Source organism: Bidens hawaiensis, unplaced genomic scaffold (genome assembly GCF_021521415.1).
Source record: "Bidens hawaiensis isolate Kalapana, Puna unplaced genomic scaffold, B.hawaiensis_p1.1 tig00001511_1, whole genome shotgun sequence".
NCBI classification, from domain to species: domain Eukaryota; kingdom Viridiplantae; phylum Streptophyta; class Magnoliopsida; order Asterales; family Asteraceae; genus Bidens; species Bidens hawaiensis.
In genome coordinates, this window is record NW_027491085.1 from 1924116 (window position 1) to 1996204 (window position 72089).

Genomic DNA, 72089 nt, shown 5'->3' on the forward strand with positions numbered 1-72089 from the left:
CTCAAAAACACACACACACACCTACACTATACGACCGTGAGAAGAAGAGGAAGATTCGAGATCGATTCTAGCCTAAATCTTTGATATACAATCAAGATACAAGATCGTAGTTCACAACCAAGCTAAACCGTGACCTAAAAACGGGTAAAGGTACGTTCTTTATCGTTAAAGGTTATGTTTTTATAAACGTTTAGTCTTGAAACTTGAACCTAGAATAGATCGGGTATAAACGAGTACTAAAGTAACAAACTTGATGTTAGAAACGAGCTTAACGAGCTTACAGCTGCATATGTCTCGTTTAAAATAAACCTTAGATCTAGTATTTAACGTTTTTAGCTTAAAGGTCCAAACTTTATACTTTTCCGGGCCGAGCTTTACCCGTTATCGATCATGGGAATGTTCACGGGGTTGGTTATTATCATATCAAAGGATTTCATGTGAGAACGGAGGTGATTATGGGGGGTTAAGCACGAACAGTAGCCGCTGCTGGGCAACTTCGCCTGCGGCTAAGTTCGCCTGCAGCCAAGTTCGCCAAGGTAACTTCGCCTGCAGCTGAGTTTGTCCGCAGATAAGTTCGCCATGCTAAGTTCGCTGGATAATAAGTTCACTTAATATAATAAGTTCGCTTAATATATAAGTTCGCTTAATATATAAGTTCGCTTAATATATAAGTTCGCTTAATATAATAAGTTCGCTCGTGTATAAGTTCGCTTAATATATATAGTTCGCTTATGTCCAAGTTTATACCCGGATACATGGCGACTCGTATATGTATACTTACAGGTGTACACACGTGATGGTATGCCTTGTAAGAACTTAAGAGAAGGTTAAAATAAAGGAAAACATAAAAATGATAAGTAAAAGTAAGCTAATACTAGGCCACTAGGTTAGATCAGATGAGTATTGATACGTGTAACTTATACAGTCAGCCGAGCTCAGTTGAAGAAGGGATTAACTATCGGAGAAAGAAGCAGAGTTTAGGTGAGTTTCTAGCCCCATTTCTTTGTTATGTTTTCGGGGCTGTGTGCATACTCGATGTGATTAGTTAATACACTTACCTTAAGTGGTAAATGTATGCCATATATGATATATGTGATAGATACAAATGATTGCTTGTTGGTACGCGAATGATTTTCGGATATTACGCGTACTGTCAGGTTGTAAATAAAGATATGAATATATATGGATGATGTATGATTATGATCGTTATGAAAGAAAGCTTGTCGGTGCGTGAACGATTTTCGGATTTGCACGTGTCGGCAAGGGAAACGATCTCTAAGTGGTCATAAGTGTGTAAATGTTATGATGTAACTTGGTTATTATGTAAATGATGTACTGATATGAAGTGTGTTGTAGAAAAGTAGAGGTAGAGTGTGTTAGAAGTGGCAAGAGTCTAGTAAGAGTGTTAGTGGCATGACGATAGTACGTGGTAGGGTAAGCCTATACGTGACTTCGTTGTTAAAGTGGCAAAGTGGCATAATGTTATTACGTTATTAAAGTGGAAAAGTGGCATAACGTTATTCGTTATTAAAGTGGCTAAGTGGTAGGGGTGAATAAGAGGTTAAGTGGTAAGGTGAACAGGTCTGATAGTGGGCTACGTGTCTTCAGATACGTATATGATGCATGTAGTGGTTGTATGATAAGTTGCTTGATTAACTAGAACTCACTCAGCGTAGCTGACTTTTAGTATGCACGCAAGTGAGCTGATTATAGAGTTAGCATGAGGATGACACATGACATTGAGTGAACGGCTGGCATCTGAAGAAAGAAGAAAAGATGTTTTAAATATAATGTTTTGTGTTATGGTATCAAAGAAAAGATTTAATGTGTTGTAACGAATGATTAATGTTTTATATTCCGCGAAAAGTTTTAAGTAACTCTGATTGTAAGAACTGTGTTTATGAGTAAATCCGACGCTAAAGTAGGGCTACCGGGAACGGGGCCTTACACAATTGACAACAAAATCAAGTGTATGAAGCCTACGAAATCTTATAAGAGAAACATATGGTTCAACAAAATCTTAAAAGTAATTCACAAATTTGAGATCATATATACGACATTGAAAGTTGAGAAGCTTTGTGGTTCTATAATATATTTAGTACCACATTAATGAAAGTTGCCCACGATGCTTTTGTCACGTAGTTTTTCATTATTGTAGACATGGTTGTAAAAATCCCGATTAGTTGCTCGTAAGTACCCCATCGACTAGTACCCAATTAATTGTTTCTTTATCGAAGTTGGTCAATATTAAAAAAATTATACTTAAAGTTTGGTGTGCATATATAATTTCCAATCCGATTAATCTCTATTAATCCTGATTAATCATTAGTCCCTACTTTATCGCCCGACTAACGTCTATCAAGTTCTACAATCATGATATTATCTGTAGGTATACATTAAAGTGGTTTTTATGAACAATGCACCAATGATGGTGTGAGATATTCGAAATTTGGTGCTAACGTACTAAATTTACATATTAATGTTGCATTTTTTCGTTTCCGTGCCATATATTATTTTATAACTTTTTTTCCTGTTTTGTTTTCTTTTTTTCTTTTGTTCTTTTTATGTTCTTGTTTTTCTTTTTTGTTTTTAGTATATTAATTAATTCAATTTTAAATAATAATAGAATAAAAGAAAAAAAACATTAATTACTTTTAGTTTAATAATAAAGAAACATGAAATGAACATGTTTCGATATTCTTTTGTGTATATTAAGACTTATATTTTTTAGGGTTTTTCTTTTCGGGTTGTTATAGGGAGTGTTGGTATTGTGCTGGTACCGTAACGATGTAATGAAACAAATTGATACCGATTAAATTTCCACTATATTTCCGCCGCAACGTGCGGGTTAAATACCTTTAGATTTTATTAAAACATAAACTTCAAAAAAATATGATATATAGAATTAGAATGTGTGACGGGTTGGACGTAAACCCTTATCCATTGACATATTATGTACCATGGTAAAGTTTGAAACTTCGATATATTAATATAGAAGAATTTCTATTTGCTCTCCATAATTGCAAAATGCTTTATGCATGCATTTATGATACACTTTATAAAAGAAATACGGGAAAGGTGTATGTGTAAAGTCTTTCAAGGAGAAGGGAAGGAAAATGCCAGTAATCATTGTGGCTTGAATGCATCATCTACGCGTCGAAAGACTGAATGTTTAGGGAGGCACTATGCCACCTCATCACTCACCATCTTATTAAACCACAAAAGACCTGATTCCATGTAACATCCCTAAAATATTGATCCAAATTTGACAATTTAAGAAAATTGAAGGATAAAAAATAATCTTAAATAAATAAATGAGAAAATTTAGATAGAGAAAATAAAATCATTTTATAAAGGATAAAGACATCTCATGTTAAGCATGTGGGAAAAAAGAAACTCCTTCCCACATTAAAAAATGTAAGAAAATGGAAGCATTCCACATGGATATAAATAAACAATATGGAATTCATCACACATGGAAAGTGGTAAAAAATGGAACCTCTTTATAAGAGATAGAATTACCATAGTTATATTCTTTTATGCTTAACATGCACCAAGTGGTCCTAGCGGAGGGTGCGGAGCACCCGACGCACACGCCCACCGCGCTCGGGCTCGGGCGAGGACGATAGCGACGACGAAGGGCGTTGGGCGCAATGTGGCGCGCGTTGCACTTCGCACGCTCGCATCGCCGCGAGCCGCTTGAGATCCGCGTTAGTATTTTTGGATAATGAGGGTTAGGACAGAAGTGACAAGCTACCAAAAGATGAAGGACCAAAAATGAAAAAAAAATATTCACTGACCCATCGCGATACGCGATGAGCCACACCATAAGGCCATCGCGATACGTGATGGTCCTTGATGACACATCAACATGTGTCACCCAGGTGTGACACGTGGCAAACGGGGGCAGGCCACGTGGCAGCTTCTGAATATCATGAGTCATCGCGATACGCGATGACCATGAGAAAGGGTCCATCGCGTATCGCGATGAGGACCCGTTTTCAGTTATAAATAGGGTTCATGGCTCATTCGTTTTCACACCAAAATTCCACTCTCTCTATAAACTTTCTCTCTCTACCTCGATTTTCGTGCACCCCCACCCAACAAATCATAACATCGTAATCCGTACCATATACCAACGACACCTCGAAGTTCATGCTGGACAAATCCCGACGACCGGCGCACCTCGTTTTGCGTGCCGATCTCGTAACGCGTATCGACGAGCTTTGAAGACTGGTGTGATTCGATTTGTGTACCAAGAAGGTGTTGATCAAAGAACTTGAGAGAAGTAAAGGCGTCGAAGTGCTGCCGAAATTTCTAGGTTTTTATAAGCGAAACAAGGTAGGCATAAGGCCCGAATAAAATATTAATAAAATAATAAAGACTAAAGACCCTAGTCAGGGGTATAGTCTAGACCTTGATCAAAATTTAAAGATAACAATTAAATAATATTTCTTTATGATTAAGAAATACTAAATTATATAAACAAAGGTTATAGCAAAAATATAGTTTCTTTATAATTAAGAAACCTAAGCTTTTACTTACAATTGGTATAGTTGAAATATTAAAAAAAAATGTAAAAGTTTACATACAAAGGTTATAGTCAAAATAGTGTTTCTTTATGATAAATAAACATAAGACTTTATAAACAAAGATTATAGACAACGACGTTTCTTCTTGAAGAAGAAACATATCATAGACATTTCTTCTTGAAGAAGAAACATAGTACATGGTTGGCAAATAAAGAGAAAGGAATTCATGTCCAAAATATTTAATAAACAAATGATCAATCAAGGTTTAAGCTATCAAAACCAGACTAAAGGTCTGTAGCCGGATTAAAAGACGATCCGGGTATTTATGTAAACATATTTTATTATAGGTCAATCATTCATTCATTCACAAAGGTTTTCAAACGAGATCACCACATTATTCAGAACAGACAGTCACAGGTGAATACGTTAAACCTTTTTCAGTCAAGATAAACGGGTTGTTTATCTTAAACAAAGACAGTCAAATAAAGATTTTAGGATTACATGATCCCTAATATAATACAAGATAGAGAATAAAAACAAAACTCAGACCGAGTACACATGTGTCTTGATCCAAACATAATTAATCTAGTCTATCAATCAAGGCTACGTGGCCGCAGACTAGAGCTCATAATAAAAGTTCTTCAATGGGTGTCAACTCCCGGAGAACCGAAATTGTGTGTGTATGACAAGTGAAACAAATTCGAGAAATAATAGACGTTTCCGCTGAGTGTGTTCTAGAAAACTATCTTGTCAAGTAAAGAAAGATTTACAAAAATGTTTTTAGAGTCAACGATTCACCAGCATATCGCTGACATATCTCCCCCCCTCCTAATGTTTTAGGAAATAAAGATAGTATAGGTAGCAAGGAATTATAGCCATCCAAGAAGATAGATGCTCGCAAGGTAGAGATGTCTCAATTTTAAATTATTAAAAGAATGTAAACAATACGATTTGTAAACGAGGTTTATAAATTAAACACTCGGGTATTTATTATCCGCGAAGCTTTTCAAAATAAATTAAATACTTTATTTTTATAAATAAAGATTTTATAAATAAACTAATGTTTCAAAATAATATTAATATTTTATTATAAACTAAAGACTTCCGCTAAAACTTTGATATATTTACAAAACAGGTACCAACTGTTGGTCATACGCCTAGGCCTTAAGTCTGAGCGTGACACCCCACGCCACACACACACACACACACACACACGTCCGTTTTTATCAAAAGTTGGGTCAAAAATGTATCTAGGCTTATCACATCATAAGTACATTCGTTATTCAGAAATCACTCATTTCGTAGGGCATATGGTCTCATGCACAAAAAAACAAAGATAAAAGAAAAAAAATATAGTACTCAAAAAGGGCGTATTTATAAAAATGATTCGCAAAACCACACTCTTTCTCATAATTTATTTGTAATAGTTAAAAACGTCCCAAACGTGCATAGTCGTCAACACTTTTAGCATCTATATATCTTTAATAACTTAATTGTTTTTTATAATGAAGTACTTAATTTTTTATTTTGACTATTTAATATAAATCATAAACTACTAAACTTTACATTTTGTAAAAGATTAAAACTTAACTTTTTTAAAACAAACATAATTCACTATTTTAAATAAAAAAATATAATTAATATAAACTAAATGAAAAATTATTAAAAATCCAACAGTGTATGAAGCCTATAAACGAAACATAAGGGTTAACAACAAATATTTCTACCACTAAATGTCAAATAAGCTGTGACCAAACACCAAATTCCAAGTGATGAGCATCATGTAACCACCACTTAAGGTCACCATGCATGCATTAGACCACAAACAAAGGCATTCACACCTACATCATCAACTTTAAGCATGCATTAAACGCGTGCGCGTGTACACGCGCGCGCGCACACACATATATATATGTATGTATATATAGGGTGCAGTTACTGTACGCTAATGCCTTAACGTACGGTAGGTATGCGACACGCTCAAAGGCAAAAAACAAAGGCAAAAACCTAAAACGCTCAGAACACGCTCATAAAACTTAAGCGCTCACCAAACGCTAAAAAACGGTCTTCGTGAAAAAAAGTGAAAAATTGATCGATTAACCATCCAAAACTGTTTTTTTAGGTGAACCAATGATTGATTGGATATGTACTGACGATTCCGAGATGTTTGGATGTGATTTCATGGATCGATTCGTGAAAAAATGGATTCGCGTATGTAATATACGTTAAGGCATTATTGTATTGGATCTTTTCCACACACACACACACCCCAGAACATCTACACATTAATGAAAATACACATATAAATTAAACAAACAAAAGAAAGCGGTTTAGATCTTGAAACGAAACAATACTTTTTATACTTTTATCATTACAGTTTTCCCTAAACTCAACTCACAACCAATTCAACAAATAATAAAAAATAAATAGGGGCAAACTTTGTTTCCAAATTTACAAAAAAATCACTACATTTCTCTCTCCATCCTATAATTTACACTCACAACTATTCAAAACTCCACCCTATAACCAATTCCCCTCACATAATTATGGGGATAGGTTGAGAACGCTCTAAGTATATAATTCTATAGGACCTAACCGCAAACGGTTGACCAAAACATCAAACTAAAAAGAAAACTTTTGTAACTTTGTCCAGCAAAAGTATGATCTGCTTGCAAGCTATAGGAGTAACACAAACTGCACATTTAGATATATAACCAACCACCAAAAGAGTATCTTCAGTTGATTTCTTGAAATAAAACTGCAAGAATAAAGAAACCGTGATATTTCGTTTAAACTTGTGTTAGTACTAAGATCTTGATCCGTATCGATTATATTTTCCAAATATGGTAAGAAAAACGAGCGTATGGAAACATATAGTTACCTTAGGTTCGAAAAGAGGTGGTGGCATTAGGTCAAAAACGCATCAGTCGTCGTCGGTACTTGATGATGATTCTTCTTCGTTCACAGAAATATATTTCCGCTCAATACACTTCTTTCCGGTGTCCTGATGAGGGTAAAATTGTTACTTTTTAATACGGTTTGTATAAATATGCTACAATGTGACTCGAACTAGTGACCTTTTAGTGATGAAGCTTTCAGAAACTTCTTACTAAAGCTATTAGCTAAACAAATATTTGATGGACAAATATCATTAAAAAGAAACCAACATACTTGCTCATTTATGTAAGAAGTCCCTTAACCTAGTTAATGTTAATTTCACCATATTTAATCTGTGAGATGTTACAAACAATATATTTCTAATCTCATAAAACAACTCGGTTTACGGAGTTGTTTTACATTATTCATTTATAATATTTATATATATTTTTTTTGAATTTTAATTTTATTTATTGTAAGAAAGTTAATAATATACATAGAATTTGATTATGAAACAGTTTCATAAATAAATGAGATGTTAAAACTCAGTTTAAAAGCTATTTGAGATTGGTAAGACCAGTGACCCGCTTATTCCAGATACTATCACTTTACGATAGTATCTGGGTTTGCATTTTCAAAAAAGTTATTATTTTATTTGTTATATATTAAAAACTTAAAAAAATATGTTGAATTATTCATTTTAAATATTGATATGATACTAAATGACTAGTATATACAAATAAAAGATAAGCATCAGTATATGCATGGTGGTGAAAATAAAGTTATTGTGTTACCTAAGGGTGGAGCTCATGGCTCTCGGCTGATGCCCTGTTGGCACTGTTTCTTGTTCTCCGCTGCATTTTCTAACAGAAGGATTCAAGAATGGAAAGAAAGGTAGACAAAGAAGGCGATCGTCATGGCTTTCAGCTGATGCTCTGTTGGCACTGTATCTTGTCCCCGACTGCATTTTCTAACACAAGGATTCAAGAATGAAAAGAAAGGTAGACAAAGAAGGCAATCGCGGATATGAGAGTAACTGTATATCGGTGAGATTAATTTTAATCTAATGGAATGTTATAACCCGTTTAAGGACTATCTGGGTTTGATGAGACCCATATACGTGAATTCGGGTCAAATGCATGATAAGCATCCATTTACAAATAATGCAATCTGGTGGCTTGAGAGAATGTATGGAGCAACCAGAGAGTTTTTAAATATTTCATTTATATATATTATAGATAGATAGATTGTTTTTAAAATATAACTTTTATTTAAAAAAATCCGGGCCTATCTGGAAGTCGGGCCAGGGTCCGTCAACCGCCCGGCCCTCCTTATAGCCGGCCCTGGGTATCCTGCCCCATAACTGAAATCAAAATTAGTCGTTAACTAAAAAATAATAAAGGGTAAATACATTAACAATTAACAAGTTTAAAACTTTACTGTTTGGGATGTCTTTTAAAGGTGTACCGCATCCATGTATGACAACAATCCATAAATTAGTTGAAAAGGACAAAAATAAGAGAAAATGATGTATTCAAATTGTAATTTCAATATCTAAAGTTCATCAACTATAAATAAATCGATCATAGTTGTCTAGAACAAACAAAAAGGTTTATGCAGTGCGCTCGAAAAATCCTGATAATAAGCATGGTTCATCGGATCGGATAATAGATTATTTGATTTGGAATTTTCAGATTTGAAAATTCTATGACCCTATCCAAAATCCGGTTCGAATTATATATATTCTCATACGATCCGACTCCATCCAAGTTCAATTCGAATCGGATTCGGATATACCGAATAATCCAAGTTAAACTGAATAACTTTTCTTCTTCTAATTTTTGGTTCTTAACATTTTACTAGTTTATAATCACAATAAAAATACAAAACCGAAAAAAAACAAATTGGTCTTAAACACAGATTTAAAGTCAAACTTCATAAAGTAGTCTAAAAAACATTATAATTTTATTGAAATCTTGATTCGTGAATTAGGTTAAAGTGTGAAAATGGCGGTAAAGGGTTAGGGGGCTTAGTACATAACTTGTACTTGTGGGGCTACTAGTGAACTTGTTATATGTTTATTCATGTTAAACGGATTCCGAATACTAAGAATAATTTGAAGTTTTACAATTTTCATATTTGAATAACTAATTCGGATTTGGATCGATCCGATCTAAATAAGAATTTAGATCGGTTTGTTTCGCTTTCTGATTGGATTTCGTTTTTCTAAAACACCCCCAATAATAAGTAGCAAAACTCTATAGACAAACACATTCAGTAAAGACGAACAAATAATCAACGCCAACAAGTGATGTTGTGCCACATACTAAGAGGGAGTTACATTAAGATCCTAGGGTTGTAAAAATAAACATTACCGTGTGCTTTAATTGCACGTGAATCCTATGAACAATCAATATGTTGTTAAAGCTTATGTGTTCATCAATACCCTGCGACGTGAAACCGATAACAAGTAAGATTGCTATGCTCTTGAAAAAATCGAAAGCTTACAATAAAATCAAAACGGATCTCTCTCACAATAATAACTCCAAACAAGATAGAAAAAGTACAAGTAATGAAACAATAACTAAAGAATGCTTACGTTGAGGTGATGTTTCTTTTCCTCTAACATTTTCAGTGAATTTTTACCACTTAGGGTTGTAGACGGCGGCGGCTATGGTGCTACTGAAATTAAAAGGGAGAACTAGTTTAGGTTTATGATTTTGCGTGGAGTGTGATGTGATATATAACAGTTTTTATTATGGGCCTCTAAAGAAAAATTAGTATGTTTTTGGGCCTACTTGGCCTGTCCACACCAAAATGAATGCTAAAATATATGAAAAGTTAATAAGCACGACCGAGGGGTTCGAACCAACATTAAGAGGGCCATTCAACACGGAATACTTCCAACAAACAACAACATAATTAATTAAATAATCAAGTTGCATAATGATATCCCATTACATGTATATTTTCTAAATGTGGCATCAAAACTTTTGAGGACAAGACCCTTACTTATCTTCATATTAAATAAAAGACTATTTTATGCTTCACATACACATATAATTCGTATGTACTTATTTGTGTGGATATGTGATAATTTTCATCTATGTATCAGTAAACACTAAACAAACAAAAGAACCTACAAAAGCGTATGTATGTATGTAGAGCTGTCCAAACTGCTCGCCGTTCGTTCATTGTTCGCTCGAAAATTGCTCGAAAAATGCTCGTTTAATTTAGGCTCGGTTTGGTAGTGAGCCGTTCGACTCGGTTCGGTTTAAAAACAATCCAAGCACGAGAAAAGCCTCGCTCGGTTTGGTTCGGTTTGTTTTGCTCGGATTATTTTTTATTTAGTAGTTTTATATATTAACTTTATGTGTATATATAAAAGTATACTATTTTTTTAAGTTTTTAAAATATCTCTCTTTTGTGTCGAATTCAAAGTTCAATTTTACACCATAGCCGCTCGTTTTATATATGTTTTGTTTTTAACTTTGAGTTTTATACATTTTAAAGTTGAAAGTTTAGATAATTTAGAGTTAAAAGTCTTTAATTAATGATATTTTGAAGTTTTAGAAATTTAAAATTGGAAACTTCGTACGAAATCAAGCAAAACCAAACCGAACCAAGCCGCTCGGTTTCAAAACCAAACCAAGTTCAAGCATAAAGATATCGCTCATTTTCTTTAAATTCAATCCGCTCGTTTCGGCTCACTTTCAAACCAAACCAAGTATGAGAATACCTGCGTTCGGTTCGTGAACAGCCCTATATGCATGTATGTATTTGAGGACAAGCTCTTACTTACCTTCATATAAAATGATATAATTTGTTAATTGTGTGATGCTTGATGAAATTACTATAACTAATTGAAGATCACAAAGATATACATCAATATCATAAATATATACCAATAATATCAAGACATATTATCGGTTAATAATTACGAGTACTTCACAAATACACATAAACCGTTCTTGATATAGCAAATTAATTGTATTCATTAAACTACTCCTGGTTAGTAACAAGAGCTGATAATTTTGCAACCAAACAACAACTTCGATTACACAAGACCAATTTATTTTAATAACTATGTATAAATTTTATTAATTCCCTCATCTAGCAAGGAAACTAATAAAAGATGGTATGGTCTTCAAGGGCACATTGGTCTACCAGCTTGAGTCTTCATGTCTGTGTAGCAAGAGCCACATATCTCTTTGTTTCCATAGTGACTGGGTGGAACACAGTTGCATCGGCTACAGCACACCATGCAGTCACGGTGACATCCGCCTTGGTTATAGTGTGGCTTGCACATCAACTCACATGATAATAAGCATCCTATATATATATATATATACAACCACAAAATTAATTATCAGAATGATTAATTAAATAGAATTGATCATGAAAGTTATGAAATATTTAATTACTAGAAGTAAAATGATGTTAATTAAGTACCTGCTGGTGGGGGTGAAGATGGAGTGATTGTTGATGGATTAGCAGGTGGTGGTGGTTTAGGAATGGGTGTTGGTGGACTAGCTGGTGGTGGAGTTGTGGGGGTGCAATTAGGTGATGTGGGTGGAGCAATGGGTGGTGGATAAGAGATGGGAGGCTGTGGAAATGGAGGATTAGCAGGTGGCGGAGCCGACGGTGGTGTTATATTATAAGGTGTGGGTGCGATTGGGGTTTTACAACCAGGTGGAGTCGGTATGGGTGTTGGGGGACTCGTTGGAGTTGGTTTGGGGGTAGGGGGACTTGTTGGAGTTGGTATCGGTGTTGGGGGACTTGGAGCCGGTTTGGGGGTAGGGGGACTCGTTGGAGTTGGTTTGGGTGTCGGAGGACTTGTTGGGATCGGGGAATATGTTGGAGGTGATGGGGGTGTGCATGGTCATGTTGGTGTCGGGGGGGGGGGGGGGGTAGATGGACTTGTTGGAGCCGGTGGGGGCGTGTAGGGGGTTGTTGGTGTGGGTGGGGGGTGTGGATGGTGTTGTTGGAGTTGGTGGGGGCATGGAGGGACTTGTTGGAGCCGGTGGGGGTGTGGATGGAGTCGTTGGAGCCGGAGGGGGGATTGCTGGTGTCAGTGGTGGTGTAGAGGGACTTGGAGCCAGTGGGGGTGGCAGGTGATACGGTGTTGGTGGTGTTGGGCTAGGAGGTGTCGGGGTGCATGATGGCGTACCCGGAGCAGTGTTGTTGGTAGGCAATGGAGCAATGTTGGGTGGCGGTGAAGGGATGGGTATGAGATTATGTGAGGCAATGCTAACATGCATCGCATATGTTGCAACCAAGACAAGAACAGCTAAAACAAATGCAGGAGACTTCATGGCAAGTGAAGATGTGAATTCACTTGATGGTGAATGAGTTAAGGTAATTCTGATGTGTATATATACCAAGAGGGGAAGGGTAGATTGCATTTACTATATTGTTCATACGTAAATCTTAAAAAAGTTAACTAATGCCGTGTTTTTTTTTTTCAATTTTATGCTAAAGATTAATAAATTAGATACTTATTCAACATTAATACGAAACATTTTTGAGTTCCTATACATACGTATAGAGTTCTTATAATGACTGTATTTTAATTTGAATATGAAAAGATATCCGTAATAATTGTTATTGTACGTAGTTATAAAAATAATGTGTCATGTCACTTCTAATTGCGGGTTAAGACAGTGTTAGTAGTCCCGGGCATAAGACTAAGCTAGAAATATAGAAAGAATCTCAAAGTCTGAGTTTGGAGAACCACTCTTTGACGATCAAGTTTATCACATACATATATGATTGTAGAGCAATGGTCTAGCTATGTATAAAATGCATGTGTACCTTATTTAGTTGTGAGAAGGATAAATAATAGTAGTAGTACAAGGGAGATATTTGAGGATCCAAGTATCCAAGGTTAATAACAAGGACAAAGGGTGATACCTCTACAATTTTTAACCAAAATAAAAGAAAAAATAATTATCTATCTATCTATATATATATATATATATATATATATATATATATATATATATATTGATATATATATATATATATTGATATATATATATATATATATATATTGATAGAGAGACATAGCACATGGTTTTTGCAAATCACATGCACAATATGCATGTAGCATACACATCTCATTCTGTGTTTCCTCTATTTATTTCTACCAGAGTATGGGAATATGGACAAATAGAAAAGCAATCTCCCATAGTAATCATCATATATCACATTTAATGTTACATAAACATTTGAAATGTTGGTGGGTCAAAGAATTGAAGGACTAATATCGTGCTACAATATATTTGTTAAAATTATATTACAAATAATAATGAAAAAGTTGATGAAAATGCTACTGCTTCTTTAGATCAAAATTAAGAAACATAATTTTTTTTCTTGTCAAAGTTCTACATGACAATGGCAAGAACTAATCATAATTTTCCATTTAGATGAATAATAAGTAAAACAAGAAAATTTCTTATCAATCTAATATAAAAGTTTGCTATTTGACAAAGCCATTGAAGTGTCATGTCATGCCTCATAATCTTAACGGGACAAATTGTATTGTTGAGTATTAAAATTTGCTATAACTGTTGAGAAATGATGTTATTGGTTCACACATTGTCTATTATGTTTGAATCTTAATAGAATATATTCGTTTATTTTGTTTTCTTGTAATTATTGTAGTTGTATCTTATATAAGTCTAAATAAGGGTTTATACCAAGAAAAAAATATAACGATTTTTGTTAATTTTTTGTTTATGGTATTAACACCTTGAGTCTACTTACATAGTGATTCTCTTATCTAGTCATCGACACCCTCTATTTTCATTACGTTACTCCTTTCTTACCGAGTTTGTCTTGCATTTCCGTTCTGTTTTGTTCTTTTAGCAATGTATTAGAGTCAATTGTGACACTTGTTTACACTTCTCTAGTCATAATCCATGTTGTGTCTCGGCTTTTATTGCCATCGACCTTTTCATGTCTAGTTGTCGTTTTCTTCTTTATGTTAAGTTGTTTATGTGACCCTCTTCTGCTGTCCTCGACTAGCACTAGACGTGGGGGGGGGGGGCGTAGGCTTAGTTCGGGTGTGTTAAGAGGGGCTGGAACACCCATTCAAATTTGGCCCACAATTTTTTTTAAATATAAACTACCAAAAAAAAAAACCATTTGATATTCTAACATGCCCAAATTCGTTTACCGAGAAACCAAAGAGGCAGGCTCAAATTCATACCCTTCCTAGTAGTTAATAAAGTATGGCTTCTCTTGCATATACTTTTTGACTTATGTACAAGTTATAAAAGTAAGATGCTTTTGGGCAAACAAGTGTGGGCAGAGTTTAGGTTTATTATTAGGTATATGTGTTCTCTCAAAAAGCTTATGTATGTATGTATGTATGCATGCATGCATGCATGTATGTAGACCAAGGATCATTTAAGGAACAATAATGTGATTGTTAGTAAGGAGATACTCAAGGAAATCGTTATAATCTTTATATTAACTTCACAACATCTCGTTAACTATCTTTATTGATCAAAAGATATAAATGGAGTTCATTGTACTTGATTCCACTTTTGTATAAATGTGTTTCGATTTCCAAAATATGTCAAAGAACCATTCCGATGTATTCGTTACACCTCATTATAACCGATGTTTTAAATACATTTTTAACTCGTACCAGATTGGGCAAAAAATGGTACAACCGGTCGAGTCGACTTGTACAGGTGGACAGTCTCAATGTTATTTATGCATGATGATTCGCATGGGAATGATCGATATTCCAGATCCACCAGTTCAGCCCACACCTCTCAGTTCCCCACAAGCTTCACCTGAGTCACAACATCGATCTACAAGTTGTACAACTTTATTGTATTATATTCGTCCAGACTCGTCAATTATATTTATTAACTCTACATCTGTTTTTATCTTACCTTGTCTTTGATCTTAATTTTATCTTGTGATGTATAAATTTTGTGATTGGAACGATAGGCACGATAACACTTGTCAGATCATAACACTTATGTTGATCAAGAGGTGTATCATTGTTACCAAAACAGCAAGCATTGCCCTCTTAGTGTTGTTGCCTTGTCTGGAATACGTACTGCATCAAATTTGATTGCATATTTATTATATGGATATTCTCAGATTAATATTAGAATATGGTCTTTCTGGTAATTACATAAGCACATTCAACACTGCATAACCTGTTCTTCAGGGAAAACATGCTACAGAATGTTACAGGCAAATAAAGTCATTTTTATAGTGGTTTAATATCAATCGCTTTATCTTACATGTAATATTTCTTTATTTAATACTGTAATCTACATGCTATGGCATATAACCTGTATTATATGGATACATATATTTAAATTCAAATATCAAATAAGTATTGTCAGATCATAACACTTATGTTGATCAAGAGGTGTATCATTGTTACCAAAACAGCAAGCATTGCCCTCTTAGTGTTGTTGCCTTGTCTGGAATACGTACTGCATCAAATTTGATTGCATATTTATTATATGGATATTCTCAGATTAATATTAGAATATGGTCTTTCTGGTAATTACATAAGCACATTCAACACTGCATAACCTGTTCTTCAGGGAAAACATGCTACAGAATGTTACAGGCAAATAAAGTCATTTTTATAGTGGTTTAATATCAATCGCTTTATCTTACATGTAATATTTCTTTATTTAATACTGTAATCTACATGCTATGGCATATAACATGCTACAGAATGTTACAGGCAAATAAAGTCATTTTTATAGTGGTTTAATATCAATCGCTTTATCTTACATGTAATATTTCTTTATTTAATACTGTAATCTACATGCTATGGCATATAACCTGTATTATATGGATACATATATTTAAATTCAAATATCAAATAATTGAAATAATTTGACTTATTTATTCTTGGTCAAAGTATTGTTGTCTATTCTCCATTTACTGTAAATGGCTGTAAAAGCTAATTAATCTGTATTGTATCATTTTGTATACAAGATTGATCAACATAATTCATACCATTAATTATAACCTGGCTTCAATGGCGTTTGTACGTTTTATCAAACGTCTTGTTTTTTTGGGTAATTTACCAAGAATCTCACCAATGTGATATCTTTTCTGGCAGCTGGATACACCTCAGAAGAGTTATACACTCAAACAAGTTGTTTGGTACTTGGCCTGTTTCTTATGGAAGTCATGACACACTTTTTTTATTACAATGCATTCGCCATTAGGCGAGTTTATAAATAACAAAATACCACTATTGTATTTAGCCTCTTTTTTTCTTTTTAATTCAGATTTTCTTGATTCCCTTAGTGGAATCTGGAAACAATTATCACACCTATGGAGATCTTTATTGTTGGATATAAGAGCTCATGGTTTCACTATCACTTAATATACCTCTATATGCATCATTTGAAGTTGTTTTGTTTCGTTTCTGCATTTGAAGCTTTTTTGGAGTTTAAAAGTCCATTTTACTGTAACAGGTCCTAAACTTCACGTGCCTCAATTATTTCCTCATTTGGCTCTACTTCCGGTTTCGGTAAAGGGTTTCTAGGTTAGTGGTATCAAGATATGTATACATTATACATGGTCGAGACTCGAGAGTTCGAGTGTTTATGGGGAATAGATATGTAGATTTAGGAGTAGGATTAGCAGTATGTGTGTAACTTATTAAATCTTAAAAGGAAAAAAACGACACCTTGCGTTGACATCATCCAATTTAGGTGCCATTTGTGTAATTATTTAAGAATTTATATACATTATTTTTTTAAAGAGAGATTATTACACCTATTTTGTGCACTGTAAGACTTGATCCCTCGTCATTTTGGAGTCCCCGTCTTAGCAAACACCTTTTATTTATGTATATTACGAAACCGGCTATATCTTATTTGTGACAATTGAATTTACTTGTTATATATGTTACTTCAAATATCTCTATTTATGTTTGCCACCATGATATCTATGTTTACATTTGTTAATTCTATTATCTTTGGCTTGTTAATTGTTATATATTTGCAATTTGCATACGGTAGGTATGTCTTATGTAATATATTTTACATCATCTATCTTTTGTATTGCTTTTATTAATTTTATTATATATGCGTCAACTTTGAATATTAACTAGGAATAAATTTCGAAACAGGGCTTTCGGTCTTAAGATGTGTTTTAGGGATACCAAGGTAGGTAGTGATTATGGAGGGGCTTTAAACCCATGTTAAAATGTCACGTCACTGTCACGTAGATAACGGAGAATTTAATTACCTTAAAGCCCTTTAAAGCCCCGCTCCTTTACGCTTTATTTCCGAGTTCAACTTAGGGAAGGAAAGGAAAGGAAAGAAAGGGAGGCTTCCTGAGTTTCATTTAATGAAAGAAATTAAAAGTGTTTTCCCAAGTTTCATTTAAAGAAAGAAGGGAAGTGAAGGAAATGGACGAAAGTTAAGGCTTTTGTAGTGTAAATTCTTTCTTTTCATTTTAAAAGGAATTGAAAGTTAGGAAAGGAAAGAAAAATAAATGAAAGAAAAGGAAAATGAAAAGAAAAAAAAAATGAATGGAAATGTTTTCTTTTCCTATATGTACGTTGTTAACTCCGAAACACAACGTTAAATATAGGCCCCACCATTTGTCAACACTTTTCTTTTGTGGGCTTTAATAATTTGAAGCCCCGTCCCTTATCTATGTAGGGATGAGCACGGTACCGTACCGGTACCGAAAATCCCGATTCCGAAAATCACTAATTCTTGGTACCGGTACCGAGGGTAAAAATCAGGAAATACCGGTAGCGTACCGGTACTAGTACCGTACTGATCCCGAAACTTAAAACTTTGATATCGATTCGATACCGACGGTACCAAATCGATACCAGTACGGTACCGATTTTGCTCATCCCTATTATCATACAACCATTACCGGCAGGGTGCAGTGTTGGGGGCTTTAAAGCACCATCTTTTGGTCACTCCATTGAAGCACCATAAGACTTCCATAAGAAACATGTATTCAACTTTATAAAATCTTCAAACATAAGTTAAACTTATATAAACTAACTTAAAAAGTTAAATAATAATAATAATAATAAACAAATAAATAAGAAAAATAAAATAACATAAATTAGGAGCATAATGTGGAACGCATGTAACTTTGATTACTACTTAAACATGTTATTCCATCCTTTTTCTTATACAGTTTTTAAATAACATACAGTTTAGTCAGTTTTAGACTTGTTGATCATTATAATAATCAACGGTTTGTTTATCTTAATACTGTCAGCTTTTTTATATTTTTTATTTTAAATTTAATATTTAATTATTCATATTATTATATATGCTCTTATGCCCATGCTTGCAAATTGACACCTTGAATACTTGCTGTACCACATACATAAAACATGCCTTTTAATAATTTTGTGATCTATTAAATATTATAAAATTTCTTACATGTGAAAATCCAGCAAACACAACTGCTTTCAAACAAATACTACGGTAGTACGGTCTCTTCGTTAGCTATTTCAACTAAATTAAAATTCCTCTTAGGTGTCATTTAACTTATTATTTTGATATCAAGTAGTAAATCTCTATCCAAAAAAACAGACCTAACGATATTACACAAACATGCATGAGGAGAACTATACTGATTTTCTATAACAATATAAGCAATCTCAAACATTTTATTACTTTTCAAAAATTTAATAAGTTATAAGTTGATGAAAATAAACAATCCCAAACACCCCCTATATATCACAACTTTTAATTATAGTAATGTTACAAGGTATATGAATCCCCGCATGAGGGTCTTAGTGGTCCGAGCCTTCACATAAATGAGGTCAAATGCGCAACACTAATAATATTCACTACTAGAAAACTAGGTCGCTTTCTAAGCCAGTTTTCATTGATAATTGATAGAAAATAGTTGTTTCCGACCAGTTTTCTCAAAGTGAGCTTGTGAGAATTGCGGAAAACTTCAATATATCTGATCATCTTTCTACAAAAGTTCCAAAAATACTAAGGAAAGTGAAAAGAAGAACACATTCATATCGTGGTGGGTGTACAAGAAAAAAAATATAAGATAAGAAAAAGAAAATGTCATTCTTCTTTTTCTTTCTTTTTGGTTGTACAAATTTGACTTCTTTTCCTATGAATTTTCTTATGCAACACGTTCATCTACAAATATAATCAAAGAATAATATAACCCTAAAAGGGTTTTACTTTCTATCCCACTAAAAGAATATAATATATATAAACAAAGTCAAATCAAATCCTTGTAGTCAACATTTCTCTCATAGTTCTTGAATGCATAAGTCTTGAAGAACCCTCTTCCATTGATCTCTTCTTCATATTACTTCTCTTCAACCCAATCAACTTTGACCAAAACCCATCTCCTTTCTTCTTCTTCTTCTTCTTCTTCATCCCATCATTTTCCACAATCTTTTCACCAACAAAAGCAATTGACCTACTCTTTCTCAAAAAAGAAAGATACCCTAATTTTCCGTCAACATCATGCACTTCATCTCCATCTCGATAATTACGCGTGGGAGATGCCACGTAAGATGGCACATTAGATGAACAAGCAGAAGATACTGAAGATATAGAAGATGAAGAAGACGACGAACAAACATTCGATACACTTTGCGATGAAGAAGAACCCGATATTTTCGATTATCTTTCTTGTAAACACAACGAGCAAACCCCGGGAGATTGCTGGTGTTTCGGGTGTTTACGACATATATTTGACTTAACCGATAATCTTTTCATGTTTTCCATTGTGTGTATATATGTGTGTTTGTTTTTAATGTGAAATCTTGGTGTTGTCTATGTTTATGGGTTGTACTTATAATGGTGTTAGCTAGCTAGGGCTGTGTGTGTTTCTATGAGGGTTCATGGGAGTTTCCACGAGAGTGTTATAAAAAAGACTTGTTTGACAACATGTTGGATATTATTAACAACTTTGGACAAAAGAGTGAGTTGAATCTATATGGACGGTCAGGATGATGGATCGGGCATGCCAGTTGGAATACGGAATTGAGAATTTGCATTTGACCCTTTATAGTTATAGTGTCTCTCTGACTGTGTGTGACATCGCTTCCAATATACCAATTTAATTTTGAACAATTGTACCACGAAGCTTCGATATAATAGTACGTCTATTAATTAATTAATGGCACTTATAAATGACTTTTCTTATCATGTATTAAATCTTTAATACGAGTATTAAATATTTATAGATGACACTAGAGTATCTTTGAAATAATTTCGTTCATCTTCTAGCTTTCACTTCAACTTTGTGTCTTTGTCTTCGATCCCAGACTAATATCTATAGCTTTATCGCCGAAACATTTTCTTCTAAAGTATTAATTAATCTACAAACATCAAATGTTATACAAATAACTGGTAACTTAATCATAGTTAATAAACTAATTTATGAAAATCATGATAGGCATATTGTAAATTAAACATTTTCTGTACCTGTTCTAAGCGATTATCGTAGCGTATGTCTAAGAACATTAACTAATACTACAAGTCTACTATCACTAAGTAAAAGAAGTTTGAAAACTTACCACGCTAATGCACTATAGCCACATTCGGAGTAACATACTACGTAGGATCACTGGGGTCTAGATAACCTGCTTATAAGAAGATGGGGAAGCAACCGCATTCCACGAACTAACACAATATGTTAACATGTTACTTGTAGAAACCTCAAATGAATCTGAGTTGTTTATGTATGCTAATGGTGGATTATGAGAAGTTTCTTTGGAGAATTCGGAGAGATAGTTTTTATATTCAAAAGAGAGGATCCGTATGAGTTGTGTACATGGTTTTTACAATATGCCAATCCCTATACATATATGGTTCGAAGGGAATCTTCTTCCCTTGACCGTTATCTAGTGATACTCCCTATTACCCAGCGGTTCTTTCCTTGTCCCTTGACTTGAGCTGGCTCCACTCTTTTATCCACTGGATGCTTCTCTTATGCCTCAGACGGACGTCATCCTGCCTTGATGCCTCTGACTAACTGGAACCCGCCAGTAGTTGACTTGTCTTTTTGTCTTAGGGGAGCTTTGGGCTGGGTTTGCTTTCTTGGGCCTCAAATGGGCTGGATCCTATATAATCTCTTCAAGTCCCCTAGTCTATTACTCATGTTATTTATGACATGAGCAATAGACTCAATTCTTGCCTTACGATTTCCTTCTTTCTTAGCCATCACATTCGTTGGGCCTCTGGGTTACTGCTTGGTATAAGATGGGCCTCTCATGGATGTACAATCGTTGTCGGCCCAACTTGGTTGATTGCGAAGGCGGTAAAGGATGTGGTGGAGATTGAATTACACGCCTTTTCACGCAGTGATTATTATTCATCTCCTTGACGTCTCGTCTCATAAATTACTCCTTTCATTTTACCTTTCTCTCTCACACTATTCAGGCGACCTTTCTTTTCCTCTCTAGCCTTCACTCTTCCATCAGGTCAGTGCTCTTCTCCTTCGATCCTCTTTCTTTTCTCCTTCACCATGAGCCGTGAAGGTTTGTCTTCGACAACCTCCATCTTAACCCAGGACCAGATGCTCCAGATATGCGCTCGTTATCGAGTACCTTTGTCTTTATCACCTGTTTTACCTAAACCTCACGAGACGGCACTTAGTCGTCCCGACTTGCTCACCCTGTATACCAAAACCCTAGAATGCGCCAACATTCGCTATCCCTTGACGGAATTCCAGTTAGCTTTGTTGAAATTTCATAAGTTAAGATTCGATCAGGTTCACCCCTTAGGTTTTTTGCGTGTGACCCACTTTGAAATTGCTTGTCGGGCTATGGAGGGTTTCACAACCGTGCCTCTGTATCGTCGATTTTACCGTTTGAAGGTGGATGGCGATTGGTTTACCTTTTAACGCCGTCCTATGAATAAACATCCCCTATGCTGTTCAAAGATGCATACTGGGTTTAACCCTAAGGAATGGAAGAACAGTTTTTTCTTCGTGTCCCTTAATTTTGCTCCGGGTTTCTGTACCCGACGACTCACGGATTCTCTTATTCATGACACGTATCCTCGACCTCCGATGCCTCAAGATGATTTATACAAGTTGTTGATTAGCAACCCCACTGAAGCCATCACTTATCCCGAACCCATGTTGTGTATGGCTGGACTGAGCCGGATATGGTCAGACCCTTCTACTCGTCCAGCCATATTCGACGGCGCCCGAGGTTTTCGACCTCTTGTTTTTTCTTTATGCTTGCTTTTTTACCATTTTGATATTCCTAACTTGTTATTCCTTTGTGCAGAAATGAGTTTAAAAGAGACTTTGTTGAAAGGTCCTTTGAAGGCTGCCTCCTTCGTGTCCGTCCCCGTAACTCCTCCGGCTAGCTCGGAGACCGAATCAGCTTCCCCAGGTCGTCTTACTTCCGTTATCCACATTGATGCGTCAGACGCCCCTAAACGGAAAAAGGCTTTGGCTAACGTTTATGGGGCCTCTATGAAACACCGTTTGAGGAATTCAAAGCGACCTTATCTGCGCCAATCCTCTTCATCTCTTCCAGTGACCCCTTCTGTCGAGCCTATCAACTTAGAAGACGATTTTGAGTTTCCAGTGGTAACCCCTGCTGATATGCATGCATTTGTTGGGTCAGATCAAGCTCAATTCGATTCCCCTGATGAACATCTTGAAGGGTCTGGACCTGTTCCTCAAAATTCACCTGTCCGGAACATGGAGGGGCCGGACGATGATCTTGTGTTCGTTCCTTCCTGGGATTTGAAGGTTGGGGCATATGTCATGACACCTCTGCAAGCGCACGAATTCCTTTCCTGTGCCATCCCTCCCGTTGACGCGACCAACATTCGAGCTTTGGACCGGGATCGCTTGGTTGGTGATTTTGGTACTCACTTATATAGAGCTTTGGCACTCGGGGCGGCCACTCATCAAGCCGCTATCGATGATGGCCAGGTGTTGCTACAACTGAAAGAAGAGATTTCTAGGCTTGAGCAGTTGAACGAGAAGAATTACGGGAAAATTCAACGTCTGAGACAGCAAGTTCTTCTGGCTCAGGAAGAGTCTCTAGGTGTGCCTGACTTGAAGACGGAATTGAAGAAGGCTCAGGACGAAGCCGCCCGGTTTGGTGTGGAACTATCAAAAGCTCGAGTGGAGCAGGAGAAGGTTTTAGAAGGATTCTTCTCTTTTTCCTTTCCTGTATCTTTGTCTCAGTTTATAGGACTTATCTGTTTTTCTGGTTTCTTTTGTTGTCAGGTGGAAGCTAGTTTTAAGATGGTGTGTGAGGAGAACGAGAGGTTAAAGAGCGAGGCCGATGCGAATCGTGTTCACAAAGACCGGTTGATGGGGGAGTTCCAGGAGAGGTATGAGAAGATGGAGGCCCACAAAGATAAATTGATCGGGGAGCTCCAGGAGAAGTATGAGAAGATGGAGGAGGCGTTCAAAAGTTCTCAGGCTGACCGGGCATGGATGGTGTCGGAGGGGTTCAAGCTGGTCTTTGGACGGGCTCGGTCTTGCCATGAGACTTGTTTAGTTAGAGATGCTATGACCTGTGTTGTTTTTTCTTCCGGATATCAGAGTGGTTTAAGAGAAGTTTATGAATTCCAAGCTCAAGGTATTACTCTGGTCGAAACGCCCACCTATTCTGAAACCATGGAGGCGGAGGCTGAGGCAGCTTTTGGCACATATGTTGCTTACGAACCTTCGTTTTTGGAGCAGCTTTCAGCCGTTCCTGACATATCAGTGGAAGAGATTCAGGCCATGTCCTCGGTAGTTGACCCCGTCACTCCTTCTCCCCAAGGATGATCAGGGGACTTGCTTGGATTGCTATGGCTTTTAATGAACTCTCTTTTCTTTTGCTGCTTTCATTTACTTGTTATTCGTAAGAACTTTCGTATGTGTTAGCCCCCCTAGGGTCTTGTGTTTGATGTAACTGGTTGTTTTCCCCCTTTAGGGGTTGGACTTTGTTTACCACTAAAGTGGTTTGGTAGTTTTAATCATTCGAACCGTGTCGTTCTTAGGATTATATTCGGTTATGTTTGTAATCCCACTTGGTTGTTTAGGGTCGTTTGATCAGTTGGTTTCATTAGATAAGTTTTTTGGTTAACCATGTAGCCTACCAGCGAGGCCTCCCTCCCATCTTTTCGTGACAGACGGGTGTTTGCTAATTTTCGTTTAGCAATTGTCTCGGAGACAGGTTCTTTGGTTGAAATGGTTAGGTTTCACGGAGAAAGCACAAAGGACAATTACTTCAATGTTAAGTTTTAAATTGCGTTGCATAGGCTGATTACAAAAAAGTAAAGCATTAACGCCCTATTACATGGATTCTCTCTCGGAGAGGTATTTATTAGAATGTAACATAGTCACCCGAAGGAGTGCATTTAGATATCACAAAAACGTTATTGAGAAGTTCTCTACCTTTTCTCCTTTCTTCTCTCCCTTGATCGGGACTCTCAAGCGTAGAACTTTCTTAATTGCATGGCATTCCACGTACGGGGTACTTCTTATCCCGTATGGTATGCCAGCTTGTAGGCTCCCTTCTCTCCTGCCCAAATGACTTGAAAGGGCCCTTCCCATCGAGGTCCTAACTTCCCCTGATTTTCTTGTCGATTGGCCTCATTTTCTCGCAGTACCAGATCTCCCACTTCAAATTTCACTTCCTTTACCTTGGCGTTGTAATATTTTTCCATCGCTTTTTTGTATTCAACTTCTCGCCGGGCTGCTGCCTCCCTTCTTTCTTCGGCGAAATTTAGGTTTAACCTGAGATCGCCTTCATTCTCTTCCTCACTAAAACTTGTTCGATGCGTAGGGATGTTTATCTCCACTGGTATCATTGCTTCGGTGCCGTAAGTCAGGCTAAAAGGTGTTTCCCCATGGCTGACCTTTGGCATAGTGCGATGGGCCCATAAGACATGTGGTAGCTCTTCGACCCACGAACCTCGTTTCCTTCCTAGACGGCTGGAGATACCTTCCACAATGCTTCGGTTAGCTCTTTCTACTTGCCCATTCGCCTGGGGATGCGCGACTGACGTGAAAACCTGCTTGATGTGCAATTGTTCGCACCATTCTCGAAAGGCTCCTCCCTCGAATTGCTTCCCATTGTCACTCACAATGGTGTGGGGTATCCCGAAACGACATACAAGGTTCTCCCATGCGAAATTTTTGACATGTTGCCCTGTGATTGTGGCCAGGGGCTTCGCTTCAACCCACTTAGAGAAGTAATCGATGGCTACCACGAGGAACTTAGCGTTGCCTGATCCTTCCGGGAAAGGACCGACAATGTCAATGCCCCCATTTTCGGAATGGCCAGGAATAACTAACCGGTACCAGGTTAAGCTTTGGCTTTCTGGTGACCGGGGCGTAAATCTGGCAACTGTCACATTTTCGTATTTCTCTCAGAGCACTCAGAAACATCGCTGGCCAGTAATAGCCGGCCCGCATGGCTCGGGCGACGACCATTTTGGCTCCCATGTGCATCCCACATATCCCTTCGTGGATTTCCCGGATGATGTACTCGGCTTCCTCGTAAGTAATGCATTTCAGCAACGAACCCAAGTAGGACTTCCTGTAAAGGGCACCATCTATCATTTCGTACTGCAGCGCCTTGATTCTCAGTCTCCGGGCTTCTTGTTTGCCCTCAGGTACAACTCCTTCTTTAAAATATTGGATGATAGGGTTCATCCAACTATACCCGGATGTTTCCACATTTCCTACCGCCCTTTCTGATATGGATGGTTGCCCAATGGTTTCCACCCGGACCTCCTTTGCAAGGTGACCGAAAGCTACCGAAGCTAACTTACTGATTGCATCCGCTTTCTTGTTTTGACTTCGAGGGATGTGCATCACCTTTGCTTCCTGGAAGCCTTGTAGCAACTCTCTCGTCTTTTTGAGATACTCTATCATCTTGTGATCTTCTGCCTCGTAGTCCCCATTGACTTGATTGGCCACCAGCAAAGAATCCACATGAGCCCGGATACGTTTGACCGACATTTTCCGTGCTACTCGGAGGCCAGCCAGTAGGGCCTCGTACTCAGCTTCGTTGTTGGTGCTAGCAAAACTCAGTCGTATGGCATACGTGTATTAAGTCCCCTCTGGGCCGACTAGTATCAGACCCGCCCCACTTCCATCTTCATTGGACGCCCCATCTGTGTGTAAGTTCCATACTGGCTCATTTTGGTTCTTCGGGTGTTTCCCCTCGGTATCTCCCGAGGATGGGACACTTTCGCTTCCCTCCGGTGTTTCTTGGGAAGGGATCACCTTGATTTCAGGTGCCGGAGCTTCATTAAGGAAATCAGCTATCACTTGCCCTTTGAAAGCAATTCTTGGTTTATATTCGATGAAGTATTCTCCCAACTCTATAGCCCATTTGGCTAATCTGCCAGAAGTCTCTGGCTTTGTTAATACTCGTTGAAGGGGCTTGTCGGTTAACACCTGGACTTCATGTGCCTGAAAGTATCGTCTTAACTTTCTGGCTGTGTAGACCAACGACAATACCAGCTTCTCGATGGGGGAATATCTCTCTTACGGGCCTTTTAGTGTCCGGCTCACGAAGTATATAGAAATCTGAGCCTCTTTTCTTTCTACCATCAGCGCCGAACTGATGGTTTGGTTAGTGCATGACAGATAGAGAGTTAACTTTTCTTCCGGTAAGGGTGAGGTGATTAAAAGGAGTTCGCTTAAGTGTGTCTTAAGTTCTCGGAAGGCTTCATCAGCTTCCGTGTCCCAGCAGAACTTGTTCTTCTTCATACACCTTCTTAACACTGCCATAAATTTGAGAGGAATCGGTTCAGGGCGACTAACCTTCCTTGTAGCCTTTGTACCTTCTTGATGTTTTTCGGCGGGCTCATCTGAGCCAGGGCTTCTATCTTTTCAGGATTTGCTCGAAACCCACCTTTGGTGACAACAACTCCCATAAACTTTCCCTCTTCGACCCCAAATGAACACTTACCCGGGTTGAGTTTCATGTTAGCTTGGCGAAGGGTGTCGAAAGTTTCCCGGATGTCTCTCAGCATCCTCTCTTCGTCTGTGCTTTTGATGACCAGGTCATCCATATAAATCTCCACATTTCTCTCTTTTTGGCCATCGAACAGTCGATCCATGAACCGCTGGTATGTTGCCCCGCCATTTTTCAGGCCGAACGGCATCTTGGTGTAGCAGAAGGTTCCTTCGTCTGTGTAAAAGGAGGTTTTTTCTTCATCCTGAGGGTTCATTTGGATCTGATGGTATCCTTTATATGCGTCCAGGAAACATCGAAGTTGATACTGGGCGAGAGACTCTATCTTTTTTTCAATTTCTGGGATAGGGTATGAGTCTTTTGGGCAAGCCTTGTTTAAATCTTTAAAATCAATGCACATGCGCCAGCTGTTGTCAGATTTAGCGATCATCACGGGGTTTGATATCCAGCGAGGATATTTGACCGCCCTTACTATCCCTGCTTGCACTAACTTAGCGGTTTCCTCCCTGACCGCTCGGCTCTTCTTAAGCCCCAGACTCCTTCTTTTTTGCTTGACTGGTTCCATCCAGCGGGATTCATCAAGGGTGTGTTGTGTCCAGGTTCGGGGGACTCCTGTCATATCCCGGTGAGTCCATGCAAATACGTCCGAGTTGTGCAATAAAAACTCCTTCAGGCCTGCCTTTCCCTTGTCAGATAATTGTGACCCTATCCTTACCGTCTGCTCAGGGTGTTCTCCGTTGAGTACCCACTCCTCCACCCCCCTCCTTTTTGGTGCGTTTCGATTAACACTAGCTATTATCTCCGAGGATGGTCGGATGGTAGCCACTCCCTTGGGGGTGGGAAATGTCACACCCTCAAAATCCACTAACGGAGTTTTACCGTCAGAGGGTGTGAACTGGCAGGATCGGATTCATTAGTTATAACTAAACCAAAGAAAAACGTTTAAATGAAAGTAAATGCGGAAGCGTAAAACCTTAATTCAAAAGTTGCGTCACGCAGGACGACTTAAAACCAAATGTAACTGTTAAAATTAAGTTTGCAGAATAAAAGTGTTTTCATTAATGCATGCTCCTAAACCGCGCGCCCGCCTCGGCTACCTGAGAATAACATACTAAAAGGGGTCAACACGAGGTTGGTGAGTTCACAAGTTATATAAGATAAATCGTTTAGCGTTTGAGTTCAGCGTTTTCGTTAAGTGTTTTGCGTAACCACGTTACGGCGTTTAAAAGTTTTGCGTAACCACGTTACGGCGTTTAAGGGTGTAACCACGTTACAGCGTTTAAGTGTTTTGCGTAACCACGTTACGGCGTTTAAGTGTGTAACCACGTTACAGCGTTTAAGTGTTTTGCGTAACCACGTTACGGCGTTTAAGTGTGTAACCACGTTACAGCGTTTAAGTGTTACCAGATAATGTTATGTCAAATTATATATCGATAGGTAGCTAATCTATACAACAAGTATTACTAAGTGGTTCGAGACCGAAGCTGACTGTTTATCAAGTGCCCGTCACCAGGTCAACCCAGACCATGGTAAGTGTTAGCCAAAATTACACCCACTCAACCTCCAGTTGAGCTTAGCGTCGGGTGGGGTTTGTCAAACCCAGTAGTACTACTCAACAGTGACTCGCTATTCCAAATATTAACCGGTTCGATGCGTGGGACTTCAAGGGTTACGTGCCGCTTAGCCTCTACAAGTGATATATATAATTTATAACAAAATCTTAAATATTTGTTTATCTCAAAAATGCGTTTATCGGAGTATGTTATCTCCCCCAAGTGAAAAACGTTTGAAAACAGTTCAAAGAGCGGGGTAAGTGAACTCACTGTTTGCGAAGAATATTCCAAATTAGATCACCGAGTGATGCGCGTCGTAGAAAACTCTCTAGCGTTCTAAAATAACAAAGAGATTTTCTAAGTATCGGAACGTTTAACGAGTCTCTAGACTCGGCACATAATACCTATGCACGTATCATGTTTCGTGTTTCGTTTGTGAACCGTGTGTGATTTAAACAAGTACAATTGTGATACGATACACGAGTGAGCAATTACTTTCGTGTCATGTATTAATAACGTACTTACAAGCAATTATTCCCGTAAGGGTATTTTGGTCAAAATACAACAATTATATAAAAACTATCATATTTCATGCATTCCTACACAACTCAGCAGCTAGTTTCATTGTGACAGAATTTCTACTTGAAAGATTGTACTATTTCACCGATCATATCATCTCAATTAATTCACCAAAAATCACCACTGAAACATACATGTCTTAGGTTTCCAGAACATATTTTATATTATTTTTATTCCATATAGATTTCTCATAATGATCAAAACACTACAGTAAACTCATATCAGTCAGATTCATGCACAACAGAATGTTATTTGCAATTCCCGGTAAACGAAAAATCCAATAAATGCAAGACCACTTGGGTTTGGTTCCTAACTCAGTGAGTCAACTTCCAGAAGTGGAACCAACCCAATTGGCCTCGTAGTTCATGAGATATAGAATTTACAATATAACCTAACAGCAGGTCTAACAGCTCAGCTTTGTATCACGTTTTTGTAAAATCATAAAAGTATACTTCCACTTATCCAAAAATTACGAATTTATACTTTATAGAAACTAGACTCAACCTAGTTTACTGCAGTACCCACAATCTCAATCAATTTTCACGTTTACACTTCGTTACAGTCAGTTAAACATCGTATATACATTCTGTCCAGAATCTGTTCACATCAAAACTCAACATAATCACAACCGATGAACTATCATGCATCCATATAACCCTCTAGACACTATAACTACTATCCATGCATATCAATCACACCATACATACAAGATTAGGGTTTGTGATCTAATCCAAATCAAAGACAACAATGAATCATGCAACAACATCAATCTAGTTATCAATCTATTATGCAACTAACAAGAATCATATTGATCACATACATACATATAATCGGCCTACTTAGGGTTTACATACAACCCATTAAACATCAAAATTACACAACAAGGAGGTAAGGGATGATCAAGTATACCTTCCTAGCACCTAGTTCTTGGATTAATCTCTTGATTGATGTGTGTGTGTGTGATCTTTGTGGACGGCAGCCGTGGAGAGGGAACAAGAGACTTCCGATCGGAAGTTGTAGGGTTAGGGAAAATAGTTAGGGTTTAGTGTTTAAGTTATATTTATAAATAATCAAGTTACATTCTAGTCCCTCTTCTTTCCAAGTGTTGTTTTTCTAGAACATTCCATCATACTTGGACAATAAGTTAACATGACCATAGTATTATCACATAGCACATAATCCTAACACATAATAATCATATAATTATTGTTTTTACGTTTGTCGTTTATTTATCAATCGTTTGCGTCAACTCGTTTGCGTTTCGGTGCAAATCCCGAAAGACTACCCATGTAGTGAGTGTTAAGCGTCATTTAAACCCTAGTTTAAATGTAATGAAGTGTGCGTTATAGATTCAACGATCTTAAAGTTTGAATTGACGGAGTTGAGTTAACGGAGTTAACCTGGAATTGACGATTGTCACATCATTCCCTTGTTAAAGAATTTTCGTCCCGAAAATTTGAGTCAAGTCGTGATGAGAGTCTGAAAGAGTAAGAAGAAAAATTTCAGTTTGTCATATCATCCCCTAGTAAAAAGAAATTTCGTCCCGAAATTTAATTCATACCTCCGGTGATGTTTAACGGTTTGCCGGGTTTCGCGGTTTTCGGTGTTTGGTTAGCCCTTCAAAAAGGTGAGGATACTTTTTCATCATTTGATCCTCGCGTTCCCACGTGAACTCCGGTCCACGTCTCGAGTTCCAACGAACCTTAACGATTGGAATTTTGCTGTGTTTGAGTGTTTTGGTTTCCCAATCCAAAACTTCGACTGGTTCCTCAATGAACCGTAACTGTTCATCAACTTGCAGTTCCTCCAAAGGGACTACTTGGGTTTCATCAGATAGGCATTTCTTCAAATTTGATACGTGGAATACATCGTGTACGCCACTGAGTTCTGTTGGTAGGTCCAGTCGGTACGCCACCAGACCAATGCGCTCAGTTATCCGGTACGGACCAACATACCGTGGGTTGAGTTTGTTTCGCTTACCAAAGCGAACCACACCTTTCCAAGGTGAGACTTTGAGTAACACTCGATCGTTTACTTGAAATTCGAGAGGTTTTCGGCGCTTGTCGGCGTAACTCTTTTGGCGATCCCGTGCTGCTGCCATGCGATTTCGGATTTGAACAATCTTTTCCGAGGTTTCGAGTACCAGTTCTGGACCAGTGATTTGGCTGTCACCCACCTCCGCCCAGCAGAGTGGTGATCGACACTTCCGTCCGTACAGCGCTTCAAACGGCGCTGCCTTAATACTTGCGTGGTAGCTGTTATTATACGAAAACTCTACCAAGGGTAAGTGGGGTTCCCAACTTTTTCCGAAATCTAAAACGCATGCACGCAACATATCCTCCAGGGTCTGAATAGTCCGTTCACTTTGCCCATCCGTCTGAGGATGGTATGCTGTACTCATATCGAGACGTGTGCCCAGTGCGCTTTGCAGCGACTTCCAAAAGTGTGAGGTAAAACGAGAATCTCGATCGGAAATGATCAAGACAGGCACTCCGTGTCTAGACACCACTTCTTTCATGTATACTCGAGTCAGTCTTTCCATTTTGTCCGTTTCCTTAATCGCTAGGAAATGTGCCGATTTAGTCAACCGGTCAACGATCACCCAGATGGTATCGCATCCCGTCGGTGTCTTAGGCAAACCCGTAATAAAATCCATTGAGATGTGCTCCCATTTCCACATGGGGAGTTCCGGTTGTTGCAGTAGACCAGATGGTTTCTGGTATTCAATCTTGACTCTGGCACAAGTCAAGCATTTGCTCACGTAGGTGGCAATGTCGGCTTTCATGTTCGGCCACCAGTAAAGTTCCTTTAAATCATGATACATTTTATCTGAGCCAGGGTGGATAGAATATCGGGACTTGTGAGCTTCGTCCATCACTAGAGTTCTCAACTCTCCGTATCGTGGAACCCAAATCCGGTTCTCAAAATATCGGACCCCGTCCGATCTGGTTTCAAGTTGCTCGCTCATGCCCCGCATGAGTTCCGATGGAAGATTATCATCTTTCAAAGCTTCCAGTTGCGCATCGCGAATCTGATCGGGTAAGCTGGCATGAATCGTGAGTTGCAATGCTCTCACCCGTCTGGGTTTATCCGTTTCTTTTCTGCTGAGGGCGTCGGCCACCACATTGGCCTTGCCAGGGTGGTACTTGATGGCACAATCATAATCTTTAAGCAGCTCGACCCAACGACGCTGTCGCATGTTCAGCTCCTTCTGATCGTAGATATGTTGGAGACTCTTGTGGTCGGTGTAAATGGTAAACTTGGTACCGTACAAGTAATGCCTCCATATCTTAAGAGCAAACACTACAGCTCCGAGTTCCAAATCGTGGGTCGTGTAGTTCTTCTCGTGAACCCGTAGTTGTCTAGAGGCGTAGGCTATAACCTTCTCGAGTTGCATCAGCACACAACCGAGACCTTGTATAGATGCGTCACAGTGTACCTCAAAATTTTCTGTTCCCTCGGGGAGGGCTAAAATAGGGGCGCTACAAAGCTTGGTTTTCAACAGTTGGAAAGCGGATTCTTGCGCGTCACCCCAGTTGTACTTAGTGCCCTTGTGAGTCAAAGCGGTGAGGGGTTGAGCAATCTTTGAAAATCCCTCGATGAAACGCCGATAGTAGCCGGCCAGTCCTAGGAATTGTCGCACTTCAGTCGGAGTCTTAGGTGCTTCCCAGTTTTTGATGGCCTCTACCTTACCGGGATCGACATGGATACCATTCTCGTTGATCACATGTCCTAAAAAGTGAACCTCGCGAAGCCAAAATTCACATTTCGAGAGTTTAGCATACAGTTGTTCCTTCTTCAGCAGTTCCAGAATTGTCCTTAAGTGCTCTTCGTGGTCAGTCTCGTTCTTGGAGTAGACGAGAATATCATCAATGAAAACAATCACGAACTTGTCGAGGTACGCCTTGCATACTCGATTCATGAGATCCATAAATACGGCTGGTGCGTTGGTTAGGCCAAAAGGCATAACCGAAAACTCGTAGTGACCATACCGTGTTCTGAAAGCCGTCTTTGAAATATCTTCTTCGCGCACTCTCAGCTGGTGATAACCGGATCGTAGATCGATCTTCGAGTAGTAACTCGATCCCTGAAGCTGGTCAAACAAATCATCAATTCGGGGTAAAGGATAACGGTTCTTGACCGTCACTTTGTTCAATTCCCGGTAGTCGATGCACATTCGGAAAGTCCCGTCTTTCTTTCGAACAAACAAGACAGGGGCTCCCCATGGCGATGAGCTAGGTCGGATAAAACCTTTATCCAACAAATCTTGCAACTGGGTGGACAACTCCTGAAGTTCCGCCGGTGCGAGCCGATACGGGGCTCGTGCTATGGGTGCTGCACCGGGTGTCAACTCGATTTGGAATTCGACTTGACGAATAGGAGGGAGTCCGGGCAAATCCTCCGGGAAAACTTCCGGAAAGTCTCGCACAACCGGTATGTCTTCAATTCGTTTCTCCTCCGCGGGTTTCTCAACAATCTGCGCCAAAATTGCCGGATGACCCTTTCGTAAATACTTCTGTGCCTTCATAAGGGTAATGACGCTGGTGGTCATGCCGCCTCTCTCGCCTCGGACCGAAATGATCTCGCCAGAAGGGGTGGTAATATGGACGATCTTATCATAGCATATAATCTCCGCTCGGTTCTCGGATAACCAGTCCATGCCGACAACGACATCGAAACTACTAAGCGTAAAAGGAATAAGGTCGATGTCAAAAACATGACCTGACAGTTTCAACTTACATCCCGCAAGTATATGAGTTGTTACTACAGTTTTACCATTAGCTAATTCAACAGGAAACTTAGCGTCTAACGGGGTTGGAGTAAGGTCTAAAAGTTGGCTAAAGGCTTTCGACACAAAACTCCTATCAGCTCCAGTGTCAAACAAAATAGAAGCAAAATAATCGTTTACAGGGAACTTACCGGACACCACATGCGGATCATTGCGGGCTTGACCCGATCCAATCACAAACGCTCTTCCTTTGCCATTTCCTCCACCGTTACTGCCACTTCCATTGCCCCCATTGTTGTCATTATGTTTCAGCTTGGGGCAATCCTTCCGGAAATGACCTTCCTGTCCACATTCAAAACATCCCTTAGTCATCGGTTGCTTAGGAGCACCCTTTGCCGCAAGGTCTCCTCTACATTCTTTCGCTTGGTGACCTATCTTTCCGCATCTTTGACACTTGACACGGTCACACTGGCCAACATGATGATAGTTGCACCTGTTGCACTTTGGATACTTCCCAGCATATCCGCTCGAAACCTGCCCGCTACCGTTGTTGTTGGAGTTGTTGTTGTTGTGATTCTGAGTGTTAAAGCTCCGGGTGAACTCGGGTTTACGGTAGTGTTGTTGCGGTGGGAGGTTCGAGGATGAAGATCTGGTGTTGTCGAACTTTCTCTTCCCGCTGTTCGGGTTGCTGTTGTTGTTACTGTTGCTGACGTGGTCATTACTCGGGTTGTCACGGGCTTTAACAGTCGAACCCCTCGGTGGTAACGCACCCTGGGTCACAGCCTGATCCGTCAGTTTGTGAGCCAAACGGATCGCTTGTTGGATCGTGGCTGGTCTGGAAGACGTCACCATACCCTGAATCTGTGGTGCTAACCCATCAATGTACATCTCTATTCTCTTGCTCGGCGGATCCACCATCCGCGGACACATCACAGCCAACTCGTGCGAACGAGTAGTGTAGGCTTCAATCTCCGAACCTACCATCTTTAGTGACCAAAATTCTGATTCTAACTTCGAAATTTCTTCCCTCGGACAGTACTCCTCTCGCATCATGCTTTTGAACTCCTCCCAGTTCATCGCGTTAGCCAGTTCCAATCCAAGGATCTGGACGTTCGAATTCCACCAAGTGAGGGCGGAATCCTCAAGTGTCCCAACAGCGAATTTGACCCTACTGGCAGGGGGACAGTTACACATCTCAAAAGCCGACTCGGCCTTCTCAGCCCAACGCAGGAAGCCTATAGCTCCCTCAATGCCCTTAAACGTACTGGGCTTGCAGTCTAAGTAGTTCTTGAAGGTACATGTTCCATTTGGACCCCCAGTTTGATTCTGAACGTGTGCGGCTAAAGCGGCCGCCACATGGTCATTCAGCAGAGTTTGGAGTTCAGCTGCAGTCATGCTGATGTTACCACGTCCGTGTCCAGCGTTTCTTCCAGCCATCTAGGTATTATCATCCCGAGATGTCGTCGCCTGAGGACACATCCGAGTGTGCCTCTGGCTCAGCCGGTTCTTCCTCCGGTTCCTCTTCGGGTTCCTCCTCGGGATCTTCCTCAGGTTTCTCCTCAGGCTCCTCTTCGGGATCTTCTTCATCATAACCTTCATTTGTTGATCACTAGCCCCTTGCATATCTTTCGTTGCCGCTGCCATGCGGGCAATCTCCTCCTGAGTCTCGGTTCCATCTTTAAACAGTCTGGCAACATTTTCTCTCGTGTAGCGCATGTAACCCACATCACGCTCCAAACAAGAAACGATAGCTGCGAGAACTCGCTCTACAGGTTCGGTTATAAGTGGTAGGGTGTTAGGGTAAGCAGGGTGGTTCGGGTGAGGCAATGGGGGAACTTGTTCACGGTAGACCATACGTCTGATCATGTTGGGGTACCACTCCCAGCTAACGTCGTTGTCATACTAGTCTCCGGATAGGCGGTACCTCTTCGGTGTAGGAGCTTCGAGTTCCGGGACTACACGGGGTGGCGAGGCAGTAGGTAACTGCGGTTCCTTCCCGTGAGCATGCGTCATCGAATCGGATGATGATGAGGGTGGCGTCGACATTTCTACAGGTAAGCCGTGTATATGCGCGCGTATGAGTGAAGGAGATAAGGAAATAAGATTTCAAGACTACACAAACCTATGCAGTGCGTATCATTATAACTAATGGGTCGTCGCGGTTATAGTCTAGTATGCATGCAGTTTCTAGTTCGCTATAACCAATGGCTCTGATACCAATCTGTCACACCCTCAAAATCCACTAACGGAGTTTTACCGTCAGAGGGTGTGAACTGGCAGGATCGGATTCATTAGTTATAACTAAACCAAAGAAAAACGTTTAAATGAAAGTAAATGCGGAAGCGTAAAACCTTAATTCAAAAGTTGCGTCACGCAGGACGACTTAAAACCAAATGTAACTGTTAAAATTAAGTTTGCAGAATAAAAGTGTTTTCATTAATGCATGCTCCTAAACCGCGCGCCCGCCTCGGCTACCTGAGAATAACATACTAAAAGGGGTCAACACGAGGTTGGTGAGTTCACAAGTTATATAAGATAAATCGTTTAGCGTTTGAGTTCAGCGTTTTCGTTAAGTGTTTTGCGTAACCACGTTACGGCGTTTAAAAGTTTTGCGTAACCACGTTACGGCGTTTAAGGGTGTAACCACGTTACAGCGTTTAAGTGTTTTGCGTAACCACGTTACGGCGTTTAAGTGTGTAACCACGTTACAGCGTTTAAGTGTTTTGCGTAACCACGTTACGGCGTTTAAGTGTGTAACCACGTTACAGCGTTTAAGTGTTACCAGATAATGTTATGTCAAATTATATATCGATAGGTAGCTAATCTATACAACAAGTATTACTAAGTGGTTCGAGACCGAAGCTGACTGTTTATCAAGTGCCCGTCACCAGGTCAACCCAGACCATGGTAAGTGTTAGCCAAAATTACACCCACTCAACCTCCAGTTGAGCTTAGCGTCGGGTGGGGTTTGTCAAACCCAGTAGTACTACTCAACAGTGACTCGCTATTCCAAATATTAACCGGTTCGATGCGTGGGACTTCAAGGGTTACGTGCCGCTTAGCCTCTACAAGTGATATATATAATTTATAACAAAATCTTAAATATTTGTTTATCTCAAAAATGCGTTTATCGGAGTATGTTATCTCCCCCAAGTGAAAAACGTTTGAAAACAGTTCAAAGAGCGGGGTAAGTGAACTCACTGTTTGCGAAGAATATTCCAAATTAGATCACCGAGTGATGCGCGTCGTAGAAAACTCTCTAGCGTTCTAAAATAACAAAGAGATTTTCTAAGTATCGGAACGTTTAACGAGTCTCTAGACTCGGCACATAATACCTATGCACGTATCATGTTTCGTGTTTCGTTTGTGAACCGTGTGTGATTTAAACAAGTACAATTGTGATACGATACACGAGTGAGCAATTACTTTCGTGTCATGTATTAATAACGTACTTACAAGCAATTATTCCCGTAAGGGTATTTTGGTCAAAATACAACAATTATATAAAAACTATCATATTTCATGCATTCCTACACAACTCAGCAGCTAGTTTCATTGTGACAGAATTTCTACTTGAAAGATTGTACTATTTCACCGATCATATCATCTCAATTAATTCACCAAAAATCACCACTGAAACATACATGTCTTAGGTTTCCAGAACATATTTTATATTATTTTTATTCCATATAGATTTCTCATAATGATCAAAACACTACAGTAAACTCATATCAGTCAGATTCATGCACAACAGAATGTTATTTGCAATTCCCGGTAAACGAAAAATCCAATAAATGCAAGACCACTTGGGTTTGGTTCCTAACTCAGTGAGTCAACTTCCAGAAGTGGAACCAACCCAATTGGCCTCGTAGTTCATGAGATATAGAATTTACAATATAACCTAACAGCAGGTCTAACAGCTCAGCTTTGTATCACGTTTTTGTAAAATCATAAAAGTATACTTCCACTTATCCAAAAATTACGAATTTATACTTTATAGAAACTAGACTCAACCTAGTTTACTGCAGTACCCACAATCTCAATCAATTTTCACGTTTACACTTCGTTACAGTCAGTTAAACATCGTATATACATTCTGTCCAGAATCTGTTCACATCAAAACTCAACATAATCACAACCGATGAACTATCATGCATCCATATAACCCTCTAGACACTATAACTACTATCCATGCATATCAATCACACCATACATACAAGATTAGGGTTTGTGATCTAATCCAAATCAAAGACAACAATGAATCATGCAACAACATCAATCTAGTTATCAATCTATTATGCAACTAACAAGAATCATATTGATCACATACATACATATAATCGGCCTACTTAGGGTTTACATACAACCCATTAAACATCAAAATTACACAACAAGGAGGTAAGGGATGATCAAGTATACCTTCCTAGCACCTAGTTCTTGGATTAATCTCTTGATTGATGTGTGTGTGTGTGATCTTTGTGGACGGCAGCCGTGGAGAGGGAACAAGAGACTTCCGATCGGAAGTTGTAGGGTTAGGGAAAATAGTTAGGGTTTAGTGTTTAAGTTATATTTATAAATAATCAAGTTACATTCTAGTCCCTCTTCTTTCCAAGTGTTGTTTTTCTAGAACATTCCATCATACTTGGACAATAAGTTAACATGACCATAGTATTATCACATAGCACATAATCCTAACACATAATAATCATATAATTATTGTTTTTACGTTTGTCGTTTATTTATCAATCGTTTGCGTCAACTCGTTTGCGTTTCGGTGCAAATCCCGAAAGACTACCCATGTAGTGAGTGTTAAGCGTCATTTAAACCCTAGTTTAAATGTAATGAAGTGTGCGTTATAGATTCAACGATCTTAAAGTTTGAATTGACGGAGTTGAGTTAACGGAGTTAACCTGGAATTGACGATTGTCACAGGAAATCTCATGTATCCGTGAACTGTGGAGGGGACGGCTCTGAGCGCCTTCATGCCGGGTCTGCCCAAGATGATGTTGTATTTTGATGGGGCTCGGACTACAGAGAAACGGAGGCATACAGTCCGAGTCTTTTCTCCGTCTCGAAGCGTAAACGGTAGGTTGAGGGACCCTAATGGTTCCATGACCTCCCCCGAAAATCCCATCAAGGGGCATAAATCTTCTTCTAGCCTCTCCTGGACGTCTTTTTGTAACCTCCGGAAAAAGTGTTCATACATTACTTCTACCCCGCTACCCCCATCCACATGTACCCGGGCCACTCGGTGCCCGGCGATGCTGGCCGAGATATTCAGCGGCATTTCCCTGGCTTCGCTTTCGGTTACGCCGGGGAAGTGTACCTCTGCCTTTGTCCATTCCATGTTTATCGGGGGGAATTCTTTCCTCACCGTTTTGAGGGGTCGTCCCGGGTTTCCGTCTCCCTCCTCTCTTCTTCGTATCATATCGACAAAGTGTCTGTCTTCCTCCTCTTCCTTGACTCGGGATGCCGGTTCTCTAGCCGGGGGTGGTAGCTGCCCAGTTTTTAGAGCAGTTTCCCATAACCTTTTCAGTTGGACGCAATTTTCAGTGGTATGCCCGGTACTCTTATGATAATTGCAATATCCGACAGGGTTGGGTTTGTATGCTTGTTTAAACGGGCTCGGGGTTCTGATGGGATATTTGGCTTTATCCGTTGCCAATACGTCTTCCTCACTTGGGTTCGTCTTTCCCTCGAACGGAGGCCGATATCTCTCTCCCTCCGGTCGAATACTAGGGAAACGCGGAGGGTGGTATGTCGAGGAAGGTACATACTCTGAATGGTTCCCTGGATGTCGATACGGCATGAAACGGGATCTGTCGAAAGGTGCTCGGATCTTGACGGGGCTTGCATTTCTCGGACTCTTCCCCCCCGGAGATTTGGGAGGAGCCTTCTTCGTTTCCCATTCTCGCAGCTTGGAACCTGTGTCTATCCCTCTGACAAATGCTCACACCCGATCCATCAGTTGATCAAAAGTGGTGGGGAAATCTTCCCCCAGTTTTTTTGTGAGTTGGGAAAACCTCACTCCATTTATGAATCCACTGATCTTCATGACCTCCGGGATGCCTTTGATGTTCATGCTTTCTGCTACGTATCAGTCCATGAACTGTTCCACTTTCTCTTCATCTTTCCTCCGAATATGCAAAATCTCGTTGGGGTTTTTCATGGCTTTTCTTTGCTGACTGAAGTTTCGCAAGAATTTTCCCCTTAACTCCTCGTAACTATCTATGCTTCCTGGTTCTAGACTGTCGAACCATACCCTTGCTCCTCCCGTCAAGGTTTGGGGGACCATTAGACACCAGGCAGGCATGGTCCATCCACTGACCATGCCTGCACCTCGGAAAGCGTGGAGGTGTTCTTCTGGGTCTTGTGTTCCATCATACTTATCTACCGTGGAGGGGTACCGGAGCTTTGGAGGTAGGGTTGCTTCGGCTATGCGCCGAGTGAACTTAGACACATCGGAAGTGTCCGTGGGTCGGTAGGGAGCCTCTAGAGTGCTTGGTGTGTGTCTCTCCTTGCCTTTGACTGAAGATAGAAAGGTTACCAACGACTCTAAAAGAATAGTGGGATTCTTGGAGGGATCCACCTCTTTTTCAGGTTCTCCCCCGTTCATGGATTTTGGGTGTCAAATGATAGGCGTGTCTTGACGGCGGCGAGTTTGTCTTCCCTTTCTTGCTCATCTAGGCAGGCCTTGAGCGCGTCCCGATGAGTTCGAATGAACTCTGGAGTGATCTCCCATTTCTCGCTAGCTACGGGACCCTTTTCCGACCCCTCTGCGGCGTCTTCCCGCTCTGTCTCGTCCTCTATGAGGACCGGCCCCTCCATTTCTCGTGAGTTCAACAGGCTAGTTCCTTCGTTTGCCTTGGTGAGAGTGGATTCGTCCCCAGTTCCTGTCATGACCTGGGGTCCTCCCGTGACGTTTTTCTCTGAGTCTGATCTACCATCTTCTCCGAAACCGTGGTGTGGGACTCCCTAGTTGCCGAGGTCCCACGGATGGCGCCAATATAGAAACCTCAAATGAATCTGAGTTGTTTATGTATGCTAATGGTGGATTATGAGAAGTTTCTTTGGAGAATTCGGAGAGATAGTTTTTATATTCAAAAGAGAGGATCCGTATGAGTTGTGTACATGGTTTTTACAATATGCCAATCCCTATACATATATGGTTATAAGGGAATCTTCTTCCCTTGACCGTTATCTAGTGATACTCCCTATTACCCAGCGGTTCTTTCCTTGTCCCTTGACTTGAGCTGGCTCCACTCTTTTATCCACTGGATGCTTCTCTTATGCCTCAGACGGACGTCATCCTGCCTTGATGCCTCTGACTAACTGGAACCCGCCAGTAGTTGACTTGTCTTTTTGTCTTAGGGGAGCTTTGGGCTGGGTTTGCTTTCTTGGACCTCAAATGGGTTGGATCCTATATAATCTCTTCATTACTCACTGAGACGAACTATAATGTAACACCATCTTACATAACTTGGCAACTTGCCATTTGTTGTCGATTTATCGACCGGACGTTTGTGCCTTGTGCCTGGTGACAGTACCCCTTCAAAGTTGTTCATCGATCCGGACCCTTAGAATATAATCTGTAACTAATTAGTTTTCTATACACCTTTTCCAACAAATTAGTTTTCACCACATCAACACAAATGAAGGATTCAACCTAACATTTGTAACAATTTTCTATTGCAACCACTATTGCACCACGGGCCGGAGAGGTGGGGTACGTGTAACAATTGACAACAAAACAAAGAAGCGGTGTATGGTAAATAAAGCATATATACATAGACTTGGAATTTTCAAGTCTTAACAAAAAATACATATCAATCACCAGCATTTGTCTAAAAACAACCCAAAACATGATACTAAAACAGCATAATTAAGTTAAGTCTTCAATCCAAAACATGACATCGTCATAAGCTCTAACCCAAAATCACTTAAAAGCCATAAGCCATCACATCCTATTATTACCATAAAAATATGCTCAAAAGAAAACGTGTATCAAACTAAAAACTTAGTGAGTATGTGGTTTATATACACGACTCGATTAATCAAACAAGTTTAAGGAACAACAAAACATATATGTATAATTTGTGGTACGTAAGCTAGTGATATGCCCCTAAGATAGCATTGAATAGTGAATGATGGACAGGGGCGTCTCCGAGGATTTAAGTACCTCGGCCGAGTCGTAACAAAAAGGCCCGTAAACCGTAACGAATAATAAAATATATAAGCTAAGCTATCCCGTAGGCCTTAACGAATAACGAATATCCACCAAGACTTTCCGACAAAGCTATCTGGTGAACTTATTTTTTCGATGAATTTTAAACACAAAAATTAACGACCGATTCGACCAATTGAGATGTCGTTTAACTCAAGATTTTTTATATATCAAACATATATATGTATAAAAAGTTTGGGTTAGTGGAGGAACCAATGTTTTATAACCAGGAGGTCAATACAAATTTTTTATCTACTGTGACGCGTAATTTCTTTTACCCATCAACGTAGTATAAACACGCGAACGATTGTTTTTTTCATATTGTAAAAAAAGAAAAGAGAAACATGATTAAATCCTAAATCAAATAAACTAATATATAAATATATGATAAACAAAATCTTATACTCTGTATATGTTAACTTAATTTCATGTAAAAGTTCACTAATTAATTAATAAAATTAATTAAATTTTATGCTAGTTGTTACTTCATTATTGACCACTATTAAAAGGTTTTAATTAATTACATTATATTTTTATAAGGTTTAAAAAAGATAAATGAATTAAATATTGGATTTTATTGAAATCATCATCATCTTTAGTTATCCCACTCGTAGTTCTGCAAGCCTCCGCTTCCCTTCATCAGTGATCGGAAAAATCAAAATGAACATTTTCTTAACAATTTTTCTCTCCAGTCTTTAACTTTTCTACCTATTAACGAAGGGTCCAAACTAACAAAAGAGTCACAGAGTCAAATACTTCTATTAAAGTGTTTGGTCGGCCGGAGGGTCACCGGACCCCTCCTCCTCGGCCTGTAGTTCCGCCTCCGGTTTGGGGCCCCGAAACTTACGTGCCCCGGCCGGAGGTGCGGCTCGCACACCCCAAAGCCGGCCCTGATGATGGATGAATAATATATGCAGGGCCGGCCCCTAGGGATGGCTGGGTGGTCGACGACCATATACCCAACACCCTGGATATATGATGTATGATTGATATAAAACTAGATATGTTTAGCATTTTTATAAAATTTTATTTTTGTTGTTCTGTTATTCTGTTAGCACTTTCTCACAAGAAAAAAATAATAATCAAATAATTTTATAATAGCAAATAGCACTAACCTTTTATGATCAATACCTACTATTACGTATAATTGCACTATTTCATAGTGCAACCTTATGTGGATTGATATATAATATATTATTGTAATATTGTTACATACTTATATATATTCGTATTGTCTCTCTTAATTATCATTTATTGTTACTAGAGAAATATAGCGCGTTTAAACTTCTATAAAACATACTATGTAACACTTTGTGTTGATATAACTCACGTCTTATCGTTAATAGCCCATAAGCAAAAAAGTAAAATCTCATGATGTAATTAAAAGGTTAAACAAACATAAAATATGGTTCAAAATCTATCTAGATGCATGATAACGAACCGGTAGTCATGATTTTTTTAATTAACTATTATTAACCGGATATAAATAAATTTTGTGTTAGAAAAAAACGAAAACTCAAATTTATGTGAATAGTTTATGGGTCATGATATTGGCACACCCTTTATCTATCTACACACCCTCAATATTGGTCAATATGGAGCATATTTTGTTGGTTTGGTGTTGAGTAATATGGCCCGTATTGACCAACATAGACCATATTGATGTGTAAATAGAAAAATAAAGTGTGCCAATAGACATAGCCTAGTTTATTTTTAAGATCAATACTTTTAGATAAGTTCAACACTGGCTACGAGTCTTATTTTAGCCACATAAAACCGTAAACTTGTATATTAGATACCCACAAACCAATATGTATTGAATGATGGATACAATTTGGGTTAGAGACACGATTTTCTAAGCAAGTATATGACTGAGATTACTAAGATTACACATAGTGGCTCATTGTGGGCTCCAAACGAGCTCAACAATGTCCCTCCCCCTCGTTTTCTCCTTCGTTTTGCCGGGATTCGTTGCGTAGACAACGGTCGTCCCCCCACCCCACGCCACACACACCCACTTCGAGTGGTCTAATGACTGTAATACACATCTCATACACTATTTTTAAATTAGTACGAGTGTGACTATAAATATTATTGTTTTACTTTCAAAATCAAATAAAATTTAAGTTTAATTCGGTGCCCACGTTACTTATAGTTAAAACAAACTCAGGGTGGAATATATGGATAAGTCATTACAAGAGGAATGTGATTTTAAATTATTAGATGAATTACGGGTACACAAACTGCAATATTATTAAACCATGGATAAAGTGTACATATTTTATGTGTGTTACTAACTGGTTCCTTGTATAAAATGTGTGTGTGTGTTTTTTTTTTTTTGAACGATTAACTAAATAACTTCGGGTACTTTGTACGTGGCCCTTAATGGCTAAAGGTAGCCCGAGACGGTCATGAGTCCGGACGGACGGAGCCCCTAGCGGTCCACAGGATTCCCGGATAAAACCCGACCCTCACGCCCGTCAAATAACACGAAAACGAGGAGCCGGTAAAACCGGGTGAGATCATGACTCAAATCCTAGCAAGTCATGGTCAATTCTCATCTCTCTCATATAAATTAGTGATATTGAGGTTTAAACCCCTTACTTCTCACTAGTAAAATGATAGCCCTGCTATTGAGAAAGTTATTAGATGAATTTAATAATTGGTTATGAAAAATAAAAAAAGATAACCTTAATCAATTAATTAGGTACGTTTCGTTCACTAAGTGATGAAAGTGTGTGTACCTTTTAGGTACTATGAAACCACTTGCGATTTACAAATAAAAAATTGTAATAAAATAATTATATTGTATTTGATAAGATTTTGAAGATATTTTAGGAACAAAAATAACATTTTTTATTTCTTAAAGTCATGGTATATAGAAAAGCTAGAAGTTTATAGTATGCAAATATTAGTAGAGAAAGGTTAGACCAGTGGCCTGAACAGGAACTAACACAGACTGAATTAATCATTTGTTATGATATTTTATACGATCGGATATTTCAATCAAAAGTTGAAATGTGGTTCGGTAAATAACTCAAGATACGTATACTTATCCTTTGTGTAATCACGACGACTTGGTCTATTTTGAGTATGAATAAAATTTTAATTTCTGGTCTTCTTAACAAAAAAATTAGTAACTAGATATTATATCTTTTATCTAGATTTTAACTCGTAATAATTAAATAGTTTATAGTTGACATAGACAAATTGAAAAAAAAAAACAAAAACAAACTGTTGCTTAGTTTATTGTATATGCATATTTTCAGATAAGATTTATCGTTTTAGGTTTATATCTATATATATATATTAAAACAATTGAGTTTTATTGAACAAACTCTATTGTTTTCATATATAACAATTACTTTTATGATTTTCTTAACAATTAAATAATTCAAAAATTAATTGAATTAATCAAAAACCCACAATTAATTCACATACTAAGATATTTAAATAATTTATAAACTAATTTTTAGCTAAAACCGACAATTTTAATATTCAAATTTAAATTTCAAACTTAAACCGAAACTAACACAATGAATGTTCAATTTTAATATTCAAATTTAGACCAAAACTAACAACATAATTAATTCATATCCTTACTAAATGTATTTACTTTAAATCTAAATCATCTAAAAATAAATACCGTGTAATAACTATTGTCAAACCCTCAAGTATTAGATGTCTAATTTTTAAAATTTTAAATTTTCACTACTTATTTGACCTCATCTTATACTTCGAAAACCATTTCAACAATCCTTTTCTAAAAATTCGGTATTCCATATTCATTTGTTTATATCGTCATTTTCACTCTTCTGAAGCTGTTATAACTTATAACTACAACTTTGTATTCAAATTTCTATCGTTTGTTATTGTTTGTAAGTGAAATTCACATATTAATTTAATTATGTTGTCCTTATTTGGTCTTTTGGTTATGAAGGCAGGTTAGCTTGAGAATTAGATGTATGCAAACTGGTTAGGTGAATGATTCATGTTAAAATTTCTGTATTGTCAGTTCTACTTAAGTATATTTCTTTTGTTCTTATTGTTGTTGTACCTTGAATAAAACTTAATTATTTGAATTGTTGGTATTATTTGTAGTTCATCTTATATGTTGCACACATCTTGCTGCTACTTAGGTAGGCCAGATCATGAAGTTTGACGGCCATTCAGAGACTAGGTCGAACCATGGTAGGATCTGGTCACCAAATACGTGTTCTGATTGATGTAAGATTTCTTGAAATTCATATTTACAGTTTAAGAACCATTTGAAGACTAACTCTAGCCATGGTAGGACTAGGTCACCAAAGTTCACCTGCTCCTTCCAAGATTCAATAGACATGTTGAAGGTTTTGAGATATGCGAAAATATTGCTGATTTATTTCCTTATCGAAATTATTATGATAACTATTTCGATTACATCCATTGATAATTCTTACTAATTTTTTTTATAGTTAACTGTATCTAACATTAATTTATTTTTAGTAAATTCAATTTATGGCCGCCCAACTTGGTAGATTGGCTAATTGCATGGAAAAAATATTTGATAGAGATTATGTTGATTATATTTGTTTTGGTCATTACGAATGTATTTTAGTTGTTAAGTTTCTATCATTTTTTTATTTTATGTAGCTTAAACAATTCATGTAAATTAATTCATTTTTATATGAATAATAATATTTATTTTCTGTGTTAAAATTTTTGAATCTTATCTTGAAAGCTTTAACAATTAGTTATTGAACTTCCAAAAAAATGGAACGTTTTTTTATAATAATGTTTATAATAATTTATTTCTGTTTTTAAAATTCAAAGCTGACTACTATTGCAACAATCTTTTGTAGTTTTTAGTAGTATTCAACCTCAACAAACTTTTCATCTTTTACATTTGACCAAATTTTAATTATCATAAATGACAAATTTAATGTAGCTGGAAATTTTAAATAATTTGCTTTTGATTATACTCGAAAGTTAATAAGTTTTGTATTAAAAACTCATTAATTAATTTAACCAAATTAATATGTGATGTATTACTTATTTCAAATTTACATTTAAAAAATGTTAGATATTTACTATAATTGCTTATTTATTTTGAAATATTCATTATCTTTAATTTTACAGATACATTCCAATCATTTATACATTAATTATTTTTGTTTTTAAGATAGAATTTGATCACTCTTTTTGAGTTTTAATATTCTTCGATTTCGATAAACTTTACATCTTTTATATTTGACCAATTTTTAATTAGGCATAAATGTCAAGAATTACCGATTCGTCTAAATTATTCCGCCAAATTAAAAAATGTAAGGCCCCGAACCCGGTGACCTTACTTTCGCGTCGGATTTACTCATAAACACAGTCCTTCAAATCAGAGTTTATTAAAACTTTTCGCGGAATATAAAACATCAATCATTTGTTACAAAACATTAAATCTTTTCTTTGATACCATAACACAAAACTTTATATTTAAAACATCTTTACTTCTTTCTTCAGATGCCAGCCATTCAATCCATGCCGTGTGTCATCCTCATGCTAACTCTATAATCAGCTCACCTGCGTGCATACTAAAAGTCAGCTACGCTGAGTGAGTTCTAGTTAATCAGGCAACATACAATTTTATTCTCATATATTTCTTAACGTATCCGAAGACACATATTTCCACCTTAACCTCGTATAAATATCCATAGGAGGATCCTTACGTAATATCTATTAAAAGAACCTTTACCATTACCATACTATATAGAATTTCCATAGGAGGAACACTCTGTATACTTTCCATAGAAGGAACACTTTACTATCCATAGAAGGAACCCTATACTTTCCATAGAAGGAACCCTATACTTTCCATAGAAGGAACACTATACTTTCCATAGAAGGAACACTATACTTTCCATAGAAGGAACACTATACTTTCCATAGAAGGAACTCTATATATATCCATATAAGGAACACTATCTATAAGTTATTATTTAATATCCATATAAGGAGCTAATCACTTCCCTTGACGATACGTGCAATATCCGAAGATCGTTCACGTACCGACAAGCTTCCATTCATAATGTTTATACATCATCCTCACATTACATACAATATTAATATCTTTATTTACATCCTGACAGTACGTGCAATATCCGAAGATCGTTCACGTACCGTCATGCAATCAATCATATCTATCACATATATCATACACGGCACACACTTACCATTTAAGGTAAGTGTATTAACTATCACATTGAGTATGCACACAGCCCCGAAAACGTAACACATAAATGGGGCTAGAAACTCACCTGAATTCTGCTTCTTTTTCTGATAGCTGTAAATCCCTTCTCTATCTGAGCTCGGCTGACTGTACAAGTTACACGTATCAATACTCGTCTGATCTAATCTGGTGGCCTAGTATTAGCTCACTTTAACTTATCGCTTTATAATTTATTTTCTAATCAAACTTGGCTTTAGGCGAAGTTAACCCTCGGGCGAACTTAGCTTCAGGCGAAGTTAAACCTTAGGCGAACTTGGCTTCAGGCGAAGTTAAACCTTAGGCGAACTTGGCTTCAGGCGAAGTTAAACCTTAGGCGAACTTGGCTTCAGGCGAAGTTAAACCTTAGGCGAACTTGGCTTCAGGCGAAGTTAAACCTTAGGCGAACTTGGCCGTAGGCGAAGTTATCCTTAGGCGAAGTTACGCTTGAAGGCGAAGTTACGCTTGAAGGCGAAGTTCATCAGGCGAACTTAATCTTGCAGGCGAAGTTATCGCGCTGCAGATCTGTTTGCCCATAACTCCTTCGTTTCTTAGCCAAATAACTCGATTTTGGTACCCACGGAATCGTATGATCGGCGCCTACAAATCCCAACCATCAAATCGGCCTAAAATCGACGTTTTAGGGGTCCGATTTGGGCAGTTTGGGTTTCGGGTCCGGTTAACCCATCCAATCCTAACCATTTTCAGTAATATTAGCTTTGTTGGATTTGTTCTTACCTTACCAACTCAGATCTATCAACAAAATCTCGGGTCTCGGCTTCGAATCTTGATCGGTTAGAATGTGTGTGTTTTGAGTGTGTGAAGAGATAGATGTAAAATGAAGATATTCTTGGGATTTTGGGGGTATTTATATCCCTGAAATCCCATTCCTAATTAACCCATCTCAATTAATCCAAATCCATAACCAACGTCCATTACCCGACACTGGCCCGACCCATACCAACTCCTACTCTTTTATTTATTTCCTGATAACCCGAGTAAACTTTCCCTCTATTATTAAGTAATATAATTAATATTATCTTGAAATTTCGGGATGTTACAAAAAATAAACTAATAAACTAAATAGAAAATAAATACCTTCCATCTTTTATATTTGACCAATTTTTAATTAGGCATAAATGTCAAGATTAATGTATAAAATTGAAAAAAGAATTATCTAATGAATTTATTGTTAAACTAGGTTATTAACCCGTGTACGACACGGGTGGAAATATTGATATTTTCGAACAAACACATGTCATTTAAAAGGACAACATAAGTTGTTATATGTTATTCGGGACCAAAACATACTTAAAGTTGTAAATGATACCGGTACGAAAACAAATGATTGTGAAACACAAATATAAACCCAAATAACATTCAAATTACAATATTTAAAAACATAATCAAAGGTTAAAAATGTAAAATTTATAAGCTACAAAAAAGACTTCCTTATAAACCATATTTATTCTTTATTTGTAACTTTGTCTTCCATGTTTAATATAAGAATCTTAACACCACTCTTCGCTCTTGATAAATCTACATAGATTTGTTTATGTGTAAACACCAGGTCTTTGAGATATATGTCAATTTTTTCTAGAGATTGGCCTTAACTTTTGTTAATTTTCATTGCAAAACAGACTACAACTAAAAAAAACTATCTTCTTTTCAATTTAAACGAAAGTTTCTTATCTGAAGGTGTTAGACCACAACGAATTTAAGTGCGATAACCGGTATTAGTACCTGAAATAACTTTTACTTCAACAAAACGCCTACCCAAATTAATTACTCGCAATTTAGTTTCATTACACAAACCGTTATTCTGATCCATATTGCTTATTAACATTATTGGCACACCGACTTTTAAAACCAATTTATGAGTCAAAATAATTTCGGTCTTTTTGATTTTATTTAGCATAATGTGTTTATGAAAGTTTTAGTTCAAATTAAAATATAAAAAAATAATTGGTATGATCTTACTTAAAAACCAAAAAACTGTTTTTTAATATAGACCACAATTAAATTTGTGAATTTTGTTGCTAAGTTTAGAAACAATATAAATTGAGTAAACCAAATATAAGTAAAAAATAATGGAGAAATATATTTGCGCTTCTAATTAACATAAATTGATTCGTATACACATCTTAATTAAAAACACATATTTTAATTGGTTTTTAAGAAAATAAAATAGTATTGAATAACTGAAAATTATGTTTCGTATCATTTTTAAAAAAGAAAAGAAAAAAAAGAAATGTGTAAACAAACATTCATTGTTGTTAAAACTTTGTTTATCAAAAAGGTATAATGTAGTTAATAATAAATATATTAAAAATCGTTTATAAGTTTCTGTTACAAGTGCCTAATTTTTAGTTAATAACATATTAATTTTTATTTACTATATTTTAGTTAATAAAAAAATTATATTAATACAATATAGTGTATTAACACATTTAAAATAAAATGTTACCGTTCAAAATGCTAATAAGTAGTTCTCTTGGTGTTGAAGTTGCACGTTTAAAAAAATGCATTATTAGAAAACATTTAAAGGGTAACTAAAAAATATTAAAATAACTAACCGTTTGAATAACTCCTCTTATTGGAAGACGTTGATTGACCCCAAAACATCCGTTTTCTTTAATTTTGAACAAATCTATAATATAATATAATATAATATAATATAATATAATATAATATAATATAATATAATATAATATGATATGAAAACGATGAACAACATAAATATAAAAACAGAATTTTATAGAGCATGATGTTTCAATTTTGTTGACTTAATGAATGATTTTAATACATAAAACAGAAAAATTAGAAAACTGGGGAACCAAATTCTATTAACTTTAGTGACAATTATAGATTATTTATATTTGGTGTTCATAAAGATATTAAAGACATGAAAATTAAAAACATCACATAGGGAACAACAATAACACAACTTACTCTACTAAATATGTTGACTATCGGCTAACTTGAATCGACATAAATGATCAGAAATTCATTTATATAAAAGTATCTAACCCAACAATATATTTTAGAATAGTGACACATGTTAGACATAGGTTGAAAACATATAAACAACCATAAATTTCATAACTAACATTTTAAACCAACACAAATAGTTAACGTAAGCTTGTAACCGAAATATTAATCATTTAACTTGTGTACATAAAAAGTTAATACTTACACAAACTTACTATACACCTAAATTAAAAAACCAAATGAAGAAATGAACATGTTATAATCATATTAGCCCACTATCAACTTCTTCGACATTTCACAAAAAAAAAATCATTTTGCTTCACAATCTAAAAAAAAAACAAAATAAACTATTGCAACCTGATTAAATATACAATTAAAGTCTTAAGGTATTATGAGTTTCATTTCAACATTAATAAATAAATAAAGGTATATTTTATTATAATTTATTTTGTAATTAAACTTTTTTTATTTCGATTAAATGTAGTAAGTTAAATCGAAGTAATAAATTTTTATTCTACTAATTTCACTAATTAAGTATAATTAAAATAATATATAGATAATTAAAATTAAACCGGCTAATTTTAATTTTATTACATAGAGGTCATTCCCTAATTAAAATTTAATTAAAGTGACTGCAATCTGCAGTAAATTATGTTTCAAACTCTTTAACATCATTACTTTATTTAAAATCAATTTCATCATATAATTCTTTTTTCAACTATATACATTAATTTTGATATTTATGCGTAATTAAAAATTAGTTAAATATAAAAGATGGAAAGTTTGATGACATTGAATACTATTAAGAACTACAAAAGATTGTTGCAAAAGTTGTCAAATTCGGTTTTATAAAAACAGATATAAATAAATGTAAATATTATTATAAAAACTTTACATTTTTCTTGAAAATTCAGTCTGTTAATTTTTTTAATTATCACGAAATTATTGTCAACACTTTAGCATCATTACCTTATTTAACAATAAATTCATTAGATAATTATTTTTTAAATTTTATACATTATTCTTGACATTTATGTCTAATTAAAAATTGGTCAAATATAAAATATGAAAAGTTTTTATTTTCTATTTAGTATTAGTTTATTTTTTTTAATTTGGATGGTTTAACTCCACAACCAAATCCCCATACACATGCATTCCTACCCTCCATAACTCAACTCACCCATGCACATGCACTCCTACCCTCCATAACTCAAACTCAACTCTCCCCCATAACTCAAATTTAATATGATGACAATGATATCTAAAGTTTTTTTTGGTTATATGCTATCATGAAAAATAAATGATACTTGTTTGTGCAATCTTTGGTTGCGTTGATTCATATTTCAATCCGCCCAAAACCTAAAAAAATGATATATGCGAACGTAATTCCCCACCCCAACCCGCTCATCCATAGACGTACACATGTATTCAGATAATTCCTTGTAACCGGATTAAACTGATAATTAGCTCTTCTCTTCTCGTACATAATTTAACCATGACCAAAATAGCATCGGATGGTCTTGATTTAAATGGATTTGATCCAAATGACCTTTGATTACATTAGTTAAAGGTCTTAATTTAAGTACTAAATTCTTTAGGAATATTGGTTTTTATTGGTCTCAACTATCGTCTTTTGGTCAGTGCCGGTCCCAACTAATGAATTGGCTGCTGACGGTCCCAACTTTTAACGTATTTGTTCCTAACGGTCCGCGACTAACTGAATTCTAACGTCGTTAGTTTTAGGTCGCCGGAAAAACATTTTTGGCCGGAGAACACACATTTTTCCCGAAAACTCAACAATTTTGTCCCAAACATCATGGTAACTCTGTATCGTACCTTTAGGAACATTTTTCCAGTAAAAGCCCGAATTATTGAGCTTGGCGGAACCCTAGAACTATCGTCGGAATCAGTTGATGGTGCTTAAGTGATGGTGGTTGGTTGACAGTGAGTCAATTGGTGGTGGTGGCAGTGTTTAGGTGGTGTTTTTCAGCAAAAAAAAATTGATTTTCCTTCCAAAAACCTTTTTCTGGCGACCTGAAACTAACGGAGTTAGGACTCTGTTAGACGCAGACCGTTAGAAATAAATACATTAAAGGTTGGGACCATCAGTGACCAATTTGTTAGTTGGGACCGGCAATGACCAAAAGGCAATAGTTTAGACCAATAAAACCAATTTTCCAATTCTTTAAAATGAAATTATAGCAACTGATTGACTTAAAAAAGTTTGTAACATAAAAACCAACTTTATTGGTATTAAAAACTATTCAAACTTAGGTCAATTTATTATACGTAGATACAAATAATTGAAATTTAAAATAACAACTTTAATATTGGTATTATAATATTTGTTAATCTTAATGTTCATATAACATATAATAACTATTGAACACAAATAGATGCATAATTAATAAATTATCATGTTTGGTATCTTCAATATGTAGTATTTAAAATATAATCAAAATGATCAAATCATAAGACCTGTAAATATTAAAACCAACTTTATCTACTCTCCTAAGTCCTAACTACCGATCTTATCGTCGATCACGCTTATTTAGCCAAACTCCGATGTCGATTATATTTGCAGGATCTATGATATCATCATAGGATCGATGTAAAATAATGGCCAACTGAAATAGGGATTTGTGTGATTAGGTTAAAATAGATTGAATATCAAGGAAACCGGGTATTGAAGTTGAAACAATTAAATATTAGAAAGCTGGTTTTGAAACTTAAAGTTAAATGCTTACATTAATTATTAGTAATGTAATTTCTTTTTGATTTATTTAATTGTTAAGAAAATTAGAGAAGTGTAAGATATATATGGAAACAAAGGTAATGGACCAATAGAGAAGGAGCATGTGGAGGCAATCTCATTTGTTTTAATAGTAGAGTAGGATAAGGTAATGATGCTAAAGTGTTGACAATAATTTCGTGATAATTAAAAAAATTAATAGTATATTGTTTAGTTATTGAATTTTAAAGAAAAATGGAAATTTTTTATAATAATATTTACGTTTATTAATTTTTGTTTTACAAAACCGAAATTGACGACTTTTGCAACAATCTTTTGTAGTTCTTAATAGTATTCAATGTCATCAAACTTTTCATATTTTATATGTAACTAATTTTTAATTACGCATAAATGTCAAGATTAATGTATACAATTGAAAAAAGAATTATATAATGAAAGATTTTAAATAAAGTAATGATGTTAAAGAGTTTGAAGCATAATTTACTGCAGATTGCAGTCAATTTAATTAAATTTTAATTACGAAATGACCTCTATGTAATAAAATTAAAATTAACCGGTTTAATTTTAATTATCTATATATTATTTTGATTATACTTAATTAGTGAAATTAGTAGAATAAAACTTTATTGCTTCGATTTAACTTAATACATTTAACTAAAAAGTCTTTGAATCGAAATAAAAAAAAGGTTTAATTACAAAATAATTTATAATAAAATATACCTTTATTTATTTATTAATGTTGAAATGAAACTCATAATACCTTAAGACTTTAATTGTATATTTAATTAGGCTGCTATGGTTTATTTTTTTTTAGATTGTGAAGGAAAATGACTTTTTTTTGTGTGAAATGTCGAAGAAGTTGATGGTGGGCAAATATGATTATAGCATGTTCTTTTTTTAATTTAGGTGTGTAGTAAGTTTGTGTAAGTATTAACTTTTTATGTACACAAGTTAAATGCTTAATATTTTGGTTACAAACTTATGTTAACTATTTGTGTTGGTTTAAAATGTTAGTTATGAAATTTTATGGTTGTTTATATGTTTTCAACCCATGTCTAACATGGGATACTATTCTAGAAATATATTGTTGGGTTAGATACCTTTACATAAATAAATTTATGATCATTTATGTCGATTCAAGTTTGCCGATAGTCTACATATCCAGTAGAGTAAGTTGTATTATTGTTTTTTCCTATGTAATATTTTTAATTTCCATGTCTTTAATATCTTTATGAACACCAAATATAAATAACCTACAATTGTCACTAAAGTTAATAGTATTTGGTTTCCCAGTTTTCTAATTAATCTGTTTTATGTATTAAAATCCTTCATTAAGTTAGTAAAATTGAAACATCATGCTTTATAAAATTTTGTTTTTATATTTCTGTTGTGCATCGTTTTCACATGCTAACCATATTATATTATATTATAGATTTGTTCAAAATTAAAGGAAACATAATTTTTGGGGTCAATCAACGTCTTCCAATAAGAGGAGTTATTCAAATGGTTAGTCATTTTAATATTTTTTTAGTTACCATTTAAATGTTTTTTAAGAATGCATTTTTAAACGTGCAGCTTCAACGCCAAGAGAACTACTTATTAGCATTTTAAATGATAACGTTTTATTTTAAACGTGTTAATACACTATATTGTATTAATATAATTTTGTTATTAACTCAAATATAGTAAATAAGAATTAATATGTTATTAACTAAAATTAGGCACTTGTAACAGAAAATTCTAAACGATTTTTAATATATTTATTATTAACTACATTATACCTTTTTGATAAACAAAGTTTTAATAACATTAAATGTATCTTTACATTCTTTTTTTCTATTTTCTTTTTTAGAAATGATACGAAACATAATTTTCAGTTATCCATTACTATTTTATTTTCTTAATAACCAATTAAAATATGTGTTTTAATTGAGATATGTATACGAATCAGTTTATGTTAATTAGAGGCGCAAAGATATTTCTCCATTATTTTGTTACTTATATTTTGTTTACTCAATTTATATTGTTTCCATACTTAGCAACAAAATTCATAAATTTAGTTGTGGTCTATATAAAAAATACAGTATTTTGGTTTTTAAGTAAGATCATACCAATTATTTTTTTTATATTTTAATTTGAACTAAAACTTTCATAAACACATTATGCTAAATAAAATCAAAAAGACCGAAATTATTTTGACTCATAGATTGGTTCTAAAAGTCGGTGTGCCAATAATGTTACTAAGCAATATGGATCAAAATAATGGTTTGTGTAATAAAACTATATTTCGAGTAATTAATTTGGGTAGGCGTCTTGTTGAAGTAAAAGTTATTTCATGTACTAATACTGTTTATCGCACTTATATAATATATTTTGGTCTAACACCTTCAGATAATAAACTTTCGTTTAAATTGAAGAGAAGGTAGTTTTTTCCAGTTGTAGTCTGTTTTGCAATGAACATAAAAAAGTCGAGGTCAATCTCTAGCAAGAGTTGACATATATCTCAAAGACCCGATGTTTACACATAGACAACTCTATGTAGATTTATCAAGAGCGAAGAGTGGTGTTAAAATTCTTATATTAAACAAGGAAGACAAAGTTACAAATAAAGAATAAATATGGTTTATAAGGATGTTTTTTTGTAGCTTATAAATTTTACATTTTTAACCTTTAATTATGTTTTCAAATATTGTAATTTGAATGTTATTTGGGTTTATCTTTGTGTTTCACAATAATTTATTTTCGTACCAATATCATTTACAACTTTAAGTATGTTCTCGTCCCGAATAAGATATAACAACTTATGTTGTCATTTCAAATGACATGTGTTTGTTCGAAAATATCAATTTATTTCCACCCGTGTCGTACACGAGTTAATAACCTAGTAATACAATATTTTCAGTAAGTTTTCCGTAATCAACTTTGATGGTAATAAATTTATAGAGTTATCATCACACTATATTCTTTTTGTTTACGATACAAGTCCATTGGGCTCAAAATAACTTGGGCCAAACCAACCAGTTTTTTTAAACAAATGATCAACAAGAGTTGGGCCGAACCGGAACTAACCAAGACTTTAAGTCTATAACAGTTTAACGGTTCAGTGTTCAGTATACACTATACAACTATTAACTATACATAACAATAACCTCTCATTTCTTCATTGGTCCGGACCAGTTATGTGCAATTCCATATACATTGGGCCCATCGGACACTATAAAAATAATATGAAAGTCCATTAACATATACCAAACTTTCCCCACAATACGATGTAATAATCATAACTTATAATGAACTAGAGTTTTACCTGGCGCGTTGTGCCGGGCAGGTCAGTAAAACCGGGTGGTGGTTATATCCAAGCATTGAGGCGGTAAGTTGACACGAATTTGGTCGGTTTCAGTTACGTGCGTTATTGTACATGAGCTAAAATAAAAAATAAAACAAAAAAATTAGAAAAATTGAGGCGGACCAATGGGGTAATGTCGGTTGGTAAAACTTGACCGTTGGTAAAACCCGACTATTGTCGATCCCAAACATTGAGGCGTTCAGTCTACGCAAATTCGTCTGGTTTCCGTCACTTTCGTTACAATGTCGGAACTAAAAATACAAAACAACATTCGGTTGGTTTTCGTTACGTTCATTACGATATTGGAACTAAAACAAACGTGGTGAAACTACAAGAATTCGGTCAATTTTTGACACATTTTTTAAAGTACCCGAAATAAAACAAAGCAGAAAAAAATACAAAACAAAAACAAAATTGGCATTCGATCGGTTTTTTTACGTTTGTTACATGCCAAAACTAAAATAAGAAAAAAAGGTGTTGCACCAATAATCGTAAAGAGGCCCAAAGACGTATTTACGACACCAAAAACTCATATATATCAATATATTTAAACAAAAAAAATAACTAAAAACATAAAAAAGAAACCAAAAATATGTATGAAGAACGGAGTTCTATACAACAACAAAAAATAAATACAAAAAAATTTGGTTTCATGTGTGGCTTGAATTTGCATGGTTTTTCTAAATTACAAAGCATTAAGAAACTTTGCAACAACCAACATACCAAGATATCATAATTGGTCAAGTGTTAAAATTATTTTCACAAATACAAAACAAAACTAATAAAATATACTAAAAAAATCTTTGTGGCACCAAACTTTTTAAATATATATAGTATATATAATTTAAAAGGTTGTACTGTGATATGATATCCACGGTCTAATGATTTACCGATAACAATACCATAAATAATAATACATCATATAATTTTCAATTATTATTGGTAGATGTAACTGTATTTGTTCTGGCGTTGATATAGCGGAAAATTTGTAACAGCCGGTTTAAAATGTTATTTATGTGTAAGCACATATTAAAAGATTTTGAGTTTTATAATATGAGAAAGGTAAACGTGTTACTTTATATAAAAAAAACTAAGCCGTTTTGTATCTATAATAACTTTACATCAAAACAAGTGAGCATGTCACAACAATGTTTTTGGAAGTTAAAGCAAGAAAAACAAAACGCCACTACCGGATTTAATGAAAAGATAAAACGTGATATAAGTAGTTTCACGGAAAGATAAAAGCGTTACACCAAATTAAATTTGAATTGAAAAGGTAGAAAATGTACTATTGTTGACCCCACTATTTAAAGAGAGAAGGTAAAAAAAATAACATATTTAACCCGACTTGGTTTGAAAAGTTTTGAAACGTCATGTGCATACTTGAATTTTAAGAAAACATTATTGTTTAGAATTACAAAAGAAAAAAAAAACAAAACGTGCATAAATTGATTATAAACTTTTAATATAAAAAAACAAAAACAAGGATAAAATAGTCATGTCATAACTGCAAATTCGATTTTCTATACATCAAAGTTATAAAAGTTGTAGGTGGAAATCGAAACAAAATCTGTAAAAAATCAACACTTTAAAATAACCTCATCTGACTTGTATGTTTATGTTTCAATGAATTGTTTATTATTACAAACCACTCCCTTTTGAATGAAGTTTACATAATGAAGTTTACACCAAAAGAATGATAAAAACAATCCATCATGACGATATATTCAAATTACAAAAAAACATTTGCTACATATGAAAACAAAGGTTTTGTGTTCAAATGATGAGAAACAGTAATTCTTTTAAATTTTAGGGACCTTTTTCACTCGCCTCAAGTCCTGGAATTTAATTTAAGAGATTATCGGCGGCAACCCTATAATACACACACATATATATACAACTCTGGGATGCATTCGTTTTAGAACCTATTTTCCGTAGAGAACTGTGAACACCGCATAAAACACTCTTATCTAGTCATTGATGACTTAATGAGACAGTGTGTAAGTCGTTTTGTAATAGAGTTATAAATCACAATAAAAGTCAAGACTACACATCCGTCATGTGGTTTCCATAATTCTTAATAGTTTTTGTTCCGATTTGAACGCCTCCATACACACACAAATTGAAGAAAACAAGAAGAGGAGCATGGGGAGTAGGGTTTCTTATTCTTGTTTGGTAACTCTTTTTAGAACCCAAATTGTTTGATATGCAATATGTGAAGAGTTTAAGAGAGACAAATAATCCAGCCGACTTATAGAGGTTCAAATGGATATTAACTAATCCACTTTACCTCCTCTTCCTGGTTTTCCGATCGAGTTGTACTATTAAGGTTTCTCTTAACCACAAGATATCGTTAATACACCAACCGTTTCACTAGTTCAGAAATAGTGATCACCTTTACCAAGGTTTCACTAATCCAAGGCAGTAATTACATTCTTCGTTTCCCTAATCTCAAGATGTTGTGTTCACCTCTCTCACAAATCACCAAACATAAATGGTGAACCCCTCACAAACCAATTACCATAACACAGTTATAATATGAAAATGAATATGATTTTAGTTGTAATACAACTCTTTTTCTTTGCCCTTCTTTGCTCTTGATATTCGCTTATTCAATTGATGTGTGAATTATGAAGGAATTAAGAGATAAATTACGTAACTACGAGACAGAATGAATATCTGTATTTACACAATTATGTGACTACATGATATTTGTGTTTGGATACATTTGCATGAGCTTGGTTCTGTAAATGAAGTTGTGTAAGTATGCTAATCTCGACAAAGCAACATGGACAAATTTATGTAAGTTGTTGAATTGGTTTAAACTGCAGGCTCCTGTAAAGGAGTCTATGTTAATGAGTTACACGAACAAACTTGCAAGATAGAGTTTATGTGACCAGGGTCGTGTTTATGGGAGTTCTGGTTTGTGGTTGGGGTTATATTTCGAGTGTGATAATGGTTTTGGGAATGTGTGGACAATTGTTATATGTGTTAGCGAGGATTGACAAGTGATAAGGGAAATTTTGGGGTTCAAATTTATGATAAATTTTTTAAGAAGTGTATAAATATGAAACACTTATTTCACGTCACTTTAAATGTTTTTCTTTTACGAAATTACTAGCGTAAGCTAGCCATTTTTTTTGGTACTTGTTTCAAGGTGATTTATGTGGACAATAACGGGAACATCCTACGCAGATCCCACAACGTGGATAGGAGAAAGACTTAATCCATAAGCAGGGGCATAGCATAGTTGGGGTCAGAGGTGGCCCCGGCCCCTCCGTTTTTTTGCTCGGCAGTGTAAAGTTATTTTTTTTCGGCCAAAATATTTTATACATAGTGTAAATTTACCTGTTTTCAACCCAAATTTTGAGCCCGGCCCCTTCGGTTTTTTGTTCGGTAGTGTAAATTTATCATTTTTTGCCCGAAAATTTTTATACAGTTTAAATTTTCCCATTTCCGAACGAAATTTTGAGCCTGGCCTCTTCCGTTTTTTCGCTCGGCAGTGTAAATTTTTCCTTTTTCAGCCGAAAATTTTTTATACATGGTGTAAATTCACTCATTTCTGAACCGAAATTCTGAGCCCACCCCCTTGTAGTCTAAGAATTTTTTTATACATATTGAGTTCGGCCCACTCGACGTGTATGTCCAAGCTCCGCCCATGTTCATAAGTAAATGTCTCGCCTCTTAGATTACCAATGCGTTTTGGGCTTAATTCTAGTAGACGAGAGGAGATCTCTACAGTTAAGCGTGCTCAGTTGGGATGGATGACCTTCTGGGAAGTCTCCACCTGGGCAAACAAAAACAAATCTGTGAGTTCTTCGTGAGTAAAACAGACAATATTAATGGTACAAGAGACCGGATGTTACAATAACGTGACTATCTTGGACGGTAACGTGGCATCCTAGGATAGCAAACATGAGATTTGGTTTTAGACATATTTCGTCACTTTAATGTTTTCTGTTGTATATCCAATTATGAAACTGATTTAAAGTCTTATGATATGTATGTGATCTGTAAATCAAACGAAAGTAACACGCTCTAATTTATTTAGGGGTGTTACACTATTTCCGTTAATATGTTTTGTATAATACAATCAACACGAGATAAATAATTTTACAAAAGATATACTATGTCTCTATATATAATGACCCGATTGTGACATCCGTTCAACATGTATAAAATTATTATAAAGATAGGCTTCTAGAGTAGATAATTTTAACCTTATAGCTAGAAGTGGCATGTAAATATATACATTGTTTTATCGTAAGAGATAAAAAGCAAACATGTCAATATGTCATAACGTTCATTATTTTTTAAACTTTGAAATGAAAATAATAATATTCTATTTACATCTCATAACGTTACAAAAGTTGGAGTCACTTGTTCACACCATTTTTCTTCGTTTCTCATTGTACACACTATGACCATCAAATTTGTTTGTTTGCATCAATAAAATCCACTGGATAAGATAAAAAAAATAAAATACAAAGTTACAAACTTATTATTTATAGTTTAACATTTTTACTGTTAGGATCTACATACACACGAAAACAATAAAAGAGATTACAAGAGTTTAACGTGATGCGATCTAGATTAACCAACATCTATGGATGGAAACTATGTACAAGATGAAAACGTGAAATATATAGAGATAGAACTAGCATTTATAACTTATTAGACAAAATATCTAAACCGGGTTAAGCTTAGGCCCGACCTCCTCGCCCTGTCTCTTCTTTTGACTTTAACTAATAAGCCGCACCTAAAAAAAGCCTATGAACCCAACACTTCCATCTAGAGGTGAAAAAAAACCCGAACCCAAAACCGGATCCGAAATAAAAACCCAGAACCGGTTTTTTTATACCCGGGTTTTTAATACACGAACCAGTACCTGACCCTACCTGTAGGGTACGGATAGGGTATGCATTTCGGTACTAAAACCCAAACCCGAACTGGACCCTACCCGAAAACTCGAACCGGATATTTCAAATACCTGATCTACACCCGAAAAATACTTTAAACCCCTAAAAAGTGTAACATTTTAAAAAATCCAATCTATACCCGAAAACCCCCGAAAGTATGGTTTTTTAATACCAGAAAATTGGGTATTCAAATACCTGGTTTTAGAATAACTGATTCTATACCCGAACCAAACCTGATGCATAGGGTATGGTTTTTAGAGATAATACTTGGACCCGAACCCGACCCGGTTATTACAAATACCCGATTTTTCAATACACGATTATACCCGAATCCGGTTTCATACCCTGAACCGAGTATTTGAAAAACCTGATTTAAGCGCCTCTACTTACATCAATGTTTTTATTTTTATACATTTTTATATAATAAAATGATTAAATAAAAAAAAGTATAAGATGTGACTTAGATTCTTTTAATTTAATTGTGGTCCCCTATAGTTGCTAACGATTGAAAACCCCTTTTTTGGAGAGGTTCACAAAAGTCGGTGTGGAGCCTACCTCCTTACTACACTTCTGTCTATTTCCCACACAAATTCACAAAGTGGTGACTCAACCAAACTACTTTCATCTTTCACACTTTACACCCCTTTCTAGATATTTAAGTCAATAGGGATCCCTATCCATAATATAATGTCACTTTCTTACCAATAGAATAGAGTAGGTATAATTAAATTAATATATAGTTAAATAATTTATATAGTTTTTATCATCGTCCGTAGATCTATACATAACCGATGTAATATATACAAACATAAATGCCTATTGTAAATTATAAAAAAAACTTATAGCATTAAACATGTGGGATGTTAAGTTAGTTGTGTATTGTTGTGCATCACCACGAATTCATCATAATAGATAAGCTTGAAGTGTTTTTCTCATTGACTTGGATTTTATAAAATTAATTAGTCAAAATTTGGATATCATGGTTAAAAAAACATATATAATGCAATCTTACTACTCTACACCCATGATAAGAAACAAGGATCATCTTGATACGTCACTTTTCAAATATTTTTCAAATTAATACATAAATATATATTATATAAAAATACATATTTAAACAAAAAAAAACAATAATAAGCATCATTTCACACTCAACCATATTTCTACATGGACACCGTTTATACACTTAAGCATGTTATATTTACCAACATGAGCGAAACTTCATTTTTCCTTAACACGTCATTTGGTCATCTAGAGAATTAGGTAGCCTATTTGCCACAACCACGTTTTCCACTTATTAAAAACAAGTGTAGTTGTTTGATGTTGATGCAATTAACATACAAGGGGCCAAAAAAGTTAACTACAGTGACCATTCATACTTTTTTGATAAACTCATGTAAACTAGGAGAGGCTAAGTGCAATTTGTAAAACTACAGTAAAAAGACAGCCTATAGGTTCTCTATAAAGTTTCAATATAATGGAGTAGGAATAGACCTTTTCTTTGAACTTTGGTGCCTCTTTTTTGAAACATATTTACATGCAATATATATTTTCTTATAAGTTAAAAACTAAAACATATATGGTGTGTTATCATCAATCAATATAAGCCATTTCAACATATGTTATTTTTATTTATGTGAATTTTATTCGAGTTATTTTTAGGTTAATCAAATGACAATTTTCACATTATATTATCATAATAAATAAGTATATTATATAATATACTTTGTTTCTATTATACAAGACAGTAGCCTTTAAATGGTGCATCTTATATTACTATTAAATTGTATCATCAATACGGACAACTTTAAAACCCATTTAGCATGCATGAATAGGTACAATTTTGTAGCACATAATAATGAAAATAAAAATTGAAGCCATTAGGGGAACTAGGCTATACGTTAAGCCACTAAGGTCTTTCTTTTTCACCCACCACATGGGTTGATTAGGAAAAGCAACCCCACATATCAATTTAGACTTAATAAAATAGATGGTTTAAGAAAAGTGTGTATAATTTAAATAAATAGTGGCCACTCAAGCACTCATATTCTTACTTCATTCGTTCAAGTATTTTATTTTAGTTGTAAGAAATATTTATTAAATCGAAATCTAGTACTAAGTGAAGATATTTTAAGAGCATCTTTTTATTAATAATTTTTTATAATCATGATTTTATTGGATTCATTTTCCAAAGACAAATGCATTACAAGTAGTGTTATACTAATAACTAGGGTACAGGCTCGCGTGACACGCGGGTTGAATAACTTGTCACTAAATATATTGAAATATAAAAACCTTTTTGGCCGTCATTTTATACCTAACAAATTTTATACTCTTCTAAAACAACCTGTTTTGAAATATTTTCAAAATAGTTACAAAATATAAAAAAAATTGGAATTAGTCAACTTTAAAAATTATGAAATTTTGTTTGATTTTTGACCAATCTTGCAACAAACTTTTAAATGATCACTGACATTAATATTTTGTTAAAATTGAAAAACTTGAAAACATTTTACAATAAATGAATTTTCAAATAACTTTGGAAATATAAAAAATTTTATGTTTACTTTGAAAATAATTAAAGGTGAAAAAATATGATGCAAAATCAATGAAAACAAAATATAAACGTATAGAAAATAAATTATCAAATATTTTTAATATTCTTTGAAAACATTATGAAAACTTAGATTATCAAATTGTTTGGATGTTATAATTAAAAGATTTATATTATGTTTAAAAAACTTTTTAGTTAAAATGGATAAAAATATAATACGTGTTTATTATATAGTATTGAGAAATTCAGTGACATTAATATTTTGTGAACACAAATTCAAAAAAAATTATTGAACGTACATAACCAAATTTAAAACGGTGAATATAAAAAGAAACTTATGTTTCGGGTGTGGAATTTCATAATCAATTGAATCTGCTACAAATAATAACAATAAGAAATTAATATGTGATTAATTTAATTTTTGAAATAGAAAGTGACATTAATATTTTATGAAAAGTTGTTATTTTTAATAATATTCACTAAATCATATGTGCCGAATAATATTTATAAATGATGATAAAACGGTTATTTAATTTATGATATATTAAGTATTAATTATTAGAAATTATGTCAACTTAAATATTGTGTTCTAAAATAACACGGTTATTATTTACTAATATGACTAATTAATTTAGAAAATAACTACAAATATGAAAATCAAATCGGTTACTTTGAAAAACCTAAAAAAATTATGGAAAGATTTTGAAATGAGTTTAAAATTATGGAGAGTATTAAAACCTTTAAAAATTTGTTGAAAGATTGGTCAATTTTCGAATTTAAAAGAAGTTTAAATATCTTGTAATTAAAATCATGAAAACTTTATAACTTATTTATTGGGTTTTCCATATATAACGTAATTGTTTATATATAGAAAATATAATGTATCTTACAATATAATAACATAATAATGTTTTAAGTCAAATATAATAAAATATAAAAATGATAAAGTGTACATGTTATTATTTCTGTCAAAATAAAATGTAACAATTGATTAGAAAAGGTAATGAATTAATAATAACAAAATTACTAAAATTATAATAATTATTATAAATTATTGAGATTATCATTAATAAATAGATAAATATAAGATACAAAAATAAAATTTTCTTTAATACATCGCGTCTGATTAAAATATATTAAATGGACAAAACCAACAACTATATATGACTGATTATATAAAAATCAAATAAATTACATGAATTGTGAAAAATACACAAATACATGAATAATAACAAAAATATACATCAATATTAAACAAAAAATAAGATATCTTATCAACAAATCTTCAACCCATGAAATTAGCTATATCAACTTGGGAACATAACCTGAAATGAGAAAATTAAATATTAATATTCGTTTTACAAATAATAAATTTTAATCGTGGTACATGTTATGAAAAATTTACCCAGTAATTCATAAAATTCAACATTAATTTAAATTTGGAAATTTATAAACTTTAAATTGCATCGTTTTAGAAATAATAAATTGGTAATTTTAGAAATTATGAATGTTTGTTTAATCACCTATTTAAAAAGTTCAACTTAAAGTTAAAATCAACTTTAATGTTTGACCAGGCAATTGAAAAATGTTTGACTAACTTACACGTTTGACCAACAATTAAATAAAAAATTAACTTAAATTTAAATTTGGAAATTTAAACCTTTTTAATCAAATAGTTTTATAATTAATTGTTTTGCAACAATAAATAAGCTTAAAAAAATCAACAAAATCAATTGTTCTGTTTAATTAAATAAAATTTTAACTATAAATAAATGGTAGAATTAACAAATATAATTTTAGTTTTTCCTTTTTCTTCTAGAATTCGTAATTATGGCGTCAATCAATTGGATTTTTAGAAACCGTAATTACAGGGCCAATTAATTGAATTTATAGAAACGTCGTAACCTTCCAAATTCTTACTCCAAATTGGCGTTCATGGTTTCAATTGAATCAGACGGTGGTTCGAATTGAATTGTTTGGCGATCCTAAAAGCATCAGGTACCATTGAATTGAAGATCTGGAACGCCCATTGAAGCAATTGAATCGCGATCCAAAGCGTACCCAGATCGTATTCGTACCGCGTTTGCGTACGAACGATCCAGATCGAAATTTGTGGCATGTTAAGCGATCCTTGTGACTATGGGTATAACACATGAACGGAAAAACTTACCGGAAAAATGTAAAAACGTAGAAATATTAGCTTCATCGCCCCTTTTGATTTAGAACCTAAACTGATTTTAAAAAAATCAGTTAACAATGAAAACAAAGATAAAAAAGGTTATATCTACAACAACCGGAAGAAAATATGATGTTGCTGGAAAAATATGTAACCTTGCCGGAAAATCATATAACATTGTTGGCCATTAGAGTATAATATATAACCTTATCAGAAAACAATTAATCTCGATCTACATTACCGGAATATAGAAGATGGTGGATGGTGGTGTTAGTAAGCCGAGAGAGATAGGGAGAGAGAGATAGAGATTAAATACAAACAAAAACGGAAAACAAAAATCTTACCGGAAAACCGTAATAACTTCAAAATATCAATTCAATCTTGGATTTTGATATACAACCTAAAGAGATTATTACAAAATCATATAACAATTAAAATAAATATAAAACCATATCGGAAAACCTTACCGGAAAAATATATTACCTTGCCATAAAATCAAATAACATTGTTGGCCATTATAGTATAATATATAACCTTACCGGAAAACGAATCCCATCAACATTACTGGAATATAGAAGATGGTGGATGGTGGAGTTAGTAAGTCAAGAGAGAGAGAGAGAGAGAGAGAGAGAGATTAAAATAATTTTGGTGGAAAATATTAAGGTTTAAATAAGTTTTTTGGTGTTTGGTCAACATGACACATGACACAATATTAGAGCTTCTGAAAATGATAATTTGATGACTGGATTGCACATGTGGACAGCCTAGTTGAAGGCCATGTGTCCATATTGTATTGCTTTAATAGTATTTAAAGATTGGTCGGAAAGTAAGGTTGGAGCTACTAACTAATCGAAAATTGTATTGTCGTACCAGTTTTGTTGTGTTGTGTGATGATCATATATGAAATAATGTTCTAGTTACGAAAATTATTGTGTTGGTATCCAATTTTACATGGTGTTGGTATGACATGTGTTCGAAAATTGTTTCGCTATGCCAGTTACATTGTCTTGTCATGTTCCCTAGTGTGCAATAATGTCACAACTCGATTTAAGACATGGGCGTGACTACAAGCTGGTATATGGTTATTTTGTACTTATATATTAGAGAGAGTTACGTTTATTATGAAGAAGTCTTGGATTAAATTATTAATTTATAAAATATTGAAATTAAACACCCATTTACGGATTACAAAATATACAAGGTATACTAAATATCAAAATGCGAGCCATCTAGAATGAGCAACATCTATCCCCATATCATGGTACATTAACATTGTGTATCCGCTATGCTTAGTACATGAAATGTTTTGAAAATATGTAAGTTATATGCTGGTGAAACGCTGACAAACTATAAAATAGTTTAATATTCATTGTTCCACAACTAATAAGTTTATTCCCTGGGTAGGGTGTCATGGACCTTATGTACGTATCAACCAAATCTATACACGCAATTAACTATCCTCATAATTATGCCCAACTATCCGATCGCCTAAAGGGGATATACTGAGAATGAATACCGGCAGACATGGAGCAAGGCACATGTGCAATTTAGCCCAAGGTTTATTAACTATTAATGTGCTATAACATTTTAAGGATTTAATAATCCTATAAAAATATTTGCGTACTATTTAACAAATGACCTATTCATTATGAAAAGTAAATTGATTTAGTAAAAGGTTGAACATATTCACGTTCTGAAAAGGTTAAACATGTTCACATGTTTAATTCTATATGATAGATCTCAATCGGATAAACATTTGTCTTGGATGCTTAACATGTTAACCTATAATAATATGCTTACATAAATACAATGATCTTCTGCTAATCTAACTACAGACCTTAATAAGTTTGGTTTTACAGTTTTAAACATTTATAAACACACTTGTTTGTTTTAAGTTCAAAATTATATATCTATTTCAAAATGACGTTTCTTCATCGTTTAGTAAGTCAATACCTTTATATGTTAAAACTATAAGTTTAGGTATCACTTTACCTCATACAATGATTTCGCTGGCTTAAAACAGTTTAACTAGAGGACAACTAATACCTCGATGCTATTAACGGGGGGTACCGAGAATCGGTAATACAAAACTTGTACTTAGGTCGGTAATTCGTCTACTACTTCGGAACGAGCGTCAAGACAATGACAAACCTCGGTATCGAGAAGGTAAGGAACGAATATCGAGGAAGTGGAGTGTGATGGATGAATGAAACGAGCTGTTGGAGCTTGCTATTTATACTAGTTGGTCGTGCTCCCGACAACATATTGCTGGTAGATCGGCGACGCTCGTCCAACCATTTGCCACGTGTCATTCTCTATGACGTATGGCAGACGTTTATACCACGTGTCATTCCCTTACGCCATGTGCCACTCTTCCGTGATTAGTCAATGGCCACGTGTTGCATGCCGATTGTTTGCTTCAATGTTAAGTGATGGGCCACTAGTGATAACACGGGAGGCCGCCACTTGTTTGGGTTCCCGGAGGTTTGCTGGTTGTGTCAGCTGCTGGTCAACATTCCTTATTTTGCATTTTAGTCATTGTATAATCAAGTTTGACCCATTTGGAAGAGTATTTTGTGAGATGCTACAATAATCTTCCGGTTACGAAAACTATTTTGTTTTTATTCAATTTAAATGGTGTTGTTATGACATGTGTTCGTAAATGGACCAAGGCATATAACAACACAATGTAAATGGTACAACATAACGGTTATTCTTGTAGTGTGTAACACTTTTTTTAATGAATTTTTATTAAAAAAATTGTTTTAATTATATACATATATTAAAAAGGGAAATAAATGCTTGATTTTATGGTATAACTTCTTTTAGACAATAATTAAGTATATAAATGTTATTCTAGTTTAAAATTTTCGCGGGGACTAGTATTTAATGAAGAAAGTTAATTAACAATAACCTCTTTTATAAAGTGAACACAATTAAGTATTAACAATCTCTTTTGCCTTTTTTTGAAGTAAGAGGCACATGTGAATCATATGCTAGTCTCGCGATTCTGTAACGCATGTAGTCTAGAAGTTCAGTAAAAGTTGGTAATGCCTTTGTGGCTTGCTGAAAATTGTACAATTGTTTGGAGATAGTTATTCTGAAGTTGAGTGGCTTCATTCATTATGAAGTTAAGGCATGCTACCACTTGTAAAATTATAAGTTTGCTTAGATTCAGATCACTAAACTTAAGACTTATTAAAGAAATATAAGTAAAAGGAATTTCCATTTGAGTATGATGTTTGTACCTTCATGTATGTATGTGTTATTATTTTAATAACTTGTTTGCATGAACGTTATGAACCTAAAACACACTATGTGTATAAGGTTAATCGGTTTTTATGGCTTTAGAAAAAGGATAATTAGTTGGCACTTAGGCGGGGTTATCCATTTGAAGGTCGACGTCCATGATGATTGAAGTTTCTAGTTTATATTTATTAAGACAATTTTATTGTTTGTTATGTTGAGGGTACAAAGATTGTTATGTTTCTTTTGCTTTCTTAATGAGAATTTGAATGTTGATGTATGTGTAAACCTGACCTATGTGTCACCCGAGTTAGGAGCATTACAATTGTTGTGTGGGTACTTTTAATAATTAACCGCCATTTTAGTCGTTAAGACTAAAATATGTACACATATTTTTTTATACACTTTGTTAACATGGAAAGGCCTAGGGGCATCTAAACACATAGTATTTTCCAACTATTTTTAATATATTTCATAAACTTTCGAAAATATTACACAATTATTCGATTTCTTAAACATCTTGGTACTTCAACTACGAACTATATAAACTATTAGTTTATATGATCCCGAAAATACCAACAAAGGTTAGGTGCTTGATCGACCAAAAATATGTTGCAAGATTCATCCTCGACATTACTAGCTAAATAGGGATCTTGTTGCGGTTGATACACGGTTGTATCTATCCGCTCTGTCGTAACAGACGACGAACAAAGAGAAGAGAGACCAATGCCCGCGATATTTAGCGACGGACTTCCATTGCCGTTGCTAATATTAATGTTGTCATCGTTTAGCACCCCACTAGAATCACTGTCCAAAAGTTCATCTTTTAATTCCATTAGTTTTTGAGTCTTTTCATAGTTTAAGCTTTTGTAAACTTCATGGTTTGTGTTGGTCGGATCAGATCCCAAGAATAGCCCATTTTCTCTGTACTCGAATTCATCATTGTTTTCTGTTGATTCGTCGTGAAGCTTTGATTTTAGCTCTGACAACTGCAATCATAATATTGATTTCAGCATAAACATGTTTGGAAATTTTTATTAATTAAAAGAAAAAAACAAACTATTTAATAGGGGGTCTAGGTGGTGTACCATTCCATAGGTTTATTCATGTTTCATTAATTAAATAAAACAAAATTTAAATAAATGTGTAAACGATTCGAGCCAGGGTTTTAGTTTACCTAAGTGTGAGTTTAATTTGTTTAACATAAGAAAATTTGAGCTTGACTCGTTTCGAGCTCTATTCTTTAAATTTAAACTTGGCTTATAATTAGTTTTTCATCTTCAAGCTCGTCTCGTTTATTATATTAATTAATTAAAAATGTTTTTAATTATTTATATTTATAATTATACTTATATAAACATATATTAACTTTTATAGTAACTTTATATTGATAAGTTACTATGTAAATATATGTAGTGTATTAAATAAAAGTTATATAAACAATATCAAAGTTACATAAATTAC

The 72089-nt window shown here is 35.3% G+C and overlaps 3 protein-coding genes across 3 annotated transcripts in view; all 3 read right to left on the reverse strand.

Moving 5' to 3' along the window:
• Positions 1 to 24871: 24871 nt before the first annotated feature.
• Positions 24872 to 25258, reverse strand: LOC143581705 (uncharacterized). The gene has a single exon (XM_077064426.1). It carries the CDS (start codon positions 25256 to 25258, stop codon positions 24872 to 24874), a length of 387 nt encoding a protein of 128 aa, XP_076920541.1.
• A 391-nt stretch (positions 25259 to 25649) lies between these two features.
• Positions 25650 to 26357, reverse strand: LOC143581716 (uncharacterized). The gene has a single exon (XM_077064433.1). It carries the CDS (start codon positions 26355 to 26357, stop codon positions 25650 to 25652), a length of 708 nt encoding a protein of 235 aa, XP_076920548.1.
• A 44716-nt stretch (positions 26358 to 71073) lies between these two features.
• Positions 71074 to 72089, reverse strand: part of LOC143582841 (homeobox-leucine zipper protein ATHB-16-like) — a 2566-nt gene continuing 1550 nt past the window's right edge. Inside the window, exon 3 of the mRNA XM_077065321.1 lies at positions 71074 to 71614. Coding sequence (XP_076921436.1) covers positions 71177 to 71614 — 438 coding nt within the window. The 3' untranslated portion in view covers positions 71074 to 71176. The remainder of the gene's footprint in view (positions 71615 to 72089) is intronic.

Coding starts and splice junctions, on each gene's coding strand:
- LOC143581705 (XM_077064426.1), bottom strand. CDS start 25,258: ATGCCAAAGGTCAGCCATGGGGAAACACCTTTTAGCCTGACTTACGGC.
- LOC143581716 (XM_077064433.1), bottom strand. CDS start 26,357: ATGTCGGTCAAACGTATCCGGGCTCATGTGGATTCTTTGCTGGTGGCC.